Below are 60948 nucleotides of genomic sequence, written 5' to 3' on the forward strand. Positions count from 1 at the left end.
TCAAAATTTTCATCATTTTTTTTCCTTAAAATAAAAACACATAAATTACTCTGATATTCCTGCTATAGCGTCACAGGTCTCAAATGGGTACTGAGGTATTCCTGTACATAATAGACACACCTATGCAACGGAAACATAAGTCATACAACCATATATATATATACATACAATACCAGAATCCAGTGTTATCAAACTATAATTACATTTTTACATCTCTCTCCAGTACCATCTACCCCAAAATACAATACTCTGAACAAACTTACCCTATAGACAGGGTAATCAAGAGGTCACTCGATCTGCGAGACTAATCCGCTCGCCTAACTGCTTCATTTGAAAAATGTTAACATAATGGGGTGAAACGACGCTCAATAAGTGGAAATATGCTATTACTAGTGTGTGACGATTAAGTTGCATAACTATTATAATAACATCTGAAACTGTATAAAATAATAAATATGCACAAAGTATATTGTACATTCATCGTAGTTCAAAATTTAACTGTGTCATCTGATTTTCTACTTTTCATACTTCTAATATCATACTATATTTATCAAAATTTGTAAAATTGTATACATATAGGTAACTGTGTTTTTCCCTGAAAATCTATATATCATGATTTGACCCCTCATGACAGGGTTATGCGCTCCGTAGGCGGGACTTAACTCTGGTTGGCTGACTCACTCGAAAAATGAGCAGCTCGGAAGCTATCCCAAGTATAGGAGTTCTGTCGTGTAATATTAAGCCCAAGGGCTAGATCGTCTCCTCAGGGAATGCGTTTTAATCTCAATTTCACGTCTTTCCAATCGAAATTAAAAAGGTACTGAACTCGGTTCAGATTCGGGTATCTTCACGATTGTTGATTTTACTTTTACCAAATTAAATAACACGCAAATTAAACCCTAGAACTAGCATACATTAAATTAAAAAGTTAGAATGGAAACCCTAACCTACTCAAGGAAACATCGGAGCACACACTAATTAAAGATGGTAATTTTGAACATGGAATTAAAAACACCCAAAGGAAACTCAATCAGATTCCAAGACTTTAACACAAAGCAAGAACTCGAACCAAAAAAAAAACACGAACAAAAACCTAAATTTAAATACTAACAAAACACAATAAAAATGCAAACTTTGATAAATTTGACCGTAATTAAACCGAACTTCAAAAAAAACTAAAACTTGGGAAACTTCAAAACAAAAGCAATATTTTTTTTCTTTTTTTTCTTTTTTAATAACCAAACCGGACCTTAACAAAATTAACTAAAGGACTCGAACAATAATTAAATCTACCACCGAAAACAATAAAAAAAACAATTAATAAATAATTAACCACTACAATGATAATAAAATATTTAAAATTCAAAATCTTGCTTTTCCAAATAACTTCAGGAAATAAATTAAAATAGTAGCATCCAACTTAATATTGAAAGAAATAAAGAAGAGAGAGAGAGAGAGAGAGAGAGAGAGAGAGAGAGAGAGATGCTCTGGCTGCTGGTATTGTTGAAGTTGGAAGAACAGAGGCTGGTGAAGCTTCAAATTTCTGATGTTCTCAGGTGTTGCCGCGGGCTGAGCAGCAGGAAGGGGATGGTGGAATAGAAGCTGCTGCATGCAGCTGTGCAGGTTGGCGGCTGGTACTGCTCTCGGCTATGATGGAGGGCTCGAATGGTGCAGCAGAGTTGTAGCAGGTCACGGCTGTAGGTTGCTGGGAGTGGTGGGGCTACCGTGTGGAGTTGCTGGCCGAGGCTGCTGTGGCCTGCTGGTACTCGGGCTGCTATGGCAAGAGGGGTTCAAGGGAGAAGAGACAAGGAGAGTAAGAGAGTGATCAGAGAGGGACAATAAGAAAAACAGAGAGATAGATTGAATAAGAGAACAAAGGAACAAAGTAAGAGATAAGAGAGAGCAAAACAAGCAAAAGAAAAGAATGGAAGAGAAGCGAATGGGAGAGGGTGCGTGGGGACAAGAAGCAGGGGAGCTTAAATAGGAGGCATTGGGTGCCCTAGACCCACATCAAATACCCATTCATAAATATCTTTTTTTTATTTTCTTGTTTTATTTGTTATCTGTTCATCGCAAATCTAACTCTTCTGGAGCCCGTATCTCACAAAACTCAAAACACGAAAGTTGTAGATAATCCTTTCCTATTTCTCTAGAAATTTGAATTGTTTCGATCGAAACTCATACGTAAAAGTTATGTATGAAATACGAACAGGTATCGGTTTTGGTCCCCGGGAATTTTCCTGCGACAAAAAATTACCAAAACTTAATAAATAATGCAATAAAGTTCAATAATGATAATTTTGGCACTTGATTAAAATATTGGACAATTTTAGACTTTTAATTAAAAATATAAACCGTAAAGTTCGGGTTAAGTTGCCCAATTACGCAGTTTTGACGCGTAATCATTGGCCTACCAAGTAAGTCACTGTACTCTACACTACCTTAGTCCAGCCAAACTGCATCCACTCCTAAGCACGAAATTGGAAAAACTACCTCGTCAAACCGGGCCCCCTCAACCCAGCGAACTGGGGAGCTGCATCCACTCCAAGCACGGTTTACGATACCCACACACTATCTGAGATATGTGGTTGCACTCTATCTGTAATAGTAACGGTGTCGTGCTCTGATATCTGTATCTATCTGTAATATTTTCACAGGGATCTGATATCATATATATATATATATATATATATATATAATACTGTAATTTTTTTACTGTTTTCATCATGTTTCCAAAATAACCATAACACTATAATTATGTACTGGAAATAATATAATAGCTGAATAATATAATTGTAGCATCTGGATGCTATATCTGTATATCTGACTGTATATTCTGTCTGTATAATCTGTTTGTATAATCTTAGTGTTATGGTATTAGGAAACATGGCAACTGTAATATACTGTCCTGAATAAAAAAAACTATAATATACTAATATGAATAAAAACTATAATATATTGATCTGGTAAATATCTGTGTATGTCAGTCTATATCTATATTACTGTATAGCATGATATGCTAGAGAAAGTTGTATAAGTTTTATATTAGATAAATATCTACTTAGACCACACAAACATTAAAAACTCTTATTCTGTAAAAACTAGATAATGAACTAGTATATATATATATATATATATATATATATATATATATATATATAATCTCTAATAACATTGTTAAAACTCCTAGCATAGCATATTTCTCTTACCTGATTTTTGAAAAAGCCCCCTACTATGACTGGTCCTACACCTGCAGGGTTCCCCACTCAACACCCTGAAAATCACATCCCCCAGAATAAAATATCATTATTTCTCCATGAAGAACATTTTATATAACTATGGGAAAGACAAATACTGAATAAAATGTTTTACTCTGGAATTGGGATGGAATTCAAATCACTTCCACCAATGATCCACTCCGGTAGATTTGCAAAGAAATTTCTTAGGAGAGTCGTGGTGGCCTCAAATCATCAATCCGGCAAGCAATGAAGTCGGGATTGAAGAGAGAAGGGGAGGGGAACATTTAGAGAGAGAAAAGAAGAATTCATGCACCAACATCTGTTGGAAAACCCAGGTTTTAGCTATTTATAGGGTCGATTTCGTCGATGAGACATGTCATCTCGTCGACAAGTCCCTAAAGAAAGTTTGTCGACAAACATGAACCCTCGTCGACAAATTTCAAACTGCTAAAACCCCCCTCTTAGTATCTTCTCGTCGACGAGATGTGCCCTCGTCAATGAAACCCTCTTATATTCTCGTCGATGAATTCCCTGTGTTCGTCAACAAGACTATGCCTAATTTTCTGGGTCATTACATTCTCTCCTCCTTATAAAATTTCATCCTCGAAATGTACTTCCCATGTCGAAGACCATCCATAAAATTACCATTCCTTAGAAGTAAACGGTCTACTTATTTTATTACTTACCCTTACTTATGACGAAGGAATACCGTGGTTATATTCGAGGTCCAGGGAGATTAGTACTATAAAATAAAATTCTCCCAAAAACCAAAATACTACCTATCCTATAGTCTAAAAGAAAATTCAACTATACATTCATTAACCTATACTAAACAGTATAAAACTATTATTCTTGAACTTTACAAACCACTACTAGATCCCACTTAACAAATGCAGGTATTTCTGTTTAATTTCATCTTCAAGTTCTCATGAAACTTCTTCTATAGCATGGTTTCTCCACAAAACTTTCACTAGCTGAATTTCCTTGGTGCCCAATTGTGATGCCCCGATTTTTCATACAATTTTTTTTTTCTCAATATCAATAATAAATAAATAATCACGTCATAAATCCACAAATCGGCCACGTCAACAATCCTATTATCATTCATACGACCTAACCCACATTGGGTACCGGATAAAATGTTATTTTATTATACAACCTAACAGCGGAAAATAGTATATACATATCAGTCAAAATACAATACCCAGAGTATCAATATACACATAAACACAATACTATCTCATATCCAAAAACAATACAACCCTAGGGAATCAAACCTCCCTAGTCCAAACTCACCCAGTATATCAGGGTCCCAACTCCCTACGATCACGGAGCTCTACCACCTGGCCTATCTCTGTCCCTTGAAAAATTTAGATAAATTGGGTGAGACACATCTCAGTAAGAAGGAATAAATTATTTACAATGTGTGACCATATGAGTACAATTATAATACACTTTACTTTTCAAATCACCATTTCATCTGAGAAAATACAGTGATATACACATTCTCATAATCGTATAGATATACAACACATAATTATCAGCGAAGTTCCTTAGAATAAGGAAGATTACCCGCCCATACAGGTAGCTTCCCTCTATCCTAACACATTATGCAGCCGAGTATGGCCACATCTGATACCTATCAGGGCACTCACCTTACTTTGGTTTGACAAACAAGTTACTTGTTGTGAAGCTAAGTTATCAAAAGTGGTAGCGTATACATTTTCATGGCGATCTGCAGTAAAAATCACTTTATGATCTGATTTACTTTCAACTATGCATTTATTATTTTCAAATGATATCTTATATCCTTTATCACACAATTGACTTATGCTCAATAAGTTATGTTTCAGTCCATCTACTAATAAAATAGTATCAATAACCAGGGAGGAATCCTTATGCCGATGATGCGTCCCTTTGCGTTGTTGCCGAACGTCACATATCCTCCATCCTTGGGAATAATTGACTCAAATTTTTCCTTGTCACCGGTCATGTACTATGAGCACCTGCTATCCAGGTACCACCTATCCTTGGAGGAGGACGATCTCAAACATACCTGCAAAATAGACTAAGTAACTGATGCTGGTCCCCAAATTTTGTTGGGTCCACAGGGTTAGTAGCTGGATCACCCTTAACTACCCATACTTTTCTAATTTTCGCATGCTTATTCCTAAGTGGACAATCAAACTGAAGATGACCAATTTGTTTGCATTTAAAAGATTTCATTCTACATTTAGGATCTTTATGAGGGATTTGAGATTTTGATTCACGTGTGAAATTTTCCAAGTAAAGATTAGGTCATCTAACATTTTCAATACCAACCTAGACCCTCTCTACTTAAAGAATTTCTTTGAACACCAATTAGTTTTTCAAAATTGCGTTTCCCCTCAATGAATTTAAAAACAACTTTGGAGCTATCCTCCAATTTCCTCTCAAGTTCAGCAATAGTCACATCTTTTTCTTTCAAAATTGAAGCATGAGAGGTTTTTGCAATTCCAAACAATTTTGATCAATTTTCACATTTCTTTTTCAAATCATCATTTTCTTTGGTCATTTTATTCAATAGTTTAGATATACGAATATATTCAAATTGTAATACTCTAAATGTAGACATACAATCAGAATCACAATCATCAGATGAATAATATGAAGATAAAAAGGAAAAGGATGATACCTCATCACTATGTGTCATCAAGCATAGATTAGCAACCTCTGAGTCGCTGCGGTCTGATTCTGAGTCACTACTGCTTAATTTATCCCATGAACTGCCTGCCTTCATGGCTTTTTTTCTTTTTCTTAGTCTCCCTTTTCAATAGTGGGCAATCCGTCTTGATGTGCCCAACTTTATTGCAATTGTAACACGTGAGAGCATTTAATTTTTCTTTTCTTTTACTGGACTCTCTCTTCTCAAATGCAGATTCCCTATATCTTTTGTATGGCTTTCTATTATTCCTTAAGAATCAGCTAAATTTTCTAGTCAGCATGGCCATATCATCCTCAAAGTCAGGTTTGCTGCATTCACTAGATATGTTAGTGGAGGTTTTCAATGCAGTCACCTTTTTCACCCTATTATGCTCATTGAGTCTCTTATTTATGGCTAATTCTTAGGTAATCAGGGAACCTATCAATTCATCTAGAGTCATGGCTTTAAGGTCTCTACCCTCAGCAATGGTTGTAGCCTTAGCTTCCCAAACAGGAGGCAAGCCTCTAAGGATCTTCCTAATCATCTCATATGTGGGATAGGTCTTACCTAATACATGCAGTGAGTTTATAATGTGTGTGAATCTAGTATACATGCTCTGAATAGACTCACCTACATTCATCCTAAAGGCCTCATATTCACTAGTCAGCATATCTATCCTACTATCTTTCACATCCCTAGTACCTTCATATGTGACTTCTAACTTATTCCAAATTTCTTTTGTAGTAGAACATGTCATTACTCTATTAAACTCATTTACATCAAGACCACAATACAAAATATTCATAGCAGTGACATTCAAACTAACAGCTTTCATATCATCATCATTGTATTCTTCCTCAGTTTTAGGAACTCTAGTTGTACCCTCTATTTTCATAGGAACATAATTTCCCTTAGAGACGATCATCCACACCTTCCAATATGTATTTTGAAGGTAGATGCGCATCCTCTATTTCTAGAAGGTGTAATTAACACCACTGAAAATCGGAGGTCGTGTGGAAGATGGTCCCTCAAGGAAAGGGGTCACGAAGTTATGAGCCATCTAAGATCTTTTGTAAAATAATTATGAGTCTATGCTATATGACTCTAATACCAATTGTTAGCTTTACTGTGATCCCAAGAGGAGGGGTGAATTGGTATTTTTAAAATTAATGCCCTGGGAAAGTATCCTAACAGTAGTATTTTCACAACCCTAAAGTCAATCTAGTGCAAGTAAAATAAATTAGTTGTAATATGTAGCAGAAATTAACTAGCGCAATTTAATCAACTAAGCATGCACCAGAAAGCAATAAAAGAAGTGACACCTAGAAGTGTTATCGAGGTTCGACAAATTGCCTACGTCCCTGCCTTGGCTAACAAGCACAAGGATTACCACTATAATGCTCACTTAAATAAGTGGAGCAGCACCTAAACAACTAGGTCAATTAGCACAGGGCTAACCTCAACTTTTACACACAATCCTTATCGGGCTGGATTACCGCTCCCTCAAGCCACCCCTGGAATACAACAGTATTTTCTCAATCAACTGGTACAGTGATTATGCTTTCATGCAAAGCAGATATGTACCCAATACGCGCAGTCACATACATATCAATGATATGGATATATTGTAAGCTCGGTGATGCAAATAGTTGTGCTATCAACACTCAATATGATATAATCAGTGAAATGCTCAAGAGTGTTCAATACAAATAATATCTTGGAATTTAAGCAAAACACAGTTCAATAGCAAATCAATATTCCAAAGATATTATTCAGATATTCAAACTAGTTCAAGAAGATTTTCTTTAATGAAATAAGCACCCTACTAGTTTGAAAATATTTTACTTGTTGAAAATATCTTTGCACAATAAAAATCAAAGCTATTGGACACTTGCAATAACAATGCAAATATCCTAAACTTACTAGTTTATCCCAATACAAGATTTATAATATTAAAATCCGTGGGATAACCCTAAGCTAAACTCCCCAAAAATAATATCACAATCAAATACACAAATGGGAGTTTCTAAAAAAATCTAGCAATCATAAGCACTCTAAATATGCTCTCACAATCTCAGAATGTATCAAGAAAATGGAAATTTGAAAGTATTTGGACAAAGAGAGTATTTTCAAAAGAGGGGATTTTTGGCTAATGAAATTGCTAATTAATTGTTAATCCTTGCAAATGAGCCCATATTTATAGGCAAGGGTAAAATTATAACCTTTTGAGACTTGTTGGGAATTCTTAGAAAAGTTTAAAATTGTTTAAACACAATTAACCCAACTTAACTCGTATTTACCTCATTTAAAAAAAATTTAACTCGGCGAGGTTCAGGTGGCTGAATCGTGGTTCGGTCGCCTGAACAGACACAATAATAAAAGCCTTTAAAATCAATTCGACAGCCTGAGTTATAGTTCGATGGCCTGAATCAAAGTCAAAAAATTTCTTCATATATTCAGGTGCCAGGTCATAGGTTCAGTAGCCTGAACTCATGTGTTCGGTCACCCGAGGCTCAATTTGAACTAAACATCTCGGTAGCCCGAGTTGGTGGAATATTCTTTTCAGGTGGTTCGGGCGCCCGTGGAAGGTGTGCACTATTTTTTTCGGTCGCCCGAGAGCCTAAGTCAACTATTGACTTCTCAACAGTTTGGACGCCTGAGGAGTTTTGAACTCTTGGGATTGGTCACCCGAGCTCTCTCAATTTCCCTAATAATATTCAATTTAAGTGTACTTTTAACACTGTTGTATTTTGTATGATATATGTGAGAGTGTTGGGACCTAGAGTCATACTATGGTCTTACTGAACTTACCATATATCCTATATGCATGATATGCAAGTAAGTAATACAGACCATATCCCTAGTTACTATTACAGACCCATATTACATAAATTGAATTGACAATACAATTTGAAATTTTCAGGGTCTTCATGTCTTACTTCAAGTGTCATTCCTTGAGATGCTCATCTAAGCCTGCACAAATACTTGAAAACCATCAAATACCTAAGTATTTATCATTATCAAAACCTAGTGTGACCTATAAGGTCAACAATATGTTCAGCGAAATCAAGGCAGAGGGGGACAGCGATACATAACGCTCTGATCCTCGGGACTTAGCCCGAGGGCTTACTGGTGGGGAACGGTTATACGTAATGCCTCACATACTATAAGTGAAATTATGAACGGAGATTAAGTTTTTGTGAATATTATGAACACAAAGAGTATTAGTTAATTTAAGAGGCTTTGAGGAAGTGGGAAGAGACATAGAGCCAACATGTGTGACTCACAAACCTGAGTCATCTTTAATGACAACCTCATCTGTGCCATCATACTCCAAGTGAACAAAGATATTGTCAAGATTGGAGGTGATGTTGTGAGAAGCAGCAGAATCCACAAGCCACTTTTTATCGATGGACACATTAGTAGTGGCACAATTTATAGATTTCACTCCCGAAGCTGAGTAACAAGTCTTGGCCGAATGGCCTACTTTGTCACATAGCTGGCAAGTGATTCGGGGCTTACCAAACTACTCCCTGCAATTATTACAACCAGATATTGGACAATGCTAACCATAGGAGCCAAGGCTGGAATGTTGGTTGCGGTTGGAAGTAGAGGCAGGAGTGCGGCACTGAGTGGGGTTCGTAGTGGCAACCAGGATATCATTGGACGCGCCAACACGTCGTAAGTAACTTTCATGACCAACCAGCATATCATGAAGCTACTCAAACATGAGAGAAGTCTCACGTGCCCAAATAGGCACTACAATCTCACGGAATTCAAGGCTAAGGCCATTAAGGACATACAGAGTAATGTCATCCATTGAGACGGGAGAGTCAATCACAACAAGTTCTTGAAGAAGCTTGTACACTTTATATATATATATACCTTTAACTTATATATATTACATATATATCATAATAACTTACTTATACATATATATATATATGTTTCAATATATATATATATATATATATATTCTTTATCATACTATTCATTTTACTTGTTAATTTAATTAATTTATTTTATTTTATTATTTTATTATTATCTTATTTTTTTTAATTTTATTTTTCCCAGTTACTACATTCCTCCCCCCTTAAAAGAATTTCGTCCTCGAAATTTACGGGTCCCGTAACTCGCCATCCTTGAACTAGGAAAAAGGGTCTACTCATTTTATTACCTACCCTCACTTATGGCAGAGGAATACCGTGGTTACATTTCGAGTCTTGGAAAATTACATATACAAAAGAAAATCATTCTCCCAAAACTAAAATACTACACTAATTAAAACATTACATGTACCTACAAAAGAAACTACCTAACTACTTGCATTTTATTCTATCAACTTTCTTGGAATAGATGCGGATATCTCTTTCTCATCTGCTCCTCGGATTCCCAAGAAGCCTCTTCTACTGCATGATTCCTCCACAAAACCTTTACCTGAGGAATTTTATTAGTACGTAGCTCCTGTACTTTCCTATCCAGAATCTGTACTGGTACCTCCTCATATCCCAGTAAATCACTATGATTCAACTTATCATAACTGATGATATGAGAAGGATCTGGAACGTATTTCCTCAACGTAGCCACACGGAATACGTCGTGGATCCTAGACAACACCGGAGGTAAAGCTAGCCTATAAGCTATCGGTCCCACTTTTTCTAGAATCTCAAATGGACCGATAAACCTAAGACTAAGTTTACCCTTCTTCCCAAAGCGCATAACCCCTTTCATCGGAGCTTTCTTAAAAAATACGTGATCACCCACATCAAACTCTAAATTCCTGCGGCGATGGTCAGTGTAACTTTTTTGTCGGCTCTGAGCTGCACTAATCCTGTCTCTGATAAGCAGACCTTTATCACGCACTTGTTGCACAAGCTCTGACCCCACAACTCGTCGCTCACCCACTTCATCCAAAAACAAAGGAGAACGGCATCTCCTACCGTACAGAGCCTCAAATGGTGTCATGCCAATGCTAGACTAATAACTGTTATTATAAGCGAACTCTACCAATGGCATGAACTGAGTCCAACTACCCCTAAAGTCTAGTACACACGCTCTGAGCATGTCCTCTAATATCTATATCGTCCTCTCAATCTGCCCGTCTGACTGAGGATGGAATGTCGTACTAAACAATAACTGAGACCCCAGAGCCTCCTGCAAACTCCTCCAAAATTGTGATGTAAATCGTGGGTCTCTATTCGACACAATCGATACTGGCACCCCATGAGAACGTACTATCTCTTGAATGTAAATCTCCGCTAAACGGCTAAGGGAGTAGCTGATCTTGATAGGTATAAAGTGAGCGGTCTTAGTCAAACGGTCAACAATCACCCAGATGGCATTATGGCCATGTAATGCCATCGGCAGTCCTGACACAAAGTCCATCGATATATGATCCCACTTCCACTCTGGGATGAATAACGGCTGCAACTGCCCAGCCGACCTCTGGTGCTCGACCTTTACCTGCTGCCACGTCAAACACTAGGCTACATACTCGGCGATTTCTCTCTTTATGCCACTCCACCAAAATGTTTCACGCAAGTATCTATACATCTTCGTACTACCAGGATGAACGGTATACAAAGATCTGTGAGCTTCTTCTAAAATAGTCTTCTTGATCTTAGTATCGGCAGGAACGCATAATCTGGAACGAAACCGCAAAGCTCTGTCATCTACAATACTGAAATCCTCCCCCTGACCCAACTACACTTTGCATATCATCTCTGCTAATACTGGATCTTCCTTTTGAGCGCCTTTAATTCTTTCTTGCAGAGTAGGCTGTACCACTAGGCTGACAATACATACTGGGAGATCACTCTTTACTAACTCTATGTCGAGTCTCTCTAGATCCATCACGATCGGATGCTGGATCCCCATAGCCACCAACACTGGCTCCCTGGATTTCCTGCTCAACGCATCAGCTACCACGTTCGCTTTCCCTGGGTGATAACTGATGGTACAATCAAAATCCTTAATCAGCTCCAACCACCTTCTCTGCCTCATATTCAGTTCCTTTTGCATGAAGAAATACTTTAAGCTCTTGTGATCGAAGAAAATCTCACACTGCTCACCATACAGGTAATGCCTCCAAATTTTCAACGTGTGTACTACTGCAGCCAATTCAAGATCATGTGTAGTGTAGTTCTTCTCATATTCTTTCAGCTGTCTGGACGCATACGTCACTACCCTGCCATGCTACATCAATACACAACCAAGTCCCTTCAAGGACGCATCACTGTAAATGACATACCCCTCACCCCCAGACGAGATAACCAATACTGGTGTTGTGACTAATCTCTGCTTCAGCTCCTGAAAACTCTGCTCACAGCTATCGTCCCACTCAAATCTGACATTCTTCCTCATCAATTGTGTCAAAGGTCCTTACAACACTAAGAATCCCTTAACGAAACAGCGATAATAGCAACTAGCCCCAAGAAACTTCTGATCTCCTGGACATTTTTCGGTCTAGCCCAATTCACTACCGCCTCAATTTTACTGGGATCTATAGAAATTCCATCTCTTGAGATAACATGCCCCATGAACACGACCTTCTCCAGCCAAAATTCACGTTTACTGAACTTGGCATACAACTTCTTTTCCCGAAGTTTCTGCAAAACCTGCCTAAAGTGCGTCTCATGCTCCTCATAGCTCCTCGAATAGACCAATACATCATCAATAAAAACAACAACAAACTAATCTAGGTATCGGTGGAAGACTCTGTTCATCAAGTCCATAAATACCGCAGGAGCATTCGTTAATCCAAACGGCATAACGAGAAACTCATAATGCCAATACCGGTTCCTAAAGACCGTCTTCGAGACGTCTTCTGCTTTCACCTTTACCCGATGGTAGCCGGATCTGAGGTCAATCTTCGAATACACCCGTGTACCCTAGATCTGGTCAAACAAATCATCAATAGGGGGTAGAGGATACTTGTTCTTGATTGTTACTTTATTGATCTCCCTCTAGTCTATACACATCCTCATAGTCCCGTCCTTCTTCTTCACAAATAGAACAGGAGCTCCCCACGGAGATACATTGGGTCGTATGAAGCTCTTATCAAGCAGATCTTGCAACTGATTTTTCAATTCTGCCAACTCTACTGGCACCATTCGATACGGTACTTTAGAAATCGGCGCTGTGCCGGAAGGTAGATCAATAGGAAAATCTACCTCACGGTAGGGTGGCAAGCCTAGTAACTCATCTAGAAAAACATCTATAAACTCTTTTACTGCAGGCGTACTAGCAAGTTTCAATTCATTCTTTGACATCTCCTTCACAACAGCTACAAACCCCTGACAACCACTCAATAGTACTCTCCTAGCCTGAATAGCCGAAACGAGCTGAGGCGAGGATTGCACTCGCGACCCTACGAACTTAAATTCTGCTTCCCCCGGAGATCTGAATATCACTTCTCGTGCACGAAAATCTATGCTGGCAAAATTAGGTGCTAGCCAATCCATGCCAAATATAACATCAAACCCGTGCATGTCCAGCACTATCAAATCAGCAGACAAAGCCTTCCCTTGAATATCAACTGGACAACGTCGGAGCACCCTATTACACCTTACTACTGACCTAATCGGTGTAGATACCAACAATTCAACATCTAACAATTGTGTTTCAGCCCCACATAATTTAATACACCCCGAGGATACAAACGAGTGTGTAGCTCCTGAATCAAATAATGCAATAACTTTAAAAGAAAACATAACAACCATACCTATCACCACGTCATCCGCCGTCTTAGCCTCACCCGGCATCAAAGTAAACACTCTGGCTGGAGCCTTATTCCTCTGCTGGCCCCCACGTGGCGCCTAATAAGCTCCCCGGTATGGTCTAAGAGCTGGAACTGCATCTGGTGGAGTAGGGCAGTCTCGTACCATGTTCCCCAATCTACCGCAGCAATAGCACACCGAAGCTACATCTGGCGAGGTAGGACAATCTCGCACTATATGTCCCAATCTACCGCAGCGGTAGCACACTACACCACCAGCTCGACACTCTCCCTAGTGCCTCCTACCACAAGTCTGACAAACTGGAGGATCTTGCCCTATCTGCACCTCGCGTCCTCCCGTCTCCTGTCTCCGCCCTCTACCATGATTACCTCTCCTCCACTGACCCAGCTTGTGACCCCGCTGGTAGCTCGTAGATGCAGATCTCTTCCTCTGTCCCTGCTCATCCACATCAAGACGCTCACCAATCTCTGCCAAGGCCGCCCTGTCGACCAACTTAGCAAAGTCCTAAATCTGCAGCACCACCACCTGCCTAAATATACTCCGCCTCAAGCCTCTCTTAAACTGCCTCGCCTTCTTCACCTCATCAAGAACAATGTATGAGGCGAATCGAGAGAGTTCGATAAAACGTGCTGCATACTGCTGGATGGATAGCTGTCTCTGCTTCAGACTCAGGAACTCTTCTACCTTAACCTCCCTCACAGTAGCTAGAAAATACTTGTCAAAGAACAAATCTTTAAACCAGTCCCATGTCATAGCTATTGGAGTCACCCTCTGCTGCTCCAATAGTCTCACTGCAATCCACCACCTCTCAGCCTCTCCTGTCAATCTATAGGTGGCAAAGAGGACCCTCTATTCCTCAGTACACTGCAGTACAGTCAAGATTTTCTTGGTCCCCTGCATCCAGTTCTTAGCGGCTACAGGATCAACTCCGCCTGAGAACGCTTGAGGATTCATCTTCATAAACTTCTCTATGGTGCACCCCTGGCCTGCAGATGGACCACTCTGATCCCTCGAACTCCTAGCGATCTCAGTCATAACCTGCTGAGCCACGCTACGTAATACCGCGTCATAGTCGGTTCCAACTACACCTGATGGTCCTGCTCCATCACTACCACTCGCATGGGCACTATTTCCTTTTGGATCCATCCTGAAAAATAGCAGTTGCAATTCAGTAATCCTATCCTCATAATTTACCCACTTATCTCAACATTTCTAACTCATTTCTAATCCCTAGTCCTACATTCTAGGAACACAACCCGACAATAGCTTACTATGGTTTTCCTAAAATCGTCACCCCAGGAAAAACACAGAAACTACCACAAAAGTCCTGCCTCTAGACTGTAGAACAAAACCTCAAATCCTTTCCTAAACTCTGGTATTGTTCCTGCTGCACTCTAAAGTCCACAGAACCTAGCAACCTAGGCTCTGATACCAAGCTGTCACGACCTGCTCATTTTTCATATATTTTTATTTTTATTTATTTTTTAAATCAACATCAATATCACATATCTCATATTCTAGCTCAGCAGGTCACCATCCACCTAGACCCGTGGGTACCAAGGATACATTAGAACACAATCGGAAGCCTAAGCAATAGGAAATATATATATTCACAATATTGTAAATATAAAACATCCATCATTTTACAACAAATACCAGAGCCACTACAACCACCGTATTTCCATATATACATCTCAAAAATAAAACCTAGGGACATTTCCCCAAAAATCTAACTATCCTTACAAAACTTATCCTTCAAAAGGGTAGATACACAGCACTAGTTCAACGGGGCTTTTCCCACTCTCTTATTTGGGGTTCCTGAAAAGTTCATGAAATTTAGGGGCGAGACACCTCTCAGTAAGGAAAATAAACTAATACTAGTGTGTGGTAACATAAGTATTCTGTGTTCAACATATATCAGACATAACATGTTCAGTACTGTTTATCAAATCTAGGAAAACATACATATACCATCAAAACACGGCAGAACATACTGCATTTTTCATAATCATATTTCATCTCATATAATAATAATAACATAAAAACATTCCTAGTAGGTTAGTTGGCTGTCGTCATGAATTACCCCCACATGACTGGGTTGTATGGCCCGAAGGCGGGACCTGACAATGGTTGGCCGACCACGGCCAAGTCAAACAGTAGTTTGTGGGTCCGATGGGTCTGCTAGATCTGATCCGTAGACCAAGGGCGATAACAGCATACTTCTTGAAAATAACCACATCGACCATCCAATCTCACACCACTCCGTACAGCGGCGTTAACACAAATATCATGATCACGAAGACCATGGACATATAGCAACAGTACCATGCACGTGCTAGCCTAGACCAAGCCAACCAGGTTCTGATATCATATACATATACTAAAATCGTGATACATAGATAACTCATATCATTAATTATCAAATCATTCATAACATTTTTCATAAATACATATATCATGAAAATCATCGGCCCGTACGCCAGTATTTCACATTTTATCATAGCTCGGCCCGTACGCCGGCAAATCACATAATATATATATATATATATAATTATCTCACCCTGTACGTCGATTTTCCATCATAGAAATTCAAATCATCCCCATTCCCAGAAAACAATATTTCACAACATTTTTATACTCATGCCACAGTGAACAAATTTTCCACGTATTCAACATATCATCATTTAAACAGTATTTTCCAAATATAAATCATATATATAAATATATTTATTTTTCCTGAAACCAGATGCTACATATATATATACATGCATTTTCTCAAAACAAAACTAACTTAGTTCATCCCCTTACCTAACTACTGAGAAAGCCCCCAAAACAATTTAATCTAACCCCCGTAAGATTTCCTGATCAATACCCTGAAACCAAAAATTTTCAGTATTAAACTTCAGTATTTTCGTACGTACAACATTTTCTATAACAGCCACTAAGTCAAATTTGGCTTAAAAAACCTTACCTCAACTTAGGGATGATTCCCAACGTTCCCAATCAACACCCCTAGAAACAAAAACTCCCAGTATTAAACTTTAATATTTCAACGCGTATAACACTTTTCTCAACTATCACAACTTCAAATTTAGCTTAAAAAGTCTTATATCAACTTACGAATGATTTCCAAATTGCTTTCTCCAACGATCCACTCCGGCAGAATTGCAGAAAACTTCGCCAGGAGCGTCGTGGTGGCTTCGGTTTGTCGATCTAGCGTAAAACTGGCCCGAAATCGAAGAGAGAGAGAGAGAGAGAGAGAGAGAGAGAGAGAGAGAGAGTCGTAGGAGAGAGAGAGGAGAGAGAGAGAGAGAGAGAACACACCAAAATCAAAGCAAACTTCCTGGAGAAGCTTGCACAATTATATATATATTAATATCATATTAACTTGCTAATTAAAGTAAAGCTTCTTGAAGAAGCTTGTACACTTTATATATATATATATATATATATATATATGTTTCAATATATATATATATATATATTCCTTATCATACTATTCATTTCACTTGTTAATTTAATTAATTTATTTTATTTTTTATTTTTTTATTATTATTATTATTTTAAAATTTTATTTTTCTCGGTTACTACACTGAGACCGAGCGGGACTCTCACTGAATGAGAGTCAACTCCTACTTAAGTTGCATAATACGAGTGCGTGAACGATTGGTGTACAATCATTGCAACTTGAATCAAGCATCATAAGTAGTGGTTGAAGCAGCAATGAGCGGCATAACCAATTCGGAGACAGATACAAGGACAGCGTGAAGGATCAGCTTGTCTTGCCGAAGCCAATGCCAGAAATACGGATTAGAGACACCTGCAAAAGGGTTCGTGACAAACAAATGGTTGTACCGTCAAGATAGCCCTGAAGGTCATAGTCAATGAACAATGATGTCAGTTGGGCACGCCAAAAAGGAAAGCTAGAAGGGGTAAGCTTCAAGGGAAGCTAGGAGCTGGCATTTATGGCAATAAGAGGAGAGTTGCCACTACCAAGAGTGTCGAGGGCTGTGACAACAATGGACTCAGAGGAAACAGCGATTAGGAAACAAAAGCTCGTCAAAGAAAGAGCTTTTATACCTTATAGAAAATGTAGGACACTTTCATTGATGTAAAGATGTCCTATATATAGGACTTGTACAAGGTATGTTTGTTACACATTCAAAAGTATTTAAATACTAAATCAAGGAGATACTATACTATCAAATACAAACAACTATTCAAGTGAAACAACTGAAGAATCCCAAATCACTACATACAATTGGATATTAGCAAATCTTCAGCTGTTAGGATTTTTAGCAATTCAACAACAAGCGTAACTGTGGACAGTTTGGTGAAACCATCGACGATATAATCACGGCAACCATTATGTCTTAATCCTTCAATGCAACTGTCGAATGGTATATTGAAATCGTCGACGGTTTTCTGGAAAACTAAACAATTTCCTTAATATTTTAGTCATTTTAAATACTTTTACCCCATGTTTAAAGAGGTCATAAATTTAAATTTGTATTGAATTTGCAAAAGATGTAATACAAAATTATATTAATTTTTTTAAAAATTCACTCAAATTCAAATCTAAGATTTAAAATTCATACTCCCAAATACAGTAATAGACACCTTATAACTTTTTATCAAACACACAAAGTTAATTTTTTTTTTCTTTTCAAAAGTTCCTTTTTTATAAAGGAAACAAACATTTTTAAAATAATATGAGTGAAATAATAAGTTAGTCATTGTAATTTTAACTAAATTTTATTTTAGTCCCTAAACTTTTAATTTTTGCAATTATGAATTAGTACTTATTAATTTTAATCAATCAAAGTTGTCATCTAAATCAATTTAATGGTTATGAATTGAAGATTTGAAATTAATGGAAGGTCCTTCCGCCTTTGAGATTAGTCGACTGATGTAGGGTACATATATTATTAGTTACAAAAATAATATATGTTATTTTAAAATTATTTTATATTAATTATACACTTGATATAAAGGCCCGATGAATTATATGAATTAAATAATAGTGGGAGGAGAGGAAGGAAATTGAAAAAGGGGTCACAGCAAGTCCTAGTCAACGAACGCTTCGCATTCATCAACGAAGTGGCTTCTTGAGATTGTCGACAGGGACACGTATCTCTTCGGCGAGAAGATACCAATAGGCTATATTTCAGTTCTAAATTTCGTCAATGAGGAATAAGCATTTGTCGACAAACTTCCTTCTTGACCTCGTCAACGAAGTGACGTGTCTCGTCAACGAAGGTCAATGTATAAATAGCCTAAACTTGATTTTTCAGCCAAATTCTCACACACAAACCTTTCTCTCTCTCTCTCTCTCTCTCTCTCTCTCTCTCTCTCTCTCTCTCTCTCTCTCTCTTGTTCGTCCCTTCTTCCTTCTCTCTAAGTTGTGGAGTCGAATTCTTGCCGGTTCGACAATTCGAGGCCACCACGACACTCTTGGGAAAGTTTTCTTCAAGTCTGTTGGAGTGGATCGTTGGTGGGGTTGCCTTGGATTTCATCCCAAATTTAAGGTAAGACTTTTTATTCAATATTTGGCTTTTCTATAGTTATAAAAAATGTAGTACACAGAGAAATACTGAAATTTTGTTATGGGAGATGTTGTTTTCAGGGTGTTAAACGAGGAACCCTACGGGTGTAGGACTAGTCATACTAGGGGCTTTCCAATAGTCAGGTAAGGGAAATATGCTATGCCTGTTTAAATAGAGATTTTTACCAGTAAAATATAGTATTTGTTTATGGGTTTTCAGAGTAGGAAATTATACAGTTTTATAAATTATATTTAATGAATTTTAAATATTATGTGGCATGAGAATAATGATATAGTACATAATTCTATACAGCTTTTTATAGTACTACGATTATATAGTTTCTACAGAATCATGATATACAGATTATACAATTTTATAACAAAGTTATGGCTCCATAGTACTTGAAGAATCATGTTTTACAGTATATGTACAGAAAAATGTTTTTACAGTATTTTCAAAATCATGTTTACAGTATATACAGATAGGAGGATGCTTTTACAGTTTTCATAGTACCATGATTATACAGTTTTATAGAACCATGACACACAGATCATAAAACCATGACATACAGAAATACAGTTGATATAGAAATACAGTTTATTATAGCGTCATGGTTAATACAGCTGATACAGAATCATGGTAAAACAGATAGATTTTATATAGAAATGTATTATATAGTATCAGACCTTGATGGACCATTACAGTTCAGCTTACAGAGCACAGTACCGTAACTATTTACAGTTCAGTGTGCAACCACATAACTCAGATAGTATGTGGATTTACAGCAGTCGATCGTGCCTATGTAGTGGACAAGCTCCCCATCAGTTAGGGTTGAAGAGGCCGATCTGACTTTCAGAGTATGGTGACTTAACCTGGTAGGTCAGCCAGTGATAGGTCCTACCTACGGGCCGCACAACTCTGTCATGAGGGGTTAAATCATGACATACAGTAGTTATCCATCCAGGAAATTTTTCTCAATTATTATATGTATAAGTAGATTTACAGAAACAGTAAATGTATCTATAAATATTAGAAGTATTATAAATGAAAAATTTATAAAGACAGTTATATTAAGAAACATAGGTATGAGTTATACTGTACGTTATTTATACATGTTTTCTCATATCCAGCCATCTATGGTATTTCTAAATCAAATTTTACAAATATGTAACTCATTTGTCACACACTAATAATAGCATATTTCGTCTTACTGAACGTTGTCTCATCCCAGTGATTTAATATTTTTCACGTGATCCAGTTAGGCAAGCAGATCTGGCTCGCAGATAGAGGGGGCTACAGTACTACCCTATCTGTAGGGTGAGTTTTTTGGGAGGTTATTTTTGTATAGCCTTAGTTTCAGTTGAGGGTATTTTTAGGAATAGTTGTGTATGTATATTTTGGGAAATATTTTAACACTCTGGTATTGTATATATATAATTATGGTTTTATGAATCTCGTTTCTCGCTGCTTAAGTTGTTTGTTGTGTCTTAGATTCCATAGGTCCTATCTGGACCTTGATGAGGGTTTGATTTATATTAAAAAGTATCAGAGCAGTAGAAATTTTACATTTGATTTATATAGGAAAAGAAAAAAAAAACATAGCATGAAAAGCAGGTTGTTACCCTTGAAGTCATAATTACTTCATGTATCATAGATAAAAATTGTTGAAATTTTCTTTTCCTAGTGCTAGGCTCATTATGAATAATAATTATACAACATGTAATATCAATTCAACAGTTTATATATGAAAGTAATTTTATTTAGATTTCGCTAATAATTTTAGATTTATGATGGCAAAAATAATTGCGGGAACTCAATAAGTACAACTCCTTAATTATACTAATTAAAAGTATAAGGACTATAATAGATTTTGATTAATAATATCGGAATCAACTTATGATTTCACTCAAATAATATCAAACATTTTTTTTTCATCTCCTTTTTAAAAAGTAACGATCCTCAAATTAAGTCTAACTCTATCATCAAGAAAGGCAATATTAAAAAATACTAAAAAAAAAAAAACTAAAATGGCCTTAAATATGAGAATGGGTTAAATAAATGGTAAGATTAGGTAAAGTTCTTTTATGCATATTTTTTATTGTTAGTATAAAAAGTAAAATGATATAAGCCTGATAATTGTAAAGGCAATAGACTCTATAAGAACAATTTATTTTTTAAAATTGATAAAGGGGATCAAATATATTAAATAATAAATGACCCATTAGACAAGGAAAGCGTTATTGGTACTTTTGAAATAACTATTGTCATTTATTTCAAAATTTAAATATATTAAATAATAAATAATTCATTATAAATATGTAAAAATATAAGGTAAAACTACGTACTATAGATCTATTATTGTCTGCTCCTTCCTCGAATCTTAGATAGGCGAGAGCTTTGAGCACCGGGCTCCCCTTTTTATTAAAAATAATAATAATAAATTTATATTAAATTTTTGTTTTATGTGAAAAAAAATTTGTCACTATTTCACAATATACAAAGATAATAATTTATTATTTTAGTGTACAAAAAAAAATGATGAAATGTTAGCGATTATTTATAGAGTACCAACAACCTCTCTTTATAAATTTAATATTTGTAAAATCTATTGTCGATAAAGATCGACAAAAAAGATATCAATTTTCTTTATTTTAGACAAAATAATAAAAATTTTTAGAGATATAAGAATATTAAATGTCCGAAATATTTGTAAGTTTAAGTAAGTTACTTAAATTTTTTGAAATTTCAAAGAAAAATTTAAGTATTTTTTTTCAAATCTTAAAAAAAATTAATATAGAAAAAATATATAGCTAAAGTGAATCAATATGAGATAGTTTTTTAAAAGTTGAACATAACTATTACTCAAATGTAACTCGCGGTGAAATTAAATGGGATATTTAATCATTACTTATTTGAATATTTTAAAAAAATATAGCAATAATTTCTACCCAAATAATGAGGTGATTTGGTTAGATCATTTTTCCCAAAAAAAAAGTAGCAGATGACAAGTAGATTCACGCATCTCCAACTCGATTACGTTGTACCACTTTAAGGCTGACCTGGCCGCCGTCTAATGGCTCATTTGTTGTGATTCCTGTGTCCCGTCCCACCTACCCTCTCACCTACTCCTCTCTCTCTCTCTCCACCCATTATAAAAATAAAAAAAAACCAGTTCAAAATGTAAACTTAACGCCGTGAAATTGCACGCCCCCGCCTTCCCCAACCATCCACCAACCCCTCCACCGCCCCACACACTCACTTCCACCACGAGCGCGCCGCACCTACCCCTCCCCTCTCCCGCTATAAATCAAAATCCCCAATCTCACTCTCATCAACACCCAAATCCTCCTACTCTTGCTCCTCTGTTAATTTCTCCATGGATCTCCTCCTCCTGGAGAAAACCCTTCTAGCTCTCTTCGTGGCCACCGTCGTCGCCGCGGTAGTCGCCAAGCTCCGCGGCAAGCGCTTCCGCCTGCCGCCTGGCCCCCTCCCGGTCCCCGTCTTCGGAAACTGGCTTCAGGTCGGCGACGACCTCAACCACCGCAACCTTGCCGACCTCGCCAAGAAGTTCGGCGACATACTCCTCCTGCGCATGGGGCAGCGCAACCTGGTGGTGGTCTCCTCCCCGGATCACGCCAAGGATGTGCTCCACACGCAGGGAGTGGAGTTCGGGTCGCGCACCCGCAACGTGGTATTCGACATATTCACGGGGAAGGGGCAGGACATGGTGTTCACCGTGTACGGGGAGCACTGGCGGAAGATGCGGCGGATCATGACCGTCCCTTTCTTCACCAACAAGGTGGTGCAGCAGTACAGGTACGGGTGGGAGGACGAGGCGGCGCGGGTGGTGGAGGACCTTAGGAAGAATCCGGAGGCGGCGACGACGGGGGTCGTGCTGAGGAGGCGGTTGCAGCTGATGATGTACAACAACATGTACAGGATAATGTTCGATAGGAGGTTCGAGAGCGAGGAGGATCCGCTGTTTGTGAGCCTGAAGGCTTTGAACGGGGAGCGGAGCAGGTTGGCTCAGAGCTTCGACTACAACTATGGAGATTTCATTCCGATTCTGAGGCCGTTCCTGAGAGGGTATTTGAAGATTTGCAAGGAGGTGAAGGAGAGGCGGTTGAAGCTCTTCAGAGATCATTTCGTGGAGGAGAGGAAGTGAGTTCATCCGTCCCTCCATCATATCAATTGCTTTCCATTTATTTATTTTATTTTATTTTATTACTTAAATTGAAATTAATTAGGTTAATTATTTTTTTATTTAAAAAAAAAAACAGGAAACTTGGGAGCACTGTAGCAGTGGACAACAATGCGCTAAAATGCGCCATAGATCACATTCTGGATGCTCAGCAGAAGGGAGAGATCAACGAGGACAACGTCCTCTACATCGTCGAGAACATCAACGTCGCCGGTACGTGGTTTCCCTTTCCCTCAACCCTCCTAACCTAAACGATGCCGTTTCTAGTTCTCCGGCTGATCTGCCGAATTAATGGGGCCCGGTGGGAGCCACCGCTCATGTGATCTTTCTTTTTTGGGTCTATCTTGAAACGAAAATATACGCATACAACACGCCCACGGGATTGACTTTGGACCGTCACACCTTCTACCTTTTCGCCCTTAAATGGAAATTTAAGAAATATATATTTATTTATATTTTTTATATAGTAGAAATTATTAGACACACCATACTTAAATCTAATTTGATTTTGTCATCTAAATTGTTTTAGCTGTCTAATTTTATTAAAATATATACATGAAGAAAAATCATGTATAGAACTTTCTGGAATATTAAAAATACTTTCTAGAATATTAAAAATGCTTCATAAGATATAAATATTTTTTTGTCGGCTAGGATGTCGTTGTAACATAGATGAATATATATTTAATGATGAAAAAAATCAAAAACACCGCATTTAATGCCTCCTATCCATCTAATTTGTCGACTCTAAAAGCTATCATTGAGAATCACTTAATTATTTAATGGTATTAATATTTTGTTAAAATATTGATTTAAATTATAAAATTAATATTTTGTTTATAGTAAAGATTCTGGTGGCTAATAAAATATCTGAGTATGGTATTAAAAGAAATAATAAGAAATGCGTGCCAGGCTGTGAGGGAAAGCTGGTATGCGATGGTGAGAGCGTGGCCCATTTGTGGTAGCTAGATTCCCACCGCTTAGGGTAAGGTACAAAAAGATTTGAGTAACAAATTAATGGATGAGAAATGTCAAATATTTTAAGTCGGGTTTACCTTATATCTTTTCTTTTAATACCAAATGAATAATTAATTAATATGTATCAATTTCAAAGTTTTGAGTAAAAATATAAAATATGAATTTAAAAAAGAGTATTAGACATATGAATGATAAAAAGATATTGACATTTCTAAAATTCTGAAACTCTTAAGTCACTTGAAAAGGTAAATATCAAGAAATTTTTATTCTTATGTTTAATTATCAAGAAAAAAAATGCACCAAATATATGAACAATATTTTGAATCTATATATATCTTTAATATTTGGCTTTTCATATTTTTAATCTTATGAAAATAAATTTTCATTTTCAATATTATTTAGGGTCTATTTAGATCAAGAATTTTTATATGAAAAAAAAAATAAGAAAATAAGAAAGAAAACTCATTTTTTTCTTATATTTTCCTTTTCTATTATATATTATCAAGAATAAAAATTTATTTTAATATGACTAAAAGTTTAGAAAAAAAAAACATTATGATGTGTGAAATAAAATCTTCATTTATAGTTTTGGTAAATTTGTTATTTTCTTTCTCGGATTCTCTTATATTTTTCTTTTCTTTTCTTTCCTTAATATTTTCTAAGCTCCAAGATACAAACTTTTCATTATATGAGCAATTTAAGTGTTTCAAAAATAAAAATTCAATATATTTTTTACTCTTTAAAAAATTAAAGAAGAATAAATTGCAATCATGAAAAAGGGGAAAAAAAATGAAAAAAATCCTTTGTCAATATATTTTTCAATATATGAAAAATCCACTCGCATCAAGATACTGGGATGTTGGTCAACCGACTCATACAAGTCGTTGGTGTTCATTGTATCTTATAATTCATGTTTAAAAATATTTTTTCCCAAATAATTAATTTCTCTTTCCTTGAGAGAAACACAAAAGGTTTCGTAACGTAGTTGGATTCTAACGGGTGGAGGAGGTTGATGTGAAAATTTTGGGATGTGGGCTTTGGCCTTCAGCTTTGAAAGATGGATGAAGGAGTGGATCACCACTCTCACCAACCCTCCATATTGGGTTTGGTGGGCTTTGCGTGATCTGTCTCCTACTCCTACTCCTACTCCTACTCCCCTACTTCACATTAATTAAAAAATAAATACCTAATCAGATGCATTGATATTAGACTTCATAGCTTTGATAGGATAAATTCCTGATCTCAGTGGATTAAAGTGGAGAATATTGAGCTCAAAATCATTATACAAGAATGTCAGTTCTTATTTTTTATTTTGTTCCTTAAGCAATATTTATTGTGGCATGAATTAATTAAGTCTTAAACCTAAAATTGAGTAAATTTAAATGATAATAATTTGTGTGTCCAAGAAAATATCTAAACTCGGTAAACATTTCTTTTTAACGTTGACAGCAATCGAAACGACGTTGTGGTCGATCGAGTGGGGCATAGCCGAGCTGGTGAACCATCCGGAAATCCAGAAGAAGCTCAGGCGAGAACTGGACACGGTACTCGGACCCGGAGTCCAGGTAACCGAACCCGACACCTACAAGCTACCCTACCTGCAGGCCGTCGTCAAGGAGACCCTCAGACTGCGGATGGCCATCCCCCTCCTCGTCCCCCACATGAACCTCAACGACGCCAAGCTCGCCGGCTACGACATCCCCGCCGAGAGCAAGATACTCGTCAACGCCTGGTGGCTCGCCAACAACCCCGCCCACTGGAAGAACCCCGAACAGTTCCGACCCGAGAGGTTCTTCGAGGAAGAGTCCAAGGTGGAGGCCAACGGGAACGACTTCCGGTACCTGCCGTTCGGCGTCGGCCGCCGGAGCTGTCCCGGCATCATCCTCGCGCTGCCCATTCTGGGAATCACGCTGGGGCGCCTGGTGCAGAACTTCGACCTCTTGCCGCCGCCGGGACAGTCGAAGGTGGATACTGCGGAGAAGGGGGGTCAGTTCAGCTTGCACATTTTGAAGCATTCCACCATTGTTGCCAAGCCCAGATCTTCTTGAAATTTCAGGACTTCAGCCCCCAATTGGAAAATATAATGATGTTTCTGTTCAGTTCCTTGTAAAAACAAATCTTGCAATCCCCGGTGGTGATGTTTATGAATTTAAGACTTCGCAATAATCTATTGTCCTTTTTTTTTTTGTCTAATTTTGAAATTTTCAGCTAAATAATTTTTCCCCTTCTTTTTCTTTTCTTTAATTATTATAAGTGTGGATGTGCAAGGAAATCTCAGACAAAAATTCCTAGAAGGTCTTTCTGCTAGAATGATGAGATTCATTGCCTTTTTTCTTAGTGCTTAATTTTATGCAGTTTTTGAGAATATTGATTGATTTTGGGCTTTAAATTTGTATTTAGGTGAATTTAAATAATTTTTTTAATATATTTTTATATTTTATTTAAATCTAGTATAATTTTAAATTTAAGTCTTATCCAAATATAGGATTATAGTTTTACTATTAAGTATGCATGATTTTAATATATTATTCTAACTTGAAGAGAATGTTAGTTAAATTAAATTTACTTATGTGGATTTCATGAAAAAAAATATAAAGAAAAGTTTGTTGTGTTATGTAACTCATATACTTGATGGGATGCATGTACAAGGAAAAAGATATAGTAGAAAATTACAAGTGCTGAGGAGCAATAGGTAAATCGTCGACGATTTGGCAAGACCGTCGATGGTTTGGCACCAGAATTTAAACAATTTATAATTTGTCTGTAACCGTCAACGGTTTGGTCCAATCCGTCGACGGTAACGTTAAGTTAGTTAGGATTTGGAGGGAAACTTCTAGGGAACTTTATATATACACTATTCTGAGTGTAGTTGCATTGTAAAAGAAGTAAAAAGATCATTGTAAAGTGTCTTTTGACACCAAGATAGTAAAGTATTTTGCCAATTGCTCTAGTGGATGTAAGCATTTTCAAACCACATAATTCCTTGTATTGATTTTATTTGCTTTCATATAAATTGCGTTGGTATGTTCTGTATTTGGTTTTCATTGGTTGCTGCATTGATATTACGTTGTGCAATTACGATTCTATATACAACAAATTGGCATCAGAGCACTTATTATTATAGCTTCGAATACTTCGTCTACAAAATTTGATGTTGTTAAATTTGATGGAACCAAAAACATCGGTTTAGCGTAGATAAGGGTGAAAGATTTGCTTGTGCAGCAAGAGATGATGAAGGTCTTGTATAGTGTTTAACCGAATGGCATGGATGAATCAAATTAGAAGGAATTTGAGGCAAAGATCGTGTCTACTATCAGATTGTGACTGGCGGATGACGTGTTGTATCACGTCATGGAAGAGGATTCTCCTACGGCTATATGGCAAAAGCTTGAAAGCTGGTACATGTCTAAGTCTCTTACGAATAAACTCTTTCTTAAGCTTGGTGAAGGGTTCGGATTTGATGCAACACATTGATGCATTTAATCAAATCATAAGTGATTTAATGCAAGTTGATATAAAATTTGAGGAAGATGACAAGGCGCTAATGCTATTCCCTGCCGGCATCTCACACATGAGAACTTGCTTACAACTCTTACTTGGGGTAAAGAGACCCTAAATTTGAAAGAGGTGACAAGTGCGTTGTTGGGGTTTCATCAAATAATGAAAGTATGCGATGAAATTTCACGTGGTGAAGGGTAACCATGAACGTGTGAGAGAAAAATTCAGAAATGGATCAAGTCAAAATAAGTCTCAATCTCAGTCAAAGAAGAAAAAGGAAATCTGGTGTTTTAAGTGCAATAAAAAGGGGTATGTAAAATTAGAGTGTCTGAATTGGAAGAAAGGGAATGCTGGAAAACAAGAAGGCATTTCAAAATTAACAAATGTAGTTGAAGAAGGAAATTTAGAATGCAGTGATGGTGACATACTTTCAGTTTCGTCGAGGTCGGATGGCCTCACGGACTCTTGGATCCTAGACTCGATGTGTTCTTACCACATGACTCCAAATAAGGAGTGGTTCAGCACTTTCAAATTGGTTAATTCAGGTTCAGTTCTTATGGACAATGATGTTTCCTGTAAAATCATTAAAATAAGAGATGTTTGAATTAAAATGTTTGATGGTATTGTAAGAACTTTATGTGATGTAAGACACATTCTGAACCTACGAAAGAATCTAATTTCATTAGGCACTTTGGACTGTAATGGTTTCAGCTACAAGTTTGAAAGTGGAGTTATGAAGGTGTGCAAGGGCAATCTAACAATTATGAAAGGGTAAAAGTTAGATGGAAACATTTATTCACTACTAACACTACAGTTGTAGGTGGAGCTGCAGTTGAAGATACTGAATTTGATGAAACCACCTTATGGCATATGCGGTTAGGGCATATAGGCGAGCATGCCATGAAAGAACTTCACAAAAGGAAACTCTTAAAGGGTATGAAAACGTGCAAGCTGAACTTCTACAAGTTTTGTGTTCTAAGGAAGCAAAGCAGGGTGCAGTTCAAATCATCTATACATTAGACGGAATGTATTCTTGATTACATACATTCTGGTGTTTAGGGGGCCAGTGAGAGTAGCATCACAGGGAGGACATGTTTATTTTGTGAGTTTAGTTGACAATTACTCATGGAAAGTCTGGGTATACTTCATGCAACATAAGTCAGATACATTTACCAAGTTTAAGTTGAAACCCCCCGACCCTTTATACGAACCCAAAGTACTACTACACATACGTTATACCTATATCTGATAAGCATACATAAACAACCCCCCCCCCTAAACAGGGATAAACGGGTGTATCTCCTACATATCTGTATTCATGCACAGCGGAAAACATAAACATTCTTACGAGGTTCTATTAGACATATACCACAGCTCTATCTGTATTTTTCAGTACATAAGATCCATGCTTAAAACATAAACTGCATTACATCCCCTTACATTCAACTAGGCTAACAACCCAGCACTTATTCAAAAAACTTACATCTACTAACAAGACTCTACGCGCCAAATTCCCTCTAGAAAACTAGGACCGACGTCCTGTAGGACCTGAAACAAAGGTTGTAAAATTGGGGAGAGACACTTCTTAGTAAGGTGAAAGATATTACATCAACACGTAACTAACAGAGTTTATTCCCATTTAAAAACAGTTGCACAATATCACATTTACAGTACAGTACTATAAGAGATATATAAATATAACACAGCATCATTACAAGCGAGAGTTCTCGAGGTTATGGTAGGGGTACAGGCCCATACACTGTACGAACCCTCCACACAGTACTCAGCCCTATGACTTTACCCATTTTAGTTTTTAAATCATGTATATGAAAATTTAGGACAATGACCAGCTTTGGAACTTTTAGAAATATGCCTAAATACCTCGTGGCACGGATTGTGCATTAATAAACTCTGACAGGGCCCTGTTCATGCAGGCACTGTCAAGCATTACAGATATAATCCGACTACCCTACCTGAAAAGTTTATATGATTTCGTAAAACTTAGATGATTTCGTTTCTGAATTGTGAGACTAGTCCTTATATGAGGAAGTTGGATGTATATTGGATTTAAATTATATAATTGTGTTGTTGAAGTTATGATATGGAATTCTTATCTCTTTCTTGTCCTATTTTCAGGATGGATCTTAAAGATGAGGATGTAGAGGAAAAAGGAAGAGATGATTCAGAGACCTTCAGTAAAGAGGAAATTGATACCTTTGTCGTGTTGAGAGGTCAGGGTAGAAATGAGAAAGGATTCCAAGGAACAAAACTGCCCAACTGCAGATAAGGGCAGTAGCATTAAGGAATATATGAGGTTGAATCCTCCTACTTTTGAGGGGGTACCTGATCCGGTGATTGTAGATAACTGGGTTCAGCAGATAGAAGAGATACTAGAGGTACTCGACTGCACGAACGAGCACAAGGTCCGTTTTGTTGCCTTTAAGATGATCGGAGATGCAAAACGCTGGTGGCTTTTGGTGAAGCTACTAGAGGAACAGAGATTGATAAAGATAGCTCTGACGTGGGAGAAATTCAAAGAGCTATTTTTTTATAGGTATTTTCCTTCATCTGTTAGAGAGGAAAAAGATTGAAAAATTTACTAATCTGACACGGGGGAATATGACGGTAGGTGAATATGCGGCCAAGTTTTTTGAATTGTCGCGTTTTGCTCCGTTTCTAATCCTAAATAAAGTAAGGAATGTCAGGAAATTTGAAAAAGGCCTAAGGCACTGAATTTATGAGCTAGTGGTGGGGTTTCAGGTTCATAATTTTTTAAATTTAGTTAATAAGGCTTCGGTAGTGGAAAAGAGCATCCAAGGCAGTACAGAGCCTACAAACCAAAAGAAGAGGCCTGCACCACCTAGTTTTCAGGCTGAGGTTAAACAAAGGTCATGGAAGAAAGGAAAAGATGCAGTGGGTCCCGGTTATCAAGGTAATCAGTTATACCCAATATGACAGACATGTAATAAGAGGCATAAGGGTGAATGCTGATTTAAGACTCCTACCTGTTTTAGGTGTGGTAAACTGGGGCATGTCAAGAAAAATTGTCAAGAACCGTTACCTGTTGTACCTGCACAGAATCAGAATCGAGAGAAACAGCCAATACCACTAGCAGAGATGGTCTAGCACAAGTTTACTCGTTGATCCAACCTAAGCCAAAGAATGCCAGGGGGCAGGTATGAATTTATGTTTAAGATAATGATGATCGTATTTAATTTTAAATGATACAGAAGTTTATTTGGTGATATATACTAAACTGCATGAGTTGATAAATTTTAATAATGTGAAAAGATGATTAGTTAGTAAAATTTTGAGGATGAAATTTCTTAAGGAGAGGAGAATATAGTGATCCAAAAAAAATTAAAAAATAATAATAATAATAAATAAAATTTAAATTTAAAATTAAATTAAATAATTAACTAAATTAAATAATAATAATCATTAATTAAATTATATAATATAACATATTAATATAATATAATATATTATTATAATATATAATTAAGTAAAGGATCCTGAAGCTAAAAGGATCAATTAGATTTTAAGCAGACCAAAGAAGGCCGCCACCCCCCCTTCTTTGAAAAGTTTCCTGTGCCCAACTTCGTCTTCTTCTCCATCTCTCTCTCTCTCAATTTCTCGACGAATTTGTGGCGGATCGGGAAACAAAAGATGCAATTAGATTCCTAATTCCGCCACTGACATTTCTACGGGAGCGAATTTGTCGTGGGAGGATCTCGGTGTAACTTAGTTTGATCGACCGAACATGCTAATTTCGGCATTTTCAATCCTATTCCTTTTAAAACGTTTTCCCTATTCATATGATGATCAACTTAATTTTAATAGGGCACTCTTTTATGCATTGCATGGGGGACTTAAAGTCAATCTAGGTCTTTCTGAGGACACCAAAAAAATCTGATGTCAATTGACCAAGAGGTCAACTTGTTGACCCGGTGGGAGGCGTAGGCATCATTTGTGGGGTAAGGCAACTTTTTCCTAATTTCTCAATTTTTCTTTGAATCTGTCGCTAAATCAACGAATGGACACCACCACGTGGTCCTAGTCGCGATTATCGTCATTTTGGCCTAGGTAAATTTTCAATTGGGGTTTTCTAGGTCTTACTCCAAAGCGAGAGTAAGATTTAAAAAAAAAAAAGTAAATTGATTATATCTGAGGGTATAATTATTGATTTGAAATTCATAGGCCTAGGAAATATTAAAATAATGTTTTATTTATAGTTAATTTAATAAAACTAGAATTTTTAATTTCAAGGTCCAAGTGAGCACCGCAGACATCTTTTCGGGGCCCCTGTTAATATAGTTCAAGAAACCAGGTAAGGAAAAAAATATATATTAAACCAGAATTTTTATGAATTTAATGAAAAATGAATTGTATTATATATACGTGTATATGTTTCGATTTGAGTTTAAAATATCAACCCTTTAAATTATGTTTTCTGAGCCTAATATTGTTTTATTAGATATTTATATGTGAAATTGAACTGATGAAAGTAAAATATTTTTCATAATAATTATGTAAGAAATTAAAAATATTTTTCTAGTATGTGAATGTTAAATGTGGGTTAGCTTATTATTTAGGAAATATATATATGAATTTTACTGCTAAATAGTGTGCCATGAGTAAATAGAAATGTTATGTGGAAATATGTTATATGTATGAGATACAGGATATACAGGAAATGAACTAAGTATGAAAATATTAAATTAAATATGCTGCATGTGAGTGTTAATTCAACCATATAAAACAGCTGAAAGATGTTGGGTAAAACAGTTGAAAGATACTGGGTATGAAATGAAATGAAATGAAAATGGGAATGAGTGAAACAGAAATGAAATATGAAATGTGAACAATGTAAAATTGGAAAGAATCACGTAAAGTGAAATGAGAAATGCAGAATAATGACAAACAAAATAATGCATTATGGTATTATCAGTATTTATGCTAGTAGAACATGTTACGTTTGGACGAGGCAAACTCCTCGCCCGAAGGCTTACTGAGAAAGGCGAGTGTCCTGGTTATATCAGGTGTAGCAATAGGCTGCATAACGTGCTAGGGCAGAGGAAAACTACTTGTATGGATAGATAAATTTCCTTATTTTTAGGAGCCTTCGCCGGTAAACTTTTGTATGAACTATGTGAGTACGAGATTAATTTATCATTTAAGGGCTTATTGAGTAAAGTGAGTGTTCTGGTATGTTTTAATTGTGACTTTTGGATTGCCTAATGTATCAGAGCAGAGGGTTGCTACTTGTATAGGCGGGTTATCACCTCTATCCTTGGGTAATCCCGTGAGTAAAATACCTTACATGTGTTTGAATAGGATTAGAAAATGATTTCATAAATCATGTTAACGATTTTTAAATGTTAAATATTATGTTGTTATATAAACTCATGTCGGTCACATACTATTTTAATATATTGTTTCTTCCCTTACTGAGATATATCTCACCCGAATATAAATGTATCTTTTTTAGGACCTCCTCGTGATCGAACTTAGAGAGCTCGAGGTTTTATAACATTTTTTTAGAGATGTAAGAAAAAAGGTATAAATATTTTAATGATGTTTTTGGGAATGTAAATATTTTATGTTTTATGTCTTATGTTTTATGATTGATAAAAAAGTAACGGTTGTGCATATTGGATGTTTTTGGGGATATGTATATATATTGAATACAGGTGCAAGCATGGTTTATTATGGTGTGTAGATAGATTTAGAAAACTCTGGTATTATATTTGTTGAAAGATTATAGTTATGTTTTCCATTGCATAAATGATATTAGAACGTGAATTAGCAAGTAAATGAATGAATTAGTAGCACTCCGGGCCCACTTAGAGGGTCGGGGCGTTACATTTTCAATAAGATATCTCTCTTTCCTGGCTAGATCCGACGACATACATTATGCTTCTTAAGAACCTCACAAAGGAACTCTATGAGTTTAGCAATCCATTTGCTAATCGACAACATTTCAATTCCAAATTTCTTGATGAGGAGGGATCCTATTCTCACTTATTAGACAAAACCAAAATCTCATCAGAGAGCAACAAGAAAATCACCAAATCACCAGCACTAGCGTCGCCTTTGAAAAAGTAGCTAATGCAAAGGAGCAACCTCTTCTCCTTGGGGGAGGGAATCAAAAATGCTTCCACATACTCCCTAGCCTACATGCTAACAATTGTGAATGAATCCACAAAAGAAACTAGAAAGAAAGGAAAATCGTTACCCCCCCCCCCCCCCTTTCCAGGGGGAAAGCATAAGATAGCTCAAGAACAAAAGCAAAAGTAAAACTATGACTATAAAAGATATAAGAAGAGGAACATTTAAATAGAGCACAATAAAACACAAAAACTCTAGGAAATTCTAAATTTATCATGCAATTAGACTAGATAGCAGCAGACAATGAAAGGGAAGGAACATAGTCCAAACTGTGTAAGCTATTGGATAACAAAGATCACCTGAAGAAATTTCCTAATTATTCTAGCAACTAAGTGGAAAGGTCACCAAGTAAGATACCAATTTAGCATTGCCAGTTGACTGAGACTAAATTCAAACTTTAGACGATTAAAAGAAAATCATCATAAGGAATTTGAGTTTGCTCTGGCCCCTTCACTAAAGCAAATGTTACCTTTTAAGCTAAGGTTGTAGGATTCTACGACTATTAATATATTTTTAAAAAAATAATTCCTGATTTATCATTTTTTAATAAAATATATTAAAAAAATTTATTTTCTAATTTATTACGCAGAAGAATTTATTAAGCAGAATAATTTATTTCCCAATTTATCATTTTTTAAAAATATATATTAAAAAATTTATTTCCCAATTTATAACATAGAAAAATTTATTACGCAAAAAAATTTATTTTCCGATTTACCATTTTTTTTAAATATATATTAAATAATTTTTTTTGAAGTGACACGTGACATCAGAGTCATTCCGAAAATTATGTTCCCAAAAAAAATATTATTTTATATATATATATTTTTTTATTAAATAAAATGGGAAAAAACTCTCCTGCCAATCCATGAACACCCAGTTCATCGTGTCACAAGTTGATCCCCGCCGTACACATCATCGTCCCCATGCAGTATTTAAACAAAAAAGAGAGGACCAATTCAGCAATATCAGTTTGATATGCAAGGGAATGTCACACAACTGCAAGCTCCAAAAATTAGGTAGTTAAGTTTTTCCCCTTGGTAAATATGAAATAGCATAACAATGCTTGTATTTTTACCAATGATGGAATCTACACTTTGAGAGGGAAATTAGGTGGTTAAGTTCATAAGCAAACCAACTTGCCAGCTAATTAAATAAACTAGTTTACAAGTTAAGTAATTGAGATCATCTAGCTCAAGCTCTGTTTGTTTAATTTTTAAACTTTAAATCAAAGCTCAAGTTTGACACGTTTGTATTACCAAACACGCTTGAAGAGTCATTATCAAGTCAAGTATTGAATAGATCACAAGAGACTTGGCTCATGCACCCCTATCAAACTTTAACTAATTTTTTTTTTAGGATCAAAAATTCAATGAGCAAACATATATAAACATACACACAATGAAGTGATGATGCTGCTACATTGTCCTTCTGTTCAAAGGGCAACAATAACTTCCAAGGATGAATGAGCTCACAGCTATTGTTCGTCAGCTCTGAGCACCGAGGCAAATTGAGTTTGAAAAAGAGGGAAGCATACAAGTCCAAAGGCAAATTGAAACAATAAAGAAAATATTTTCATAGGCTTAAAAATTGTAGCCATGGGAGCTTCAACGTTTTCATCTTGCGCACAGGACAACTCCCAGATGCCTCTGCGAATATTTCCCAAATATATGAATTCGTCATTTATTTCAAAAAGTATTAAATCACTTCATGTTATCTCGACCAATATAATGTCAATTTCTCCAAATGATTTAATTCAAGATGAACCAAAAAACTATTTTCAGAATGCAAAGAAAAATTCTAAAACATTTTTTAAAAATATATAAAAATATTAAATAATGGTTAGGTAGGATTAGGAAGCCACTCCAATAAGTTTTGAAATAATAATAATTAAAAAAAAATTTAAATTATTATTTCATTTAAAGATGATCTTGGAAGGGGAATCGCGAAGAAATTGCTCAGGTGTTTTGATCTTGCTTCTGAGGATGCAAAATGAAAGACTGAAGAAGGCAAAGGATGAGCAAGCAGGATTGCATGCGCAAGTGAGGAGGTGGATGGCTTAAGAAAGCTCATGCAAATCTCACATATCTCACATGACCATCAAATAGATTTGCCTGACACGCATATCAACACCTGATTTGTCCTATCCCTTTAAATATCACTGGGAGATTATGTAAGCATCATAATGAAAATGAAAAATATTTTCCCAACCAAACTATTACTTGATATTTTATTGAAAAATAAAATTATAATTGGAAAAAAATCCTAAGTCTCTTCTAAGGATTTGTTTAATAGTTAAGACTGAGACAAAATGAAAACGAATCAGTATTAATACTAAAAATCTTGTTCTCTTCAATTGTCCAAAAAAAAATCTACCCAAATTATTTGAACGAAGTTCAAGGCCCACTGCAACTTAAGGAAATGATCTCTTTATGTTTAATTATTAAAGAATATAAAATAAATTGAAATAATTTATATTTTCTTTTTTTTTTCTATGCTCTCCAGAAAACCCCTTCTACAATCTAAGAATAAAGATCAACTCAAATAAATTAAAAAGTAATTCTATGAAAATGGCTAAATTTCAAATAAAGCCTGAATCGCGAACTCCCAACACTGCACTTTCTTAAAACTTGGATGTTTTAGGATAAATTTTTTTTTTTTAAAGAAACATACTCGGAATTTTTTCAAACAAAGATTTCTCATGAACTCAAGAGAAATAAAAACCAAAACTATGAACAACAAAAACAAAAAGAACTCAAACCAGAGAGGAAAGAGGGGGAAATAAAGAATGTAGGTCGGATCCAGGCCCCCAAATCAAAGCCGAAAGGCATCAGTGGGGGCAGACATGATGACCTAATATTCAATCTCTGTGCACATTACCATGCTTCCTTCATTCCTAATTTTCCAGAGCATCGGCTTATTGTACACAGATTCACCGCAACCACAGATTAAAACCCTAATTGCAACAATATTACAAACAAACATAGATCAAACTCCGACGACCAAGAGGGGAGAAGTCAGCATAGCATACCTTCGCAGACTCGCGTCCCACCGATAACCCTGGCCCCCTAAAACCAGTATTTATACACAGCGAGCCCCTTTTCACCCTATGTTTAGGGTTTCCTCCTCTCCCCGGAGACTAAAATTACCAAAACGCCTCTCCTACTTTTTCAAATGACCATTTTTGCTCTAAATTGTTTTTTTTCTTTTCTTTTCTTTTCTTTTACTTTTCCAAAGTATTGGCCACGGTATTTTCTTTTAATTTCTTTAGATCATAACTAATAAATCATAAAAATCCGTAGCAAGTATAATGTTTGTTAGTGTAATTTTCATAAAAATTTAATGGCTAAACACATTATAAAATAAATAAAACATAATTTGATATTTTTAAATTCAAGTGACCTATCAAACCTATCTTTAAAAAAATGTAAATTAAAATTTTAAAATACATATTTTATAATCAAAACTATAAAGTTGAATGTTAGGTCTTTTGTGTATAAATATAAATGTTAAATAGATAAAAAAAATTCAAATTTACATTAAATAGTTTTCGAGGAAATTCACCAATTTTTCTTAATTTTATTTAAGTTGCTATGTTATTAATTTGATATATAATCAGATGTATAAAGTAAGTCACAAGTTGATTAACCAGCTAATTTGAACTGATTTTTAAGATATATTTTATTTTTTAAAAATAAATTTGGTCATTTAATAGGGGACTCGCTAGAGATTTGAAAATTTGTGTCAATATTTAGATGCAATAAATTAATTTTTAAGATGTGGTAAATTAATTTTAAGTTTTTTTGTAATAAAGGTCTATATCAAATTTTCTCTACTTCTAGTTTTCATCGTATATTTGTGCATGTGCATTTACCAAGGAAGTTTGAATTGTTTTGGGTATTTTTTTAAAAATATTAAAGTTGTTTTATTTTGAGGTTTACACAAATTAAAACAAAAATAGAAATATTACATTTTTATTGTATAGTTTATTTAGATAATTTTGAAAAATTAAAATGAAATTTGATATTATTTTTGAACAATAATTGTATCAAACCATAATCATAAATCAATGTGACATTTTTATAATTATTTTAAAATTTTAAATAGAACATAAAGTTATTTATCACATATCAACATGGCATAAAAGTATTGTGTGGGTAGATACTAAAAAATCTAGTCCTTCATCTTCTATTACAATATATGAAGGAAAAATAAAAAGTAATGATATTGAAAAACACTCTCATCATTTTTTTTTTTCACAGTACAACAATAAGAATTTTCAAAATAAAAATAAAAATAAATTAAAGTGATTCTAAAAAGTCTTTAAATTAAAGTGTTCAAGATAAAAACTATATATACAAAAGGGATCTACATCTACCAGTCAAGGAATTACAACATAAGAATTTATTATCTACACTTTTGGTTTTTAGTAATGGAATGAAATAAAATACAGTCTAATTAAATTTATCATTTGATTTCATCATACTTCGCATTTAAAAATTCATTTATTTCATTCTGATCTTATTTTGTTTCACAAATCAAATATCACATATAAATATTTTTATGTATGTTTGAAAAACTAAGACAACTATATTTCCCTTTCACTAATTTAAGGTTATGCACCATTCACATAAACTAAGGAAACTGACTAATTGAATTGGTTCAGCCTATATGGTTTGGTTTATAAACTTATTCAATTCAATATGATTGGAATTACGATAATCAAATAAATTTTGGTTCAGTTTTTGATTTTGATATTGACACTAAAGACTACAGTTTTTTTGTGACGCCTTGATTTTTTTTTTTCATACCATTTTTTTTTTCACAATAAACAAGCATCTGCCACATCACAAACTCTGATACCATATTAACATAACCCAAACCGAAGTGGGGTACCGGGTATTCATTCTATTTCATACAACCATACATAAGAGCGGAAGTTAATATTAATATATCATTCTAAATACAAGTACCTGAGTACTATATATCTATGATACACATATACATCTCTATTGTAACAACCTACTATTTATTTTCCAGTTCTGTTTTATTTTTTATTTTTTTTATACTATGAAATTTATAATGCTCTGATACCTATTAGATTAAACCAAACCGTCAACCTAAGCAGCGAGAAGCGGAACTCATATAAAACACAATCAAGAAAAATATACAATAACAGAGTGCTAAAATGTTCCCAAAATATACATATACGACTGTTTCCCAAAATACCCTTAACTGAGTAACCTTCATAAAATACTCACTCTACTGACAGGCCTGAACAATAACTTCCTCTATCTGCGAGCCTGATCTATTTGCCTAATTGGATCACTTGAAAAATATTAAATTAATGTTATAAGACAACCCTCAGTAAGACGAAATATATCATTACTAGTGTGTGGCAAATGAGTTACAATACTATAAAGATTTGTTTCTATATAATCATGTATAACTGAATCTGTAAATATAGTACAAATAATATAAACCACCACCTTTCCCATGTTGCTTAACATATCTGTATTTTAGGTTTCTATACATAATACTTTTAATATATATATATATATATATATATATATATATATATATATATATATACGTACATTCCCTGTTTCTGTGAAACTGTACATACATCATAATAACTGAAAACTTCCCTGGATGGTTAACTGTATGTTATGATATAACACCTCATGACAGGATTGTGCGGCCTGTAGGCGAGATCTAACCTGGCTAGCCAATCAAGTTAAACCACTATACTCCGTCAGTCTGATAAGCCCTCCTCAACCCATATCTAATGGGGAGCCTGTCCACACGTGGGCACGATCGACCTACCTACCACGCATTACCTAAATAGGTGGTTGCACTCTATGTTGTATATAGCAACGGTACCGTACTTTGTAAACTGTATCTGTAATGGTCTATCAAGGACTGATACTATATAATACATTTCTATATACCACTATTTGTTTTACCATGATTTTGTAATAACTGTATTAACCATGATGTTGTAGTAAACTGTATCTATAACAACTGTGTTTCTAAAATTAACTGTAAATCTGTATGTCATGGTATTCCATAATTGCTATAAAAATATATCCACTGTCTGTATATTCTGTAAAACATAACTCTGAAAAATACTGTAAAACATGTTTTTATACTATATCTATATTATCAAGTCACACAATAATTTAAAACATATTATTCATAATTGATAAACTGTATAAAGTTCGGGTGTGAATAATAACTTGGTAAAAATATACATTTCATACTGAAAATCATTCTAGAACTGCCTAGCATAACATATTTCTCTTACCTGATTCCTGCTAAAAATCCCCTACTTTGACGAGTCCTACATCCGCTGGGTTCTCCACTCAACACCCTGAAAACCATATATCCCAGAACAAAATATTACTATTTCTACGTCTATAGCATTTCCTACAATTGCTAGAAAGTCAAATTTTATCAAAAAGGTTTTACCCTGAATTTGGGATGAAATCCAACTTTGTCCCACCGACGATCTGCTCCAGCAGACTTGGAGAGAACTTCCCCAGGAGCATCGTGGTGGTCTCAGATTTTCGATCCGGCGAATGACGGGACCAAAATCGAAGAGAGAATAGGAAGAGACCGTAGAGAGAGAAAAGAGAGGGCTTCAGTGAGTTTTTTGCGCAAGAAAACTAAGTTTATCACTATTTATACTGTGAGCTTCGTTGACGAGCCACATCATCTCGTCGATGAGGTCACGAAGAAGGTTTGTCGATGAACACCATCTCCTCGTCGATGAAATTCAGAACTTAAGATAGCCTCTCGGTATCTTCTTGTCGACGAAACTTGTCTTCATTGACAAGGCCCTCTTGTACCCTCGTCGACGAATCCACTGTGTTCGTTGACAAGGACCTGATAAATTTTCTTAGGTCACTACATTCCAAAGTACAATGTTTGCGTTCATCGACGAAGTCGACTGCCTCCTTTTGTTACTGTTTCTAATACCATTATTCTTCAGGTCGTTACATCTACAACTCCACAAAATATTCCATTAGATTTCACAAAACTCATTTCCCAACTCAAACACTTACCCTATCTATCAGGGTACTAGCTCCCCTTTTATCTCGGAGCTCTATCTACTGGTCTGTCACGATTATCTGAAAAGTTTAGAGGCACCTCTTAGTAAGTCGGAATAAATTATTTGCAGTGTGTGGCACATGAGTTCAACCACATCATATTACATTCCATTTTATTAAATATACTAGCTGGGAAAATATATACAGATATATACTCATAATCATATACATATACTTTCATTTCTCATTTCTTATTCGTATACTTTCACATCTCATATCATATACATACTCTTTCTTTCTCATATCATATACATACTTATTCTTTCTCATACTATTTACGTACTTTCTCATTCCTCGTAAACATATTCATATTTATATTCTTTCATTTCCCATATTCATTTTCACATTTCCTAGCCTGCGGGTGTCCACCAGCATATAGCATGTCATGTCCGTAACCTACAGTTGTACATTTCTCAAATCAATTCACATTCTTTCATTTCTCATATTCATATTCACATTTACCAACCCATGGGTGTCCACCAGCATATAGCACGTCATGTCTGTAACCCATGGTTGTTCATTCCACTGTTCACTTTCACAACATTCCCTAGCTCATGATCATCTACCAATCTATATTACACGTCATTTCTGTAATTCATGGCTACCCTGAAGATATTCACATCATCATGTATTCACCCCACATAACCGAGTTGTGCGGCCCGAAAGCTGGATCTAACCGCGATTGGCCTACCCGGTTAGATTAAAACAGTGAACATGTTTGTAGTACGATTGGCCTGCTCACACTTGGTCCGAACTCCAAGGGACAACACAACCCTTCACATTGGCCCAATCGATGTGTGGTTGCACTAACACAATGCTAGCAACGGTACCGTGCTCTCAAAATTACTCTGGTCCATAAGGGTTCTCATTTCCACATTTCAGTATACACAATCCTTTATATCAATATATCTCAACATGTCAGCATAGTTCACGTCATTTTTGTATCATTCTATCATTCTTGTATAATTTTCATCATTTCTACACAATTCGCATCTCATACTTGTATATCTCATTTCGCATATCTGTATACCACATCTATAAAGACCTGAAGAATTATAGTAATTAAATAATAAAAGGAAGTAGAAAAAGGGAATTTCAAAAAGAGTATTCAGCAGGGTCTCGTCGACGAGCGCGGAGCGTTTGTCGACCAACGGGCTTCTTGGGCTCGTCAACGTGGACGCGTGTCTCGTCAACAAGAAATTACCGAGAGGGCTGATTTTAGGGCCTAAAATTTATCGGTGAGGGGTAAGTAATCGTCAATGAACCATCTTCTTAGACTCATCGACGAGGTTACGTGGCTCGTTGATGAGGCGGCACTTTATAAATAAGCTCAATTCGGGTTTCAGTGAGATTATTTTCATGCAAACCACTTTCTCTCTCTAAAATTGTCTTCCCCTCCTCTCTAGATTTCTGGCTTCGTTCTTCGCCGATTTGATGATCGGAAGCCACCATGCTACTCTTGAGAAGATTCTTTACGGGCATGTGTGCTGAATTTTGAGGGTAGTTGGACCCAATATATGCCACTGGTAGAGTTTGCATACAATAACAGCTATCACGCCAACATCGGCATGACACCTTTTAAGGCGTTATATGGTAGGAGATGTCGTTCTCCTCTATACTGGGATGAGTTAGGTAAGAGGCGAGTTTTGAGACCAAAGTTAGTGTAGCAGGCGTACGATAAAGTCTGACTCATTAAAGAAAGGATCAGTGCAGTTCAGAGTCGGCAGAAAAACTACACGAATACTCGCCGCCGGAAGTTGGAATTCAAAGTGGGAGATCATGTATTTCTGAAAATAACGTCACTAAAAGAAACTATGAGACTTGGAAGAAAGGGTAAACTGAGCCCTAGGTTTATTGGGCCTTTCGAGATACTTGAGAATGTGGGGTCAGTTGCCTACCGGTTAGTTTTACCACTAGTTTTATCTATGATAGACGACATATTTCATGTTTCCATGCCGAGGAAATACGTCTCAAATTCCTTCCACGTGTTCAGTTATGCAGAGATAGAGCTTAGAGATTCACTAGCTTATAAGGAGACACCAGTATAAATTCTGGATAGGACAGAACAGGAATTGCGTAGTAAGAAAATTCCATTAGTAAAAGTCATGTGAAGGAATCACGTAGTGGAAGAAGCTTCTTAGGAGCTTGAAGAATAAATACGACAGAAATACCCGCACCTATTCAAGGGGGAACTTGCAGTAATCAGGAAAAGATATAGGTAAGTATGATAAGTTTCTTTTGTGCGGGTTCGTTAGTACATGTAATAATTTTTGGTTAATAGGTAGTATTTTGGTTTTGGGAGAATTTTATTTTATATATATGTTGTAATCTCCTAGGACCTTGAATGTAACCACGGTATTCCTCTGCCATAAGTGAGGGTAAGTAATAAAATAAGTAGCCAATTTTTTCCTCAAGGGATGGTGTATAGTTCAGATAGCAATTTCGAGGACGAAATTTTATAAGGAGGGGAGAATGTAGAGACCCGAAGAATTATAGTAATTAAATAATAAAAAGAAGGAGAAAAGGGGGATTCCAAAAAGAGTATTCAGCAGGGTCTCGTCGATGAATGCTCTGCGCTCATTGACTAATAGGCTTCTTGGGCCCATCGACGTGGACGCGTGTCTTGTCGATAAAAAATTATCGAGATGGCTGATTTCAGGGCTTGAAATTCGTCGACGAGGGGTAAGCGTTCATCAACGAACCACCTTATTAGACTCATTGACGAGGCGGCACTTTATAAATAAGATCAATTCAGGTTTTAGCGAGATTATTTTCATGCAAATCACTTTATCTCTCTAAAATCATCTTCCCCTCGTTCTCTCTAGATTTTCGGCTTCGTTCTTCGTCGGTTCGGTGATCAAAAGTTGTCACGCTACTCTTGGGAAGATTCTCTACAAGTTTGCTGGAGTAGTTTGTTGGTTAGGCCAACTTGGGCACTATCCCAAAATCTAGGTAAATTGGTTATTTAAAGTTTTATAATGTATATGATATTTCTTAACTGAGGAAATATGTTATATGGAATAATATTGGAGCTTTGTTAGGAAAAAATGTAAATTTCAGGGTGTTGAACTGGGAACACCACGGGTATAGGTTTGGAGTGATTTGTAGGCTTTTCAGTAAGTCAGGTAAGGGGATAAATTAAATCAACATTTTCCATGAAATTAATTATTGTCATACAACATTTATTTTCAAAAAACTACGTATGTTATAGAATTATATTTGGAAATATTGTTGTTGAACGGGGAAATGGTTTTAACACATTTTATAAGAAATATGATTTCAAAACAGGTTATGAGTTTAGAAGGCTACTTATATTTGTGTGACATGAGTATAATTTCCATGAAAATTATGTTATATTAAAATATTATGATTTTTTCAAGATAAACATGCTATAACAGTTTTCAAGAAAAACCATTAAAACAGTTAAAGAACTATGGTTTTGGAATATTATGTTAAATAGTGCAAGAATTTCATGTTTATTATGTTATGAATTATACCGTCATAGATACTGTGATTTTTACGTTATGATTTATGTTGGTATAGATGTCGTGATTTTTATGTTATGAATTATGCTGACGTAAATGTCGTGATTTTTACGTTATGATTTATGCCAGAGTAGACGTCGTGATTATGTATGATATGTAAGAAATCATGAAATATTATTATGTCAAATACTACTCTGAAATACGAAACAACTATGTTCTAATAATATAAAATGTATTATATGTTATCAGAACCCGGATGTCTTAGTTTAGTTTTACGAAATACGGTACCGTAGCTATATGTTCATGATTATGTTTATGTTAGTACTACCACACATCTCAAATAGAGTGTGGGAGATGGCAGTCGATGTGGCTTTATGAGAGTGTTATAGTTCCCTTGGTAGTTTGGCACAAGTGGAACAAGCCCATCATACTTACACACTTATGTTTGACTTAGCATGGTCGGTTAGTCATTGCTAGGTCCCGCCTACGGGCCGCACAACCCTGTCATGTGGGGGGTAAAACATGACAACAACTAGCTATCTATCCCGGGTAATATTTTAGTATGGTATGGTTATATAAGATGATTTTTATACAGAGTAATTTAGTATGTTAAATTATGCTATGACGAAACATGTTTTATTCAGAAATGATACAGACAATTTTTACGAAATATGAATTATGTACAGTTTATATATATAACACAAAAATACTCATGTTGCCACACACTGATATTACTTTATCTCCCTTACTGAGAGGTGTCTCACCCCAACATTACAAACATTTCAGGAAATCCAGGTAGGAGGACGGATAGAGCTCCGCAACAGTAGAAGTTAATTGAGCTACTGTAATGATCCGAAGAATAATGGTATTTAAATCATAAAAAGGAAAAGAATTCGAAACAGGAACGAAGTGTTCGTCGACAATGTTGCATTTTGGATGGGATAATCCCAAAAAAAATTTCAGCCCTCGTCGACGAACACAGGGGCTTTGTCGACGAGGGTTCTTCAGGATCTTGTCGAAGAAGTTCCGTATCGTCGACGAGAAGATACCGAGAGAGGATTTTTGGAATCCTGAAATTCGTCGATGAGGGTTGAAGTTCATCGACGAACTTTCTATAGGACTCGTCGACGAATCCCGCAGTATAAATAGGGTTAAACGTGATTTTTCAGTTCATTTTCTGTGCAGAACCTCTCTCTCTCTCTCTCATCCTTCAGTTCCCTACCCTTCTCTCTAAGATCTTGGGTCAATTTTCTACTGGTTCGACGATCTGAAACCACCACGACGCTCCTAGGAAAGTTCTCTCCAAGTCTGCCAGAGCGGATCGTCGGTGGGGCTAAGTTGGAAACCATCCCAAATCCAGGGTAAAACTTTCTACTCAGTATTTGCCTATTTGACAGTTGTAGAAAGTGTAATAGGCGTATAAATACTAAACTTTAGTTATAGGGAATGTTGTTTTCAAGGTGTTGAACAAGGAACCCTGCGGGTGCAGGAGTGTTTGATTTAGTGGTTTTTCAAGACACAGGTAAGGGGATAAACTAAACTAGTATTTTATGAAAAATATGTATATTGTTATAGCATTTGATTTTAGGGAAATAAATATATTTATATATTCCTTATGTTTGGAAAAATATCGTTGAAAATGATGGTATGTTAAATATACGAAAAACCTGTTTAGTGTGACATGAGTAGAAATTAATATGAAATACTGTTTTCGGGGAATGTGTTAATGATACGGATTTTTACAATGAAAAACCGGCTTATGGGTCGAGATTTTTATATGTTTGCCAGCGTACGGATTGTGCTATGAATATGATTTGTGGGCGTACGGGCCAAGCTATGTGTATGATTTGCCGGTGTACGGGCTGAGCTATGTATATGATATTTTGGCGTACAAGCTGAGCTATATATATGATTTTCGGCGTACGAGCCGAGCTATGGACGTGATTTGCTAGCGTACGAGCTGAGCTATGGATATGATTGGCCGACGTACGGGTTGAGCTATGGTAAAATGTGAAATACCGGCGTACGGGCCAATGATTTTCATGATATACATATATATGCAAAATGATATGATTGATTTGATAATTAATGATATGAAATATCCATGTATCACAGTTTCAATATATTTTATATGATATCATAATCCGGTTGGGTTGGTATAGGCTAGCACTTGCACGGTACCGCTGCTATGTGTCCATGGTCATCATGATCATGATATTTGTGTTAACGCTGCTGTATGGAGTGGTGTGAGATTGGATGGTCGATGTGGTTTTTAAGAAGTGTGTAAGCGCCCCTGGTGTACGGACCAGGTCTGGTAGATCCATCGGACTTACAAACTGTACTTTTAACTTGGCAGTGGTCAGTCAACCATTGTCAGGTCTCGCCTTTAGGCCACACTGTAACACCCCGACCCCGAGGGGCCTGGGATATTAACTTTTTACTACTAATTTACAGCGGAAGCAAATAAACTCAATTTTTATTAAACCAGAGCACTAATATTCCATATTACAATCATTTATTTCAAAAGAAGGAAAATTACACAAACATAAATATCTGAAACCATACTAATATTTCTAATCAATCTTTATTTTTCTAATCCCCACCCGCATGCTTGCTAAGCCTGATTCCCGACATGTCCTTCAGAGTTATCTGAAATAAAATATGATTGGGATGAGACGACGCTCAGTAAGTAAATAAGATTATTATTAGTGTGTGGCCAAAATGAGTTTTTAAAGAATTTCGTAAAACAATAATGAATACTATAACTTCAAGATTTCTTTTAGAATAAACATAAATTTAACAATTTCTGCATAAAACTTTTGTCATCAATTTCAATAGTAAATTTTTAAATCATATACTATAACTGCTAAATTAAACTTTTAACTTTAAAACTGTAAAAATATTTAATGATAAACATACATATACTTTTCCTTATACGTTTTCCTTAGATCGTCATATAAGCACCAAAATGATCCTTTTCACGTAAACTTACACTTTTCCTTCAAATTATCAGTAACTTTGTACACGTAATTAAATATGTATAAACATATATTGTAAAAACCACCCTTAGGCCTGTTTGCCGTAAGTCATGTTTACCCCCATGACTGGGTTGTGCGGTCCGAAGACTGGACTTAGCTGGCTGGCCGACCAAACTAAATCAACGTACGTAAACTTTAAGTGAGATTTTCCTTATTAAGTCCTGGACTTAAACCAGGTGTGCACTCAGGAGAAATCCACTAACATAAATAACCACTCTGTAAACATTGTGGGTGCACTCTGATCCGTATAAACTTTAAGCTGCGGTACCGAGCATCTGTAACTTTGAACTTTCGTTGCCATAAGGGGTTTTAAAATCATCTTATTATAATTTATGCAATTTAAAAATAATATCGTGAAAATCTCATCTTTACTCATATTTTCATAAAAATGCTACGTACAAATAAACTCATGCCACACAATTTTTGTGTTAAATATATATATAATTTTAATTTTGAATAGAAAGAAATGCTGAAAATTTACCCGAGGGGATTGGAACATTTCTTAACCCAAAAATAGATGCAAGTATATTAAAGATAGAACTGGTATAATTAAATATGCGTAAAAATAAACTCATGGAAATTTTGTGGAACTAAGTAACATAATTAAAATTTACGTACAAAATAAACTCGGGTATGAATTTAAAATAAAAAGAAACTAACATAATCAAAATTTACTTACCTTCTTCTTTTACCGTGTGCTACGAACACAATAATTATCTTTAAGAAATGAGATCGGAAAAAGTGGGTGATTGAGAATTTATTCAAAAATTCTCTCTCCACCACAAATTCTTTCACTCACTAATCCTTCTCTTCCTTGGAAAATTGTTGTGAAAAATGAAGGTTGAGAGCTCCCTATTTATAGGAAAATTTTGGGGAAAAAATGGAATTTGTAAAAGTGTGGGGAGATGGGTGAAATTATAATTTTAAAAATTAAAGAATGGGCAAAGGATGGGCAAGGTATGGGTTGAGTATGGGATGGGGATGGAGGCCATGTGGGAGTGCTTGCCACCATTCCCATTAAATAAATTCTTAATTAATTACTTACCTAATTAATTAATCAATTAGTTAATTAATTATTTTATTATTTTATTATTTTTCTTAATCATTATTATCATTGTTATTACTTTTAAACTATTTTTAGTATTTATTTATTTTATTATTTATTTTTGAACAAGAATTTAATTTGAATTTTGAAAACTCATGTGGGCCCCACACGGTCTTGTGGGCCCCACACAACTTCGAGACCCGAATGGATCCTACGTAACTCGAATAATTCTTATACGATTTTATGCATCCTAAATAGCTTCGAGACTCGTGTAAACCTCCATACGGCTTCGGGACTCATGTGGGCCCCACACAGTCTTGTGGGCCCCGCATATGATACTTACATTATTATTATTTTATCATATATTTCTACAAATTATGTCAGTCAAAACATTATTTTATGTACATATTTACGTATATAAACAGTGTCTACCCTGTTTATCCTATGAAATTCCATTTTGACCAGGCCGACCTCCAGGGAGCGACTGAGCCGCAATGGTCTCTGAGCACTCGCTTAGACAAGGTCTTTCTTAGGCATCAAACATGGAATCAAGGATCCTAACAGAGAAACACTTTCTTTTTTTAATACTAACTATTATTATTATTATTCATTTTTTTTTTCTTGGGTTATTACACACACAACCCGGTTATGTGGGGGTAATACATGACAATAACCAGCTAACCTTCTAGGGATGTTTGTTTTGGTATTACTATTTATATGAGATGAGATATACTATGTAAATCATTATGTTCTGCCATGTTTTGATTATACATGCTTTTCCCATAAATGATATATATACAGTTCTACTGGTTATGTTTATGATTATATATATACCACATAAATGCTCATATCGTCACACACTAGTGTTAGTTTATTTCCCTTAGTGAGAGGTGTCTCACCCCGAATTTTATGAAAATTTCAGGAGCCCTTGATATGAGAGTGGGTAAAGCCCTGCTGATCTAGTACTGTTGATCTGCCCTTCTAGAAGGGTGAGTGTTTTGATAGGGTCGGATGTATTTTGTGGGATGGCCCTAAGATATCTTTTGGGTTATGTACCGTGTGTATATAAATACAGTGGATGTAGTAACTTTGGTATTGTGATGGATGATTTTGTATTTATGATATTATGATTGCATATTTCCTGCTGCTTAGGCTTCTGTTATATGTTCTGATGTATCCCTGGTACTCACGGGGTCAGGTGGATTATGATCTACTGAGTTTTGTGATATTGATTCTATTATATATATAAAAAAATGTGGAAATTAAGCAGGTCGTTACAGCTACCCTGTTGGAAGGGTAAGTAGTTGAGCTAGGGTTAGATGGGCTTTTGGATTGAGACCCTAGGATACTTTGTGGTCTTATCGTGGACGATTGTATATATATATATGATAGACTCAGTAGAACTATGGTATTGTGTTTATGGTTGTTGGCCTAATAAGGCTTACAATTCTTATTTTGATGATAACAAATCAATGATATGTTTAATATGTTTCAAGTAAAATTTTTTTCAGGAAAGTGACAAAGCCCAAGTGCATAAAGAAGCCTATGGATTACAAAGAATTCTTGAAGAACACAAGTATAATTTATGGATTACAAAGAATCCTTGAAGAACACAAAGAAAAGCTTATGGATTACAAAGAGCATGAGGAATAAAATTATACTGGTGAAAAGCTCAAATAAAAGATTGAAACAACAAAGATGATGGAAGAACAAGATTGAAGATTAAAGAATTATATTTTATGATGTTCTTAATGTAAGTACTTCAAAGGTTAAACTCAAATATAAAGTGGTTTGAAGCTCATAGAAAATCAAAAATAATTTTTTTAACATATATACTCTAAAAAGTTTTTTTTTTTTTATAAATAAAAAGGCTTAAGAAGGGAAGATTTTTTAAACCATTTTTTTTAAACATATATACTCTAAAAGTATTTTTTTTAATAAATAAAAAGGGCTTAAGAAAGGAAGATTTTTTAAACCATGTTTTTAAACATATTTATTTCAAAATATTTGGAAATGAATTTTAGGAATCTTTGGGAGTAATGGATGACTTCTAAAAACATCTATAAATAGTCAAAAGCTTCAAAGGTTTAAAATAATGATCATAGAGGCAATATTGAAAGGTTTTTAAATTAAGAAATTATCAAAAGTTTCAGATCCATAAATCTTCAAAAGTATCAGATCCATAAATCTTCAAAGTTTTAAATCCAATAATCTTCAAAGTTTAAGATCAAGCAACCTTCAAGGTTTTTAGATCAAACTACTTTTCAAAGGTTTTTAGATCAAATGATTTTCAAATATTCAAATTTCTCAAAGGATCTAAAATTTTCTTGTGTTTAAACTTTATGATCTGATATTAATTTATATTTTTGAAGCAAAACTTTAAAAAATCAGAATCTTTCATTTTCTTTGAAAAAATCATTTGGTAATTCATACTAAGCGTTGAGCTTCAAATTTCTTATATTTGAATTACTTTGGAGTATAAGTGAGCTGATCATTGTACTAATCTATTATATTGTGAGAGTTCTCTTTTATACACAAATTTCTTTATCATCATTCTTAAACGATTCAGAGTTGATAAATCGTTGGACCAAACAGGAGGTTATTGTTTGGAGAGACAGGCTCTAGCCTAACAGAAGAAGTGGTTGTAAATAGGTATTGTTCCACCAGGTAACGGAACTGATATAGTGGAATCCTTTTGTGTTTTGTCAAAGGCGAGGACGTAGGCTATGTTGAAGCCGAACCTCGTAAAATTTGTTGTCTCTTTCTCTCTACTTTACTTTATATTCTTTACTTGCTATGGTTGTATGATTTAAAAGTGCAGGTTGCAGGTTCTTAAGTGAGAAAGAAACAAAGGTACTTGATATTTAGAAAGTACGTTTTGATTAATTGTTTGCAGAAACCCAAAGAGGGAGTACATTGGTTAATTTGCGGAAATCTTAATCAAGTAGAGTGCATACTAAGAGTTTACAGGGAAATCAACTAAATCTCTAATATTTTTGGTTGAGTGATTGAATTACGTTGATTTCATTAATTGACTTGTGAATTTAAATTTCAGTATTTTTAAGTGTAGTTATCGTTTATATATCTTGTTTTCTGGGTAATTAAAATCAATAGCTTAAAAATCATTAAAATTTAAAAAGAATCCAATTCACCCCCCTCTTGGGAAGCTATTCCTCATATTTCAATGGTGTTGTATGACATGTATGTAATTTATGTTTTCCGTTACTTAGGTATCAGAAATGTGTGATAAGTATATCCTCGGTACCCATGAGCTCAGGTTGATCATGATTAGTTCAGTTTTAAGCAGGTTGTCAGGGTTATTATAAATGCTGGTACGTGGAAAAAAATAATAAAAATAATAATAATAGGAAAAAATAGGTAGGTCGTTACAACATCTCTCATCATTTCATTTAAACACACACATATATATATATATATATATATATATATATATATCTCATTTTATCGTTTCTTAATGAAAACATATCTGTATAACACATTAATCATTACCCGGTAAAATACACCTCTATTTCACAATTCATCATTTCTAAAAAAATACTCATCAGCATATCACTTTCATCATTTCTCAGTAAAATACACATGTGTATATATATATTGTGACAAGCCAAATAATAATGGGATTTAAATAATAAAGAGGAAAGGAAATGGAGACGGTAATAGAAGGAGGAAGTCGACTTCGTCGACGAAGGTATAAGAGGATTCGTCGACAAAGAAATACCAAGAGAGGTTTTGAACCGATTGAATTTCGTCGACGAAAATATTAAAGGATTCGTCGACAAATGATGTGACTCGTCGACGAATCCAGTTCTATAAATACTAAAAATCTGGATTTTTGTTACTTCATAACTAAGCAACTCATTTTCTCTCTCTTCCATTCGGTTCTCTCTCTCTCTCTCTCTCTCTCTCTCATCGATTTTGGGCCATATTTATGCCAGTTCAACAATCTGAAGTCACCACGATGCTTCTGCGAAAGTTCTCTCCAAATCTGCTGGAGCAAATCGCTAGTAAAAGCAAGTTGGAAATCATCCATAAGTTGAGGTAAGGTTTTTTAAGCCAAATTTGATCTTACGATAGTTATAGGAAATGATGCACACGTAGAAATACTGAAGTTTAGTACTGTGAGTTTTCATTTTCAGGGTCTTGATCAGGAAATCCTATGGGTGTCAGGTTAGGATATTTTAGGGGCTTTCTCAGTAGTCAGGTAAGAGAATAAACTAAAGTAGTCATTTTCATGCAAATTGTTATTATCTATGAGAAAAGTTATTTTCTGATAAGCATGTATTATATCTATAGATTACGAAAGAAATGTACGTTTGAGAAAAATACTTATGTATGAGACGCCGGAAAGTATGATTTTAAAATGCAACGTATGATTTTATACAGCAAATGTGTGGCATGAATATTATTTTACATGGGAAAATATTATGATATGATGATGATATGAATGCAGTATGATTTGAGAAGTTATGAAAGTATACAATACATTATAATTCTGAAAAATATATGATTAAATGATTATTTTCAAAATGACGTATCTATGTATGATTTCGGCGCAAGGCCGTATGCATGTATGATTTTGGTGCAAGGCCGTATGTTTGTATGATTTTGGCGCAAGGCCGTATTTATGTGTGATTTCGGCGCAAGGCCGTATCTACGAAATGTTCGGCACAAGGCCGTATTTATGAAATGTTCGGCGCAATGCCGTAATTATGAAATGTTCAGCACAATGTCGTAATTATGAAAAATGCTATAATGTCACGTATTATATGTTGTCAGAACCGGAATGTAAATTTTAGTTCAGTTTCAGGAGTTCGGTACTGTAGCTATATAGATCAGATATCTATTTTCAGATTAGTGCTAACCACCCCACGAGGGGGTGAGAGATGAATAGTCGATGTGGCTTTCAGACAGTCCGGACCAGGGTGTGGCGGGTCCATCATACTTACAGACATATTTTTTACTCGGCAGTGGTTGGCCAGCCATTATCGGGTCCCGCCTTCGGGCCGTACAACCCGTCATGGTGGGTAATACATGACATTAGCTAACTATTCATCCTGTATACGTTTTCAGTATTATCAGTTATAATAGATGTTTTATGTATGATATGACTTATTAGAGAATATGAAAGCATGTGATTATTCAGTATGATATGATGAACGCTTACGAAAATGTGAAATGTACTGTATATGTATAATTACATTAAATATTCATGTTACCATACAACTGTATTTAGTTTATTTCCACTTACTGAGATGTCTCTCACCCCCAACATTAATTAATTTTTCAGGAGACCCTGAGTGACCGGCGAGTCGTGGCCGCCATTGAGTCAGTAATATTATCCTGTTAGGAGGGTAAGATTTTGTATTAGGACCAGGAGTATTTTGTGTTTGATCCTAGAGTTATTTTGATGTTTTGGAGGATGTATATAAATACAGTATTATGATGTTGTAGTAAACTTTGGTATTATGCTTGATGGATGAATGATTTAGATTTTATACTTACTGTTGCTTAGGTTTCCGTTGTGATTGATAGGTGTCCTCATTACCCACGGGTTCGGGTCGACTTTTTTATTTAATATATTACATTTTATGTTAAGGAATTTGAGGTCGTTACACACACACACACATATATATAACAATAATGGGTTTCTTATATTTTCACATATGAGTAAAACATTTCATACTATAACATGGTATTATTTCTTAGTACAAAACACATTTCTCAATTTCTAACACTTTCCCAATATAAATTTATTATTTCAAAATTCCTCATGCCACACAAATTTTCACCTGATATTCATATTATAATTATCACAGTGAATATATCATAATTTCATTTTCATATATTTACTCAACCAGTAGTTTTAAAAAATAACTGTTATAATTTATTCCCTTTACTTACTTACTGAGAGGCTTGCTAAAATCCCTAAATCCACGCCCGCGGCGTTTGGAACTCAAAACCCTAAAATCACATTTTCCCTAGTTTAATCAGCTCAATCCCTAAATAATAATGACATTCACATTTTCCAAGGCCTATATACTCCAAATAACTAATTAAACTGTAAAATAACTGATAATTTATGTCTTTTACCCCAGATTTGTAGTGGTGCCTAAAAACCCCAAACCAATAATCTGCTCCAATGAACTTGCTAAGGGTTGTTCCTACGACCCCGTGATGGTGTCTGATCGTTGAATCAGGCTATAATCAGAGCGAAATCGAATAGAGAAAGGAGAGGGTTTCACTGCCAAGAGAAAGAGAGATTTATTTTTATTTAAACATATGAGGTCGCGGGATCTCCTTTATTAAGCACTGCCAAACGAAACCGTCGACAGTTTTCTCGTGGACTTCAAAACCGTTGATGGATTGGTCTTTAACCAAACCTTTATAACTGTTTTACCCATTTACCCGGATGCGGTAACACATAACTGTCAACGGTTTCTCTAAGCTCCATGAAACTGTCGATGGTTTGGTCTTTACCAAACCAAATTTCCTTCTTTTCTTTATTTTTCTTATTAATTTAATTTTTCGGGTCTCTACACGCACCATTCCCGACAATAACACAATCCTTACCCGTATAAGAAGTGGGCTGATCCAAGTTGGATTGAGCTGGGGTCATGTGGACCGAATCTCCTGTATATAAAGCTAGCATGGGGGGACACAACATTAACAAGCTAACAATTCCCACACAAGCATGGGAGACAAAGATAGTTAATACTCTCACTAAATCCTAACACATTAAAGACTCTCACAACTTACTAAACACACACATGCAAGCTTAATTGTCTTGCAATATAACAAATTAAATATGAAACTTAAGCATGTGCCAAAAGGGAGATCCAAATCCATGTGGGGCCCATGGAGTCTTGTGGAGCCCACAAGATGTGTGGGACCCACATGGGCCTTGAGGTGGATTTTGTTTCAATACTTCACTTGGTCATCAAGCACCTAATAATCTTGAAATAAAATATCCAACCAAATACAAATCCAAAATAATAAAGTCTTCAACAAAAATCTTCCATTCAAATAGTAGATGGTCTTCAAGTAATCCCATGTGTACCTACAAAAAAATTTGTATGATAGTTAACATCGGGAGGTCATCCATGTGTCACCATATCGGTAAAGGAGTGGACGTCGGGAAGTTGTCCACGTATCACCATATCTACAAAGGAAATGGATAAGGCATGTTGATCCCCATTAAGAGTACAACAACAACAAAACCAAGCCTTAAGTCCCACTAGGTGGGGTCGGCTATATAAATAATTTTTTGCCAATTTATGCGATCATGGACCATATCTTTTGATAAATTCAAGGCTATTAAATTTTTACTCACTATCTCCTCAAAAGTTATTTTAGGTCTACCCTTACCCATTATACTACCCCTAACAGTAACTAACTCACTCTTCCTCACTGCGCACTATGTGGCCTACATTGCAAGTGTCCATAACATCTGAGTCTTCCCTCCTTTATCTTATCTTCTATAGGAGCTACGCCTAACTTACCATGAATATGTTTATTTCTTAATTTATCTTTCAATGTTATACCACTCATCCATTTAAGCATTCTCATATCGACAACTTTTACTGTAGAGACTCGAAAAAATAATAGCAATCAAATAATAAAGGAAAATAAAAGAAGGAAAATGAATTAAATTAAGGAGCATCAACAGGAGTTCGTTGACAAACCCAGGGTTCTTGTTGACAAATGTCCTTCTAGAACTCGTCGATGAGAAGATATCGCAAGCAGGGAATTCAGGCCATTAAGGGTTCGTCGATGAACTCATTATCTTCATCGACGAACACCCTTCTGTGACTCGTTAATGAGTACATGCGTCTCTTTGACGAAGCCACATGGCCAATCGTTTATAAATACGCTAAGATCGGATTTTCAGTGAGGAAATCAATTTCCCTTTCATTTTCTCTCTTTACTTCGGCCCTCCCTCCTTCTCTCTTCAGATTCAACTTCGTTTCTCTCCGTTTTGACTATTAGAAGTTACCACATTGATCCTGGGGAAATTTTATACAACTTAGTCAGAGTAGATTGTTGGTTTGGAGTTCTTGGGCTTCATCCCAAAATCAGGGCAAGTGAGTTATTTTAGGATTTATATGATTATTAGGTGTTTCTAGACTAAGGAAATGTATTAGATGGTTTTATACTGGGGTTTGAGTTGATTGAACTGGAGTTAATTTGATTTCAGGATTTGGAGTTTTGGGACGCTTTACGTGTGATTTATGATTTTAGTAGGTTTCCCAGGAAACAGGTAAGGGGATAAATTAAGTCAGATATTTTCAGAAAATGTATTATTCAATATTTAGTATTTAATTAAGAAACTATGTATAGTTTTGGGAATATTGAGATGGAACTGAGGAAACTTTGAAATACAGATTTAATATTATTTTTGTCAGAAAAATATATGTTTTCAGGCCAGATAATATGTTATAGAATAGTACTCATTTATGTGTGGCATGAGTATAGATTTTTACTGCAATTATTAGCATACTATAATATTTCATAAAAAAACATAGAACAAACATGTTTTAACGACAGTTTTCAAAAAAGTTATAAACAACACAAAAATTGTATTTTCACGTATATTATGAAATTCAGTCGACGCGGATGGCGTATTATTCAATCGACTCAGATTCCGAGATATTCAGCCGGCGCAGATGTCGTAATCAGTTTCAATATGACAGCTTCTATTCAGAAATTTGTAAAATCTATATTTTATTTCAGAGTTATGTTATGAGAAATGTATTATATGATAGCAGAACTTTGATGGTTTAGTTTAGATTTAGAACATGGTACCGTAGCTATCATATCAGACAATGCTACCACACATCTCAAATAGAGTGTGAGAGTTTGGATAGTCAATTGTGCATTAGCGTGGGAGTAGTTGCCCCCTAACAGTTCGGACCAGACTGGGCAAGCCAATTGGACTTACAGAATTATCAATTTGACTTAGCGTGGTAGGCCAGCCATTGCTAGGTCCTGCCTACGGGCTGCACAACCCAGTCATGTGGGGGTAATACATGACATCAGCTAACTATCCATCTAGGATGTGATTTCAGTATTACACAAATATAGCAGATGATTTTTATGTATACAGATGTTATACGAAATATGATTTATTCAGATTTATACAAAATAGTTTAATCATATCTATTAAATGTAATTGCATTATGTTCAAGTTTTTCTTTATTTAACAGATATAATATACCATGTTTAGTATATATTTATAATACCATGATACTCACGTTACCACACATTGATATTAGTTTATATCTCTTACTAAGAGGTGTCTCACCCCAACATTACTGTGACGCCCCGATTTTCATACAATTTTTTTTAAATAATAAATAAATAATCATTTCATAAATCCATTAATTGGCCACGTCAACAATCCTACTATCATTCATACGACCCGACCCGCATTGGGTACCGAGTAAAAAGTATTTTATTAAACAACCTAACAGCGGAAGACAGTATGTACACATCAGTTAGAATACAATACCCAGAGTATCAACATACATAAATACACAATACTATCTCATACCCAAAAATAATACAACCCTAGGGAACCACATTTCCCTAGTCAAAACTCACCCTGTATCTCAGGGTCCTAGCTCCCTATGATCACAGAGTTCTACCACTTGACCCATCTCTCTCCCCTGAAAAATTTAGATAATTTGGGTGGGACACATCTCAGTAAGAAGGAATAAATTATTTACAGTTGTGGCCAAATGAGAATTATAATACACTTTACTTTTCAAATCACCATTTCATCTGAGAAAATACACTAATATTCACATACACATAATCATATAGATATATAACACAAGCTTTTATAAGCTTTAAAATCATTTATCAAATTCAATGATTTCCAACATATATTTACCTGCGAAGTTCCTGAGAATAGGGAAGATTACCCGCTCATACAGGTAGCTTTCCTCTGCCCCAACACGTTATGCAGCCGGGTATGGCCACATCTGATACCCATCAGGGTACTCACCTTACTTAGTAAGCCCTCAGGCGGAGAGTTTCACTTCGCCTTAATTATTTATATTATTAACTCATACTGTTCCATTTCTAAATTTTATCATTCTTTATTTCTCAATTTCTATTCTTTCTTTCATTTATCATTTTAGCCAATTTTATCATTCTTTCACTTTTCATTTTCACTTTATTTTCTGGCTCATGAGTATCCTCAGTATCAAATACCAACATCGCGTCTGTAACTCATGGTCACCCTAAGAATCTTTCTATACACGCCATGCTTCCCCCATGGTCAAGGTTGTGTGGCCCGAAGGCTGGATCTAATTGCGGTTGGCCGACTCAATTAGATCAAATATCATATCACATATCGTGTCTATAGTACGACTGGCTGGCCTAATACCCTGATCTGGACTCAGGGGGCCCAACAATCCTACACAATGACACAGTCGACTGTCATGCCACACGCTCCAAGAGTCCGTGTGGTTGCACTAACACCACTCGCAACGGTACCGTGCTTAATATCATAACCATTCAATAGGGTTTACCACCACATACCCGCAATCATTATGCGGTATTGGCATTTCATCAATTATATTCCAGTATATCACAATTCAGTTCAATATAAATATTCTCATTATTTTCTGTGCACATTTCATCATCTTGTAATATCATATATCATATGTCACGTATTTTTCACATTTTCCCAAAATACTCATATCAACAATTTGTACAAGTTCATTTCTCATGCAAATAATTTTCACTCACAAATAAATACCACTTTTCATTATTTTCCAATATCAGTATTTCACAAAATCTCATTTTCTAGGCAAAACATTTCTACTCACATAATAATACCATATTACATTATTTTTCACTAATCACATCAGTAATTCTCATTTCAATATTTTCTCAGAAATTACACATTATTATATTTTACACTCCAAAATATCACAATTTACAATTACTCAAATGCCACACAATTTATCTGATATTTATATCATAATAATTTTCAGACAAAATATCATATGCTCAATTTCACATATTCATTCAAATAATAATTTTAAAAATACTGTTATAATTTATTTCCCTTACCTGGCTTACAAGAGTCTCACTAGAATCCAAAATTTCACGCCCTTGGTGCTCGAAATTTAACTCCTGCAATTTGCATTTTCTCCAAATTAATTAATCTATTTATCCAAAATAGTACTCATCTAGCCTTCCCTAGGCTCCATATACCTCAAATTAATACTTAAACTATTATTTAACACCCCCACTTAATTTTCTAACTTTTGCCTGCGGGTCCCAAAACTACATTGACGACGTTCACCGGGACCCTAAATTTCAGAAATCCTACTTCAGCCTTAGATGCTCAATATTTTAGCATTTCTAAATTAATGCTAATTAATTAAAAATAAGTCCCTTAATAACCTCAGTACCCTAAATTTGGAGTTTTGGCCCGACACCCCCACGAGAATTCCGTCCTACTAGACTTATAGAGAATCATCCCTAGATTCTCATGGTGTTGTCCGTTCGTCAATTGAGCTTATATTTTGTAATAAATTAAAGAAAAAGGAAAAAATGGCTTACTCCAGGGAATATGCTTACGCCGCTCCTACCACCGATCCGTTCCGGTAGAAATGACGGCAGCGACGAATGGAGTCTAGTGGTATCTTTGGATTTTCGATCGGGCGAAAATTCGCCATGAAATTGAGAAGAGAGGGAGAGAGAATGAAGAGAGAGAGAGAGAGAGAGTTCAAAGACGTGCGAAAAAAAAAAAAAAAAATGCAGAAGAAGAAGAAGAAGAAGAAAAGCTGGAAGGGGGGGGGGGCTGAAGATAACCTTTAGAATGAAAAATTAATCCTGAAGCTTTATGAAGCTTCAGGATGTTAATAATAATAATAATAATAATAAAATAATAATAATAATTAATAAATATTAATAATAACATATTTTATTAATAAAATAAAAATTAATTTTAATTAAATTTTTTTATTTTCTTTTTTTTAAATCCGTTTAATTAATTAATTAATTAATTATTTTTTTATAATTTTTAAATTTTTTTTTTAGAAATCAATCCACTAATCTTTTATAACCTTTTTTTTTTTGGGTTATTACAATTACAAACATTTTAGGAAACCCAAATAAAAGAACAGACCGAGCTCCGAGGTAGAAGAGATTGTTCTATACTACCCTATCCGAAGG

The 60948-nt window shown here is 35.4% G+C and overlaps 1 protein-coding gene and 1 non-coding gene across 2 annotated transcripts; one reads left to right on the top strand and one right to left on the bottom strand.

The window, feature by feature from the left end:
- Nucleotides 1-22289: 22289 nt before the first annotated feature.
- LOC131149797 (trans-cinnamate 4-monooxygenase) lies at nucleotides 22290-26579 on the top strand. Its single transcript, XM_058100552.1, has 3 exons — nucleotides 22290-23368; nucleotides 23488-23621; nucleotides 25836-26579. Exons 1-3 carry the CDS (start codon nucleotides 22584-22586, stop codon nucleotides 26432-26434), a joined length of 1518 nt encoding a protein of 505 aa, XP_057956535.1. The 5' UTR covers nucleotides 22290-22583; the 3' UTR covers nucleotides 26435-26579.
- Nucleotides 26580-36841: 10262 nt separating this feature from the next.
- On the bottom strand, nucleotides 36842-36951 carry LOC131150052 (small nucleolar RNA snoR100). Its single transcript, XR_009135438.1, has one exon. It is a non-coding gene; the product is annotated as a small nucleolar RNA snoR100 (small nucleolar RNA).
- Between the last annotated feature and the right edge of the window lie 23997 nt (nucleotides 36952-60948).

This window comes from Malania oleifera, chromosome 2, assembly GCF_029873635.1.
Source record: "Malania oleifera isolate guangnan ecotype guangnan chromosome 2, ASM2987363v1, whole genome shotgun sequence".
Taxonomy (NCBI): Eukaryota; Viridiplantae; Streptophyta; class Magnoliopsida; order Santalales; family Ximeniaceae; genus Malania; species Malania oleifera.

Coding starts and splice junctions, on each gene's coding strand:
- LOC131149797 (XM_058100552.1), top strand. CDS start 22,584: ATGGATCTCCTCCTCCTGGAGAAAACCCTTCTAGCTCTCTTCGTGGCC. Junction 23,369..23,487: donor CATTTCGTGGAGGAGAGGAA/GTGAGTTCATCC, acceptor AAAAAAAAACAG/GAAACTTGGGAGCACTGTAG. Junction 23,622..25,835: donor CGAGAACATCAACGTCGCCG/GTACGTGGTTTC, acceptor TAACGTTGACAG/CAATCGAAACGACGTTGTGG.